The sequence below is a fragment of the Mobula hypostoma genome, chromosome 7 (assembly GCF_963921235.1).
Source record: "Mobula hypostoma chromosome 7, sMobHyp1.1, whole genome shotgun sequence".
Classification (NCBI taxonomy): Eukaryota; Metazoa; Chordata; class Chondrichthyes; order Myliobatiformes; family Myliobatidae; genus Mobula; species Mobula hypostoma.
In genome coordinates, this window is record NC_086103.1 from 82,565,093 (window position 1) to 82,637,181 (window position 72,089).

The 72,089-nt window shown below is 42.7% G+C and overlaps 1 protein-coding gene across 1 annotated transcript; it reads left to right on the forward strand.

Moving 5' to 3' along the window:
• The first annotated feature begins 10,427 nt into the window (after positions 1-10,427).
• Positions 10,428-55,697, forward strand: LOC134349412 (sodium-dependent phosphate transport protein 2A-like). Its single transcript, XM_063053679.1, has 13 exons — positions 10,428-10,564; positions 15,685-15,814; positions 17,832-18,023; positions 22,657-22,785; positions 23,265-23,408; positions 24,910-25,021; positions 26,736-26,931; positions 32,435-32,530; positions 39,034-39,154; positions 43,055-43,222; positions 49,726-49,842; positions 52,242-52,366; positions 53,658-55,697. The coding sequence occupies exons 2-13, from the start codon at positions 15,697-15,699 to the stop codon at positions 54,228-54,230; spliced, it is 2,091 nt and encodes a 696-aa protein (XP_062909749.1). The 5' UTR covers positions 10,428-10,564; positions 15,685-15,696; the 3' UTR covers positions 54,231-55,697.
• Positions 55,698-72,089: the final 16,392 nt, after the last annotated feature.

Here is a 72,089-nt window from a genome sequence, read left to right on the forward strand (position 1 = left end):
TGCCACAGCTGAGGCTCGAACTAGTGACCTTCAGATCACTAGACGAACACCTTAACCACTTGGCCACTTGATCAGGGTGAGGTTGAAATAGAACAGGCATGTGTGCTGGAAAATGTGGAGATTAAGGAAGAAGAGGTGTTGGATCTTCTTAAAAACATCAAGATTGATATGTCCTCAGGGCTGGACGTGATATACCCCAGGTTGCTGTGGAAAGTGAGAGAAGAGATCACTGAAGCAGTAGCTATGATCTTTAAATCCTCTTTGGCTGCAGGGGAGGTGCTAGAGGATTGAAGAATGGAAAATGTAGTTCCCTTGTTTAAAAAAGGTAATAGGGAGAATCCTGGGAACTATAGACCGGTGAGTCTTACGTCAGTGGTCTGCAGCCTATTGGGAAGGATTCTTAAGGATAGGATCTACGAGCATTTGGAGAAGTGCAGTCTACTCAAGGATAGTCAACGTGGCTTTGTGAAGGGAAGGACGCGCCTCACAAGCCTAACTGAGTTTTTTGAAGAGGTAAAAAAATAAATTGATGGGGGTAGTCGGTAGATGTGGTCTACATGAATTTTAGCAAGGCATTTGACAAGGTCCCCCATGAGAGACCCATCCAGAAAGTCATGAGGCATGGGATCAGTGGAACCTTGGCTGTTTGGATTAAAAAATTGGCTTACAGGAAGAAAGCAGAGGGTAGTTGTGGAAGGGGAGTATTCTCGGTGACTAGTGGAGTACTGCAAGGATCTGTCCTGGAACCCCTGCTCTTTGTGAATTTTATAACTGACCTGGATGAAGAGGCAGAAGGATGAGTGAGTAAGTTTGCAGATGACACAAAGATTGGAGGAGTTGTGGATGGAGCTATAGGTTGTTGAAGGTTACAAGAGGATATAGACAGGATGCAGAGTTGGGCAGAAAAGTGGCAGATGGAGTTCAATCTGGATAAGTGTGAGATGATGCATTTTGGAAGGACAAACCAGAATGCTGAGTACAGGGTTAATGGTCCGTTACTTAAGAGTGTGGATGAACAGAGGGACCTTGGGGTTCAAATCCATACATCCCTCGAGGTTGCTGCACAGGTTGATAGGATAGTTAAGAAGGCCTATGGGATGCTAGGTTTCTTTAATAGCGGGATTGAGTTCAAGAGAAGAGAGGTCATGTTGCAACTCTACAAATCTCTGGTGAGACCACACTTAGAGTATTGTGCTCAGTTCTGGTCACCTCATTATAGGAAGGATGTGGAAGCTATTGGAGAGGGTGCAGAGGAGATTTACCAGGATGTTGCCTGGATTGGAAAACAAGTCTTATGAGGCAAAGTTAGCAGAGCTGGGACTTTTCTCTTTGCAACGTAGAAGGATGAGAGGGAACTTGATAGAGGTCTACAAGATTATGAGAGGCATAGATAGGGTGGATAACCAGTACCTGTTTCCCAGGGCACGAATAGCAAACACCAGAGGGCGTATGTACAAAGTTAAGGGAGGGACGTTTAGGGTAGACATCAGGGGTAAGTTTTTTACACAGAGGGTTGTGGGTGCCTGGAAGGACTTGCCAGGGATGGTGGTGGAGGCTAAAACATTAGGGGTATTTAAGAGTCTCTTGGACTGGCACATGGATGAAAGAAAAATAGAGGGTTATGGGGTAGTGTGGGTTTAGTACTTTCCTTTTCAGGAATATATGGGTCAGCACAACATCGAGGGCCGAAGGGCCTGTACTGTGCTGCAGTATTCTAGTGTCCAGTGTCTAATTGAGATGCAGCATGGAATAAGCCCGTCAACCCACATGGCCAGTAATAACCCAATTTAATCCTAGCCTGATCATGGGACATTTTACAATGATCAAATAACCTACCAACTGGTATATTTATGGAGTGTGTGAGGAAACTGGAGTACCCAAAGGAAACCCATGCAGTCATGTGGAGAACGTACAAAGTCCTTACAGTCAGAGGTGGGAATGGAACCTTATTTCACCTGTACAGTAAAGCATTGTGCTAACTTCTACATGACTGTGCCACTTATTTTAATGTATTCTAAAGCACTGTACAGTAGATACATATTGAAAATAAAGCAATCAATTGACGCATTGTAAGTGCAACTAAACAATTATAACTGAATGACCAAATGGTTTGTTTTAGTGAGATCAACCGGGGAGATAATTATCAGTCAAGGTATTGAGAAGAACACCACCATCCTTCAAGCATCGTGAGACATTAGATGACATATGAGGCTTCTGTATAAACTTTTCTGATCAGCAGCATCTCAAGCAGTGCTGCATTCCTTCAGTACCGCAGTGAAGCCAAACTGGAATTTGTGCTTAGTTCTTTGAGTAACTACAAACCCACAGCCTTCTGACTCAAAGATAAGTGGGACCATTGGGTTGTGATTTGTAATCTAAGGTCCCAACAAGATGCAATTACAAATGATAAAACAACATCCTATTCTTCCTTGATGGATCCGCAATACAATGATCAAATTTCCGGTAGAATGGGCACGCCAAACATTTCTAAAATAACAATTATACAATTAGTCTTGGTGAATTGGCATTCAGTAGTTAGTGAATCCTGGTTTTAACCCTAAACAACGAAGTAATTATTCAGAGAAGAGATATAATGATTTTGCAATGTATGTGTGATCTATTTGAATGAGTACTGAATATTTTACAATAATGTTATCAAATTTCTTCTATCCATATTTCTAATATTTTGGTCTCTGACTAAATAGAATTAGATAGATAGAAGTATTGACTATACAGAAATGAAGGTGAGAGTAGTTAATGTCATCAATATTGAAATAAGATTCAAATATTTTTCATTGGCAGAAAGATTTCATTGTGGTCACAGATGCTTCTCTGCATGTTTGGATCAAATTTTACTTTAATGAGTTGTAGAGAAATTCGAAGTTGCCATGTATGCAAATAGTGTTCGCTAAGATATAAATGGAAAATTCTAATACGAATAGAAATACAATCATCTGTATAAATCAGCTTCAAAATGGCACTGCTTGGGGAAACCCTGGCGCTACTTTTCAGGTATGTACAAGAAAGATAATTCCACTTGCCAAGAGTTGTTCTAGGTTGTTGGTGTGGTCATGCACGGTAACTGGTGCACACTTTCACGGCATGAATTGCCCGGTGACCTGTGGGACTTTCTGCTGAGTTAGAAACACTTAGAACAACCACTTTCAGCAGGATTTACTCCATCAAATAGCATGCTTGAGGAGAGGTAGACTGAGGTGGGAACAGGTAGAAGCATAATCCATGAAATGATACTGCCAAAAGTAATTTTGTTTTGGGTCATTCTGTGAGGAAGGATCAAACAGTGACTCCTCATCAATAACGCGGCAGTTAACTCTGAAAATCTGAAATAGAAACAGAACATGCTAGAAACACGCAGCAGAAGCGAAAGAATCAGAATCAGGTTTATTATCATTGACATATGTTCTAAAGTTTGTTGTTTTGCAGCAGCAGTACAGTGCAAGACAATAGAGAAATAGTTTAATGCTTTGGTTCAAATACTGTATTACTCTGGTGGTTTGAAATCATGAAAGAATTTATTTAACTACAAAAGTGTGAGCAGTAACCTTTCAGGCAGTGCACCTTCTGCATTTCAGTGAATTCCTAACTGAATTCCAAATGGAATCTTATCATGCAATGCCATCCTGGCAGTAAAGAACACTTGGAAAGCTGCCACATACAGTGTCTGCAAAAAATGCTTATACAGCAGGACAGGAACATCTTGTGCAAGCACATTACCTCTTGACAATATTTCTATCACCTGCAGGAGAATAAAGAATGTTGATTTGCTTTATGATTCAATTTTTCTCGTTAAAGTTATTCATGTGTACAGACTGTGGTTCACACACAGTACCAGAAGTGTCATCAGTAAAAGATATTTTTTTAAACTCATCTTTTCCTCAAATGTTCTAATTCATACAGGGGTTGGTTCCACTTGACCTGAACTACCTCCATTTATCTAAACTTGATCTTGAATCTTAACCCTCAGAACTCCTAATTACTGATCCATGCTGGGACCAGGTAGAATAACTAAGGTTTAAAATTTTCACCCATAATATCAGATCTTCAGGGCCTTGCCACTCCTAACTCTGAAGCCCTCTTTACCCTACTCTCCTCCAATTTTGTCCTCCTTAGCAATTCCTTTGAACACTGTTCAAACACTGTTCCACTCTCATTCAATTACTGAAGGTCTGAAGCAATGGAATTATTTTCTTTTCTTCATTTGCCTTTCCATCTTTCCCTCTTTTGTGACAAAGATTTTGATGATGATTAGTTGATATTTTCTTTATTTATACTGTTATATTTTACCATCTTAAAGATGTTCTGTAAGTGGAAATTGTTGTAATTCATTCTCAAAAAGAACATAATTTCCAGATTGAACTATGATCTCTGATGTGAATTCAGTTTCATATTTTTGAAAGTGAAATATTGGGCAGTGCTCTGTATTTATTTATGTGTCAGGTCTTGTGCACTCCAACGGGATGCCTTTACAACAATTAGGAGTAAAATTGTTGATTGCTTTGATTCACTCCTGTCCAAAAGTGCAAAAGGCTTAGATGAAGTAGAATTTGTCACGTGTGTCCAGGATGGATTCCTGACACAATATGTTGGCAGATCAACTGGAGGAGAGGCTATTTTGGATCTAGTACTCAAAAATGAACCTGGTCAGGTAATGGATCGTGGAAATTGTGACTTTTACCATATGCTTATACAAGGATAGGAGTAGGCGGGCAATAATTTTATTGGGTGGAGGGAGTGAATTGTGATGCTATTAGGCAGGAACTTGCAAGTGTAAATTGGGAACAGATGTACTCATGAAAATGCACAATGAAAATGAGGAAGATCTTTAGGGAGTGATTGCATTGGGTTCAGGATAAAACTTTCCCATTGAGGCAGGCAAAAGATGGTAGGGTGAAGAAACCATGGCCAACAAGAGATGTGGAATATCTGGTCAAGAGGAAGAAGGAAGTATACTTATGGTTTAGGAAGCAAGGATCTGGAGAGTTACAGTATAAGGTAGCCAGAAGGAGCATAAGAAGGGACTTTGGAGAGCTAGAAGGGGGCATGAGAAGGTCTTGTTGAGTAGGATTAAGGAAAACTCCAAAGTGTTCTGCTGATACATGAAGAATAGTAGGATGATTAGAGTGAGGGTAGGATTGATCAGGGATAAAAGAGGAACTGTACCTGGAGTCAGAGAAGGTAGGGGAGGCCATTAATGAATTCTTTGCTTCAGTATTATTCAGTGAGAGGGACCTTGATGAATCTGAGATCAATGTAGAACAGGCTAATATGTTGGAACATATCGATGTCAGGAAAGAGGAACTTTTGAAAAACATTAAGATAGATAAGTCCCAGGGGCCAGATCGGATATAAACCAAGTTACGATTGTAAGTGAAGGAAGAAATTGCTATGTCCTTGGTGATGATCTTTATATCATCACTAGCCAAAGGAGTAGTACCAGTAGATTGAAAGGTGTTATTTATTTGTTCAAGAAAGGTAATAGGGCAATCCTAGGAATTATAGGCTAGTGAGTCTTACATCAATGGTGGGCAAACTATTGGCGAAGATTCTTAGAGACAGGATTTACAAGCATTTGGAAAAGCATAATTTGATTAGGGATAGTCAGCATGGCTTTGTAGTGCAGTAGATGTGATATATATAGATTTTAGTAAGGCATTTGATAAGGTTCCCCATGTTGGCCTCATTCAAGAAGTCAAGAAGCATAATATTGAGAGAAACTGTGTGGATAAAGAATTGGCTTGCCCAGATAAGGCAGAAGGTGGTAGTAGATAGAGTGTATTCTGCCTGGAGGTCAGTGATGAGCGGTGTTCCATAGGGATTGGTTCTGTGATTCCTGCCTCTTTCTGATTTTTATAAATGATTCAGAAGAGGAAATGGATAGGGTTGGTGGTTAATAAGTTTGCAAATGAAAGGTAAGTTGGTGGTGTGCTGGACAGTGTAGAAGGTTGTGGTAGGTTACATGGGACATTGATAGGCTGAGAGCCTGGCTGAGAAGTGGCAGATAGAATTCAATCCAAAATACTGTGAAGTGATATATTTGGAAAGTTGAACTTAAAGATAGTGAGCAGATGAATAGCAAAATCCTTTGCATTGTGGAGGAAAAGAGAGCTTAGGGTCCATATCCATATATGCAGAAAAGTTACTGTGCAACTTGTTAGGGTGGTTAAGACAGCATATGGTGTGTTGAACTTCAACAGTCTGGGGACTGAGTTCAGATTGCTTCTCTACAAAACACTGGTTATGTCCATACTAGTCCATTCATTCCTTCCTGAAGCCCTTAGACTTTGTTCTATGTACCTGTCACACATTATTGTAAAAGGGCATCTGGTTCACTCATGTGCTTGGCTTTCAAATGCTTCCTGAAAGAGCAAATTAAAGTGAATTAGAAATGGACAGAAGCATCATCTTTGTTCATGATACACAAATGCTGAAAGCTGCATTTAAAAATAAAATTGGAAACTTGGTAGTTGTGGGGATGATCATTGATGAACACTGCCCAGAACACAATTCATTTTCCAAATCAAAGCTGCGTCCCAAAAAATGACTTCATCCCATGTGAGGCAGGCACAGAAAATCACATGCATCATTGGCTCAAGGGGTAGCTTGCAACCAGAAATGGTTAGTAGAACTTCTGGATTGGGACTAGCTGATCTGGAAATTAACTTGAATATAGTCTGCTGTGAAAATATGCGATTTTCAGATGCATATTGCTCAGTGTGTCTCTTTCCTTTAGGTTCAGGCTTGTAAAACAAAAAATACAGATTGGGAAAATGTGATTAAGAGATTGAATTAGAAAAATGAATGGAAGTTATCAAAATTATTAACTACCTGGCAGTAATTGAGATCTGACAGAGAGTTAGAGTTATAGAGAGATACAGCTCCGAAACAGGAACTTCAGTCAACTGAGTCCAAGCCGACCATCAACCAGTCATTTCTACTAATCCTACATGAATCCAATTGTTTAAAACATTCTCACATTCTCACATTCTCATCAGCTCCTTCCAGATTTTACCAATCACTTAAGCACTGAGAGCAATTTGCTGGACCAAGTAACCAACTAATTCCCATGTGTTTGGGATGTGCAGGAAATTGGTACTGAATTGATAGGGAGCTTGTGTAATCTCCACTCTTGTTCTGACACATTACAGTCCTCTACTCCTATAGAAAAATATTTGTCAGTTCTTGCTAGGATGCCATTAAAGTTTAATTCCATACTGGATCTGAGCTGAGTTATTGATGGAATGTAGTGACAGAAAGACAGATTGACTCAGACTATCAATGACGTGGACAAAAACTTAAAGACTTTCCCTATTTACCTAGTTGTTTATAGAAGATCTAAACTCCATTTGAGATTAGATCCAAAATCCACATCACTATTTAACTTGCTCAATGAGATGGAGGAAAAGATTTCCTTTTGGGATATATCTCACTTATAGGAGAGGTCAACAGGTAACCAATATAGATTAGGTAAAAGGATCAGATAGAAAATGAGGAAGATTAATTTCAGACAAAGAACGGTGGTCATCTGGGACTCCATGCCAGAACCCAAGAGACACAAGGAACAGGACCAGGCCACCAGGCCCCTCCAGTTTGCCTCACCACTCAGTCTGTTCACAGATGATCTATGCTAGCATCAACTCCTCCACTGCATGTTCCCCGTAACCTTTGATTGTTAAACCTTTCAACTATATAGCTTTCTCCACTTTTAATATGTCTATTGAAAAGGAGTGGTGGAGGCAGAAATTCTCATCCTGTTTAAGAAGCATCTGGACAAACGCACAAAGAGGTGGAGACCAAAGAGTAATGGAGAGAGAAAAGGGCAGCAAGAGTAACATAATTACCTTTACTATTGGCCTTATTCTGATTGACACATTTCTATGATGGGATGTGAAACTTCATTCAACCATCATTGATGTGGAGGAGCCCAGAGACAGAGAGACAAAAAAAACTTCTGGAGAAGTTTCAGGAGAGATCTCCAAATTTTATAGCATTGGACGGCTAAAGATGTGACTCAGAATGGAACGAAACAGGGTTGCATTAAACAAACACATACACAATAATAAACTGCTACTCACTGCTACCCAATCTTTATGGAAACTTCTGATCTCTAAAATTAGAATTAATTTTAACCTCATGCTTTAATGTAATGTAGAACAATGGTTTTCAATCTTTCTCTGCTCGTGGCCCACTTGTATCTTTCATTTATCTCTGTGGCCCCCACTGTCTATACTCTCCATTTGTTGCTAAAGTTTTTTTTATCAATTGTACTAATTATTCTAATATACTGTCAATATTTAACAGGTTACCGGCATTATTATACTTTAAATATAATGTTACAGACGTATATGAAAAATAAAATGATTTCAAAACTCTGAATATAACTGCATTTATAATATCATAATATTCTTCCAAACAGCAATGAAAAAGCACTTAATAATGTACTTTGGATATCTAGTGAGATTTTCGCAACTGAAGCAAACTAGTGTGTTTTTGAACATCTGGTTACAACTTGGTTAAAGACAATTGAAGATCACTTCACAACATCAAGACAGTTACAAGCTTTTGATGACAGGTGAAAAGCTTGATTAAAATCACTTTCAACTTGGAAAGAGGTGGGAAATCCAATTAAAAACAACTTTGCTTTCTCCCCAGAGCGGAGGAAACTTATTTTACATATCAGTAGTCATCCAGAAATTTTGCTTGCAGCATTTGAATTTCGCTTGAGATTTTCTATCAATTTGTAGCTCAGTAAGTCATTCTTCAACATCATTCACATTCACCCCAAATGGATCCACCACCCAATCTGCAGTATGCATCTCCTGCAGGTTTCTGAACTGAAATTTCATATCAGTGTGCAGTTGATTCAAATGATCAAGATATACATCATATTTTAAGTGACCAGTGAAGGAAATTGCATAAACTCGCGATGTCCAATATTGCTGCTGAAAAGTTTGAGTTTTCCAAGGAAAGTGGTAATAGCCTCTTTGTATAATGAGACTGTAGTTTCATTTCTTTATAACTATTTGATTAATAAATTTAGTTTTTCAGATAGATTCCTTTCTGATAAAGGCTTTGACATGGAAAAAGCTGGCAATTTTGAACAGTCTTTCAGTTGAAATTAGATGCGGATGGTTCCACATTAACATGTAATTTTAAAACAAAGTAATCATAATCACTAGCTGGTGGAGCACGTTGCAGGGTATCCTGCTGGGTCACGCCCACCTGCTCACTGTATAATCAGAGATTTGTGATTTGGGGGTGGATGTGGAACGTGGCTCAGCGGGCCTTCCTGCAGGGTGTGAATGGTGATCTGTGCGTGGTCAAGCAGGAGCAGAATGATTGGCGTGCTGCAACCCGCCCCCCCCCCCACACACACACACTGCCACACACATAGGCTAGGCTGTTTTGCTGCCTCATTTGCATCATCTGGCATATTTTCCCATTCATTTCAGTCAAGATTTCAATTAAATTACATATATTCATTTCTTTTTTATTTATATATTTTAGTCACATTTCATTAAAACAGTAAATTACCATGGCCCATTCAGAAACTCCTGTGGCCCCCTGTTTCTTGATTTTCACTTGTGGCCCCTACAAAATCTAGCATGGTTCCCTGGGGTAGGCATTATGGTCCAAGTCGAGAATCTCTGATGCAGGATGCAACCCATCCCTTTACCTCTAATATGGAATTGTCATGATTAACATTACTCACTGGCGTAACAGCCCATCTCTAATATGGTGCAAGAGAAGCCTTTGCAATTTTAATATTTACCTTGTAGATTCACCATCCGTGCATTTGGTATGAGTTCTAAAGGAAATAAAGGTAATAAAAGAAAGGCTTAAATTTGCATTGTGTTGTTCTTTTCACCTCTGGGTAATTCCAAGAGTAGGAATGGATTCAACACTCAGGTACGACACATTTCTTGGGTAGAATACTTATGCTGTGTCATGCCTTGTAGGACTTAAAGTTAGTGGTGCTGTAGAATCAACATAGTAATAGGATAAAATACCATTCATCTCTGTATATGTTTCTGGGCTCCCAGTTACACTTCTTCCCTGTTACATCTATTAGCATGAAACTGAAATCGGAATGAGAAACGGAAGAGCTCCATTTTACCTGGTCCTTCTTCCTTATCCACTGGTTCAGGAAAGCTGGCCATCTCTTGTCTGAGTTCTGACTGTCAGCATCAATATACTTTACCTAATAATTACCAAAAAATATTAATCCACTTCTGCTCATTTTAAAGACTTCACAGAATTAGGCAAGTTGTGTTATTTATGTCTGAACTACGATTTGCAAGAATACACAGTCCCAGTTCTTGCAGTGTCAGCATTTTTCTGACCAAAAATTGATTATAAATTAACGACGTTCAGCTTCCTAAGCAGTGGTTAGTTATTGTAGGTGCATGCTTTGTGGGTATGACATGCCAGACTTTGCTCTTTTGGTCTGAGTATATATAAAAAAAATGTCTTAATTCTTTCTTCTCAAACTGGGTCAAGTACTTGAATGTAAGAACTCACATGTAGAGATCTGTTCCAAACTCAGGTAAGGCAAATATATATATTGTTGCAGCAGTAAATTCATGAACTTCAGTTTTGAGTGCTAATAGTATTTGAATTTGCAATGAGGCATTTAAAATGTCATATATATCATAAAGTTGCCTTTCTATTTAAATATAACATAAATGAAAAAAATAATTATCACAAAGTGAATTAAGTGGTATTTGATTAAAGCTTTTTAATTGCATTATTACTTTTACTGAGTTCTGTTTAATAGTTTTGCAAGAAGATACATTGTAGTACTTTAACACAAAATTTACCAGATTTAGCAATTGAGTTCAATTTTCATGGAGCAGAAGGAATTGAATTTAATCTAAGCTAAATTTGCTTTTAAACTGTTATTTCTAAACTGGTGAATTAATCAATACATTCTATATTCAACATTAGACACAAATTTGGAGAATTAATCTGCTTGACTATATATTTGTAGTTTATTTTGCTTGGTTAGTTCTTAAAGTCCGTCTTGATGTGCCAACATGCTTTACAAAAGATCACACTAAAGGTTAAAGTTTAGGAATATTGAGAATTAGTGTTTTTGTTCAGATATAATTTAATAACAATATTAATAATGTAAAATCTATGGGGTTGTATAATACTAACTTTTGTAGGAAAAAATAATTAATAATAATTAACTTTAAAAAGATTCACAAGAGTTTCAGTAGAATGGATAGAGACAAAGGTGAGGTGGGAAGCAACAAATTGATGCTTTGAATAAATACCAATTTTCCACAGGGTTTGAGGGTGACAAGGAAAGAAAGACAAGAAGTTTAGAGAGTTTCAGAATGGATAGCCAATTGTGTGTTCTGACCTTGATGGTGGGGTTTAGATACCCTGGAAGCCAAAGAGCCAGAAGAGGCAGAAAATAGCATAATATTGGATAGGTTACATTAATAGAGCAAAATCCTGGTTTTCAATTAAAACGTGGCTCTTGGATGTTGGAGCTGCAGCTGAAATTAATTTTCCATTTTGTATTTGCAAACACATGACTATACTTTGCTCAAATGAAAGCTGGCTAAAGTGATTTGTTTCAATCACTATGACCATCTTAGATCCAATTGCATTTCCAGCAAAATATCCTGGTTGGACAATGACAAAAAAAAATCACACGTTTAAATTGGTCAAAATAGGGGTAAATTTCAGATGGCTTAAACCATCAGCCAGTGAATGAATTTGGTTAATGTTGCGATTACCCTGTCCCTTGTGTTGGCCACTTTGATCCAAAGGCAAAGCAATCAAGACATTTAATCAGGATTATATCTGAGGTTTCAGGAAGTTAGAAATCTCAGTAAGAACAAAGAATGTAGTTTGCGAGTTGATCTTTCAAATTGTACCATTTCAGGGGAAATGTAGATTTTCCTTATCCATATTTTGTAATGCATTCAGACAAAGCCAGAATTTATTGCCAATCCCTTAATGCCCTTGAGAAATTATGTTGAGACACTCCTTCTAGTGAACGTGTTCCCACAACAGTGTTGGATAAGGAGTATCTGGATTAAGATGAAGCATCAAACATCTTCCTAAAGGAAGGATGGAGTCTGACCCATTTTGTGGGTGGTAGACTTTACTGTACAGCACGCTGGAAAGGAGGGAATGAATATGAGGGCAGTGGATGAACCTTCAGTGAAGTGGGCATCTTTGTCCTAATTAGTGTAGAGCTTCTTGTGTGTTGTTGGATTTGTTCTCATCCAGATGAGTAAAAAGGTATCTCCTGTGCCTTGCCACAAGATACCCACCATCTGACCAGGCACGGTTATTTATCTACTTAAAACCATAGAATGGTTCCATTACGAAGAGCTCATGTAGCCATGCCAGTGCTCTGGAAGGTCATCTCATTAACTCCATCCACTGGTCTTTTTGCTGTACCCTTGCAAATTTTTCTCCACATTGTACATATACAGTTCCCTCTTGAAGTCCAGAATAGAATCTGTTTCCACCACTTCTGCAGGCTATGCATTCCAACCAACCTATGTAAGAGACGGTTTTCTCATGTCACTCTTAATTCTCATTCCTTTTACTTATACCCATGACCTTGTCAGTGACCCATCCACCAAAAGAACAGCCTATTACTACTCACTCCATCCAGACTATTGTTTTTCAATATTCTGCACTTCTATGATTTCTCTTCAGCCTTCTCTTCTCCACTGAAAATGCATCCAACATCTTCACTCTATTATTGCATTTGTAATCCCTCATCACAAAGATTGTTCTCATAAATCTTCCCCAGAATTACTCTATTTCCTTCATATCCTTCCTTCAATGAGGCAAACTGTGCTGAAATTAGACCAATGTTGTATAAAGCTTCAACATGACTTCCCTGCTTTTATACCCTCTGTCTTTATTGTAAAACATTAAATTGGGTATGCTTCCTAACCTGGTCCTGCCACTTTCAGTACCTTCTATGTCCATACCTCCAGATCATTCTATTCTGCATACCTTTTAGTCTACATATTCTACTCTGTATTGCCTCTCCTCATTCCCCCAAGCAAACTACATCACTCTGCAATTCCATATATGAAATTTCATCTGCCATGTGGCTATTCATTCTTTTGGTCTGGTCAATTGAGTTCCTGGTTATTAGTAGGAGATTTGGTAAGGGTAATACTATTAAATGTCGAGGTTAGTTGGTTAAACCTTTTTCTTGTTAGAGCAGGTCATGCCTTGTACCTTTGAGAACTGCATATTGCTTGCAAGTTCTCAGCCCAGAAGCTGTTATCTTGCTCTTGTAGCATGTGACATGGACTATTTCTCCACTGAGAAGCTGGAAAGGAATTGAATATTGTGTTCTCATCAGCCTTTGACCTACAAAGGAAGAAAAGTCTGAAGGTGGTTTGGCTAAGAACACTACCTTACGGAATTCCTGCATTGATGTTGAGGGACTAAAATAATTGAACAACAGTGACTATTTTTCTTTGTGTGGAAATTTTCATTTATTTTACCCATTTGTTTCAGGACAGACTCCACTTTACCTTTGAAGAGAATATGGGCTCAGAATGCTTAGCTTTTCTAATGCATTACTGAAATTTGGGACAAGGTCTCTGGTCTCATGTCAGAGCAGATTTAGGCACCGGAAAATCATACTGAAACAAGAGTAGGACATTTGACCCCTCACATCTATTCTGTCATCCAAAAAGTTTATGGTTGGTCCTCTGCCTTGACACTCCTCTTCTGTATATACCATATCCCTTTAAAAGTCTCCATGATCGAACCTTCATTCTCCTCTAAAGTTAGAGAGTGCCATTCGAGAGTGCCACTACGCATCAGATGATGGCATGTTTTCTCATCTCTGTCCTGTGTGGCCAATTCCTTATGTTGGAACTGTGAACCATGATTCTAGATGGTCTGATAAGGGGAATTATTTACCCTATGAAGGCCCTTAAGAACCTTCAGTAAGGCTTCAGTAAGGTCACTTCGCTTTCTTCAAAACTTTACTGAACCCCAGGAAACATTCAACTTTTTTAGCATTCATCAGTTTCTTCAAACTTTGCATGTTGAACATTCAGTAGTGCAGAGCCTTTTTGTGCTATGATCCTTATCCCTGACTGCTGCAGTAGGCATAGAGATAATACGCAAATCTTACAATAGCTCTAGTCTAAAACTCACGTAATTTGTATAATTGGCATCTGTGATGATATTGAGTCCACTGTTCACAAGCTCTAAACTTAATAGAAGACTTTTGCGCATTCCAACTTAAATATCTATGAGTACTCACTCTTTAAACTGTATCACCCTATAGTTTAAGGTCTAGTTTACTTCACTGCGCAGTGAGACCTAGCTGTCAATAATCAGCATTTGAGCAGTGGGTCTCCCCTCCCTACCAAGGGGTGATTCTTCCAGCTAATGAAGTAGTTTAAACACAGTTTAATTTATTTTTAGTGATATATGTTTAATTTAGGTGAATAGTTCTTGAAATAAACTTAAAACTTAGAGGATTTCTAACTTATGAAAGATTACAAAATATTTCTAAAGTACAAAGGATTTCCAAACACAAGTACAATTCCTACAAACTAAGAAGACATACATACCAGCAAGTTGCAGATGAAGAAGGCACCTGTCACAGAAAGGCTGAAGAAGAATTCTAGATCGGCTTTCTGCCACCCTATCTTTCTGTCATTCCACTTTTAAATCCCTAACAATCCCCAACAGTATAAAAGTTATACTGTTTTTCTACTAGTTATTTTTAATTAGGCCAATGTGTAACCCATTATTTCTCTCGACTAAATCATGAGCCAACAAGAACCTTATTGTTCAGAGTTCAGAAGTTCAAAGTACATTTATTATAGAAGTATGTATGCAGTATACAACCCTGAAATTTGTCTTCTTTAGCGAAGGTCACGAAACAAAGAAAAACTATGGAACCGATCCGTTCAAAGAAAAACATCAAACATCAAGTCCACCTCCCCCCGACATGCAAAAAAAACATGCAAACGGCAACAAAAAAAAGACCGAAAACACAGAATATAAAACACAAAAGGCATACTTCAGTACAGTTCAGTATTTTTCTCTTGTTTACAACAAGAGGCTGAGCAAGGAATATTGGTTAGAAGTTTAACTTAGACAAAAACAACTCTTTGATTCTTAGAAAGGTCATACTGCTTTGCTAAAAAGCTGAGGTTAGTAGTAAGCCACTTGGGCCCTGGGAAATGAATATCTATTACACATCCCATAAATTACCCCCATCACCTATAATATGCAAAATATATGCTCCATAAAATACACTTAATTTGCACCCCATCCAAAATGCATAGTGAAAACCCCAGGCAAAATGATACAACCTACATAGAATATTCCAGGAATATTCAGCTTCTCAAGAAATGTCCATGGAGAAGAAAACAGAATTAACTCTGCAAATTGGAAATCTACCATTACCTCTTTAGCGTTCATTGTCTTTCATTCAGTGTTATGGCATCTACATCTTTTTGATCTTGGATGATATAATTTGCTTGCAAAGCTTTCCTTTTCTCAAGTTATTATTGAGCAGTTGTCAATAACTTGCCTTGCTACAGAATGTGAAATATAATTGCTGTTACTTCATTCTTAGGTAGCTCTTGGGAGTAAGAATGAGATGCCATTTCCAAGAGAATGACAAGTCCTTTTTCCTCCCTGTAGGCTTGGAGCAGGATGGCGTCACATCACGGAGCAAGCACAGCCAGTCCTAGGACAGTGCCCCATGGACCCATCAACCTGCCAAGTGGGGGCACACCTGATTCACCCCACCTGCCATGTGCAATTATCAATGGTATTCAACTGTGCAGTTACTCTTGACCAATGAGACACTTTTGATAGCAAAATTGCTAAAAAAAAAAAAGAGGCGAGAAAAGACGACATAAAGGATGTGACTGATTATGATAAGATGTTAAACTGGAATTGGAATTGGCTTATGATTGTCATATGTACCAAGATACAGTGTAAAGCTTGTCTTAGCAGTCTGTTCATACAGATGACATTAGTCAATGCACTGAGATGGAACAAGGTAAAACTATAACAATGCAGAATAAAGAGAATCAGAGACAGAGAAAGTGCTGTGCAAAAAAAGAAAAAACAATGCAGATCACATTGAGGTAGTTTGCAAGGTCAAGAATTCAAATAATACTACAGAACTATTTAACAGTATAAATAACAGTAGGGTAGACATTGCCCTTGAGTCTGATGGGCACTGCTTGATGGAAGAGGGGAGAAGCGAGACTACCCAGGGATGGTGGGGTCTTTGATTACTGACTGTTTTATTGAGTAGTGAGAACTAAAGACAGATCTATAAAGGGGAGGCTAGTCACTGTGAAGTGATGAGCTGCAACTCTCTGCAGTTTTCTGAGGTCACGTGCAGAGCAGTTGCCATGTCAAGCCATTATGCATCTAGGTGGGATGCTTTCTATCGAGCATCATGAAAAATTGGTAAGGGTCAATGGGGTCCTGCCAAATTTCTTTCGGCTCCTAAGGAAGTAGAGGCATTGGTGAGCTTTCTTGACCTGCATTTGAAGATGCTATCTCAATCCAAAACAAGTGTCTGAAATGTAAACAAGGAACACCACTAAAGTACGAGAGCCTGGTGATCAGTCTAGGCCCAGTGGGCCAAGGGCTCAGGTCACAGTGAGCAGGGAGGAGCATTTAAAGAAGTTACAGTGGAAATTGATTAGCCTAGTGAGGGGTAGGACATGGCAAATGGAATGTCATTTGGAAAAATTAGGCCATCTATTATGGTCCACCAAGCAGAGAATAGGGTAGCTTTTTAAGGAAAGGTCAGATGCCCTTGCTACAGATAGCAGATTGTGGTCTAAAGAACTGTCAGTGAAAGGTTAGATGCACACTGTAGATGGTTGACAATTGCCTACAGATCAGTCAGGAACCATCAGCATGATTTAGCCCATTGCTTATCACGGGATCCCTCACCTGTTAATTTGTAGATTAGATTGATTTAATGGAACAGTCTATACAGGTAGTAACTTTTTTCTTCTCATTTCTCATCAGATGTGTCTCCTTTACAGGGAAGTTGTCATAGTTTTAAATAAGTGTAGTTTGAATATTTTACTTTAGATTGCCTGAGCGTTTTAGATTATTTGTGAATAAAGGCATTCACATGCATTGAATTTTACTGATCGCTTTGATGGTTGGTGAGTATGGGGTATGGCCTCTCGAGGTCTCAGAGTCTGCCTGGTATAGACAGTGTACAATGTCTCCCTGCTCTTTGCTGCTGGAACGTGAGGCTGATGAAGCTCTGCTGAGATATCTGTTGTAGCTTTCCTCAGTCTCCTAATCCTTATTTCCTGGCTCCTCGGTGTCCTTAGGTTTCAGATCTACTTAATTGCTCTCCCCTAACACCAACCATGATCTTCAATTGCAAAGCTGTGCCACATGCAACATACTGTAAGGTGGGGTGTTTATTGCAGGGCTCTACCTGCCTCATGCAAGAACTGGAATATCATTTCCTTAACTATAGGACACAGAATATAGAACAGTACAGCACATATGGGCCCTTTTGTTCACGATAATGTGCTGACCTATATAAATATTCTCCACGATCAAACTAACTGCTCCCACCAATGCAGTTTATAGCACTCCATTTCCTTACATCCATTTGCCTGTCTGGGAATCTCTATTGTATCCGCTTGCTGGATCATTGGTGGGAATGTTAAATATTATTCATAATTCCTTTTACTTATTTGAACACCATTTCTTATCCAAAACCTGATTCCTCTTTAAATAGATGTTCAGTAATACTTCCAGTCTCAACAGCCCTGATGTTGTGTTTACCATGGCAGGCATGCATGGAGTGGCAGGCACTAAACCATACCCTCTCCCAGCGGTGGGAGGGGTTCCACACTCGGATCATGGGTACCTCTGTCCAGGGTCATCTGTCAACTTGGTGGATGGCATGGACACATTTGAGATCGACACGCATTCAGCTAAAACTTGGACAATGTCCAGGCCAGATAATGTACCTCAATGGAGAGGTAAGTGGTGAGTTATTAATTTAAACAAACAACACAACAGAACATTTTCCTCCAACATTGTTTGATTTATGTTGTATTCTTTTGTTATTAAGTCTGCAAATGTCTCTCCATTTGTGAACTATGCATTCTCAAATGGAGAGATGCTTTTGCAGGAATGCCACTTAATTGAATAACCAAAAGTAAACTGGAAATGCACAGCTACAGCACAGAAACAGGTCCTTCAGCCCAGCTAATTCATGCCAAGCTATTAATCTGCCTAGTCCCATTGACCTGCACCCGGACTATAACCTTCCACATCCTCCCAAGCATGTTCCTATCCAAGTTGCTCTTAAATGCTGAGATTTAACCTGCATCCACCACTTCCGCTGGCTGCTCGTTCCACACTCTTTCCCTCCTTCTGAGTGAAGAATTTCCCCCCAATGTTCCCCTTAAACATTTCTCCTTTCACTCTTAACTCATGACCTCTAGTTCCTATCTCACCTAACCTCATTGCAAAATGCTTGCTTGCATTTACCTAATCTATATCGCTCATAATTTTTATTCCTCTTTCAAATCTCCCTCATTTTTCTCACACCCTGGGGAATAAAATTCTGAGTTATTAGATTAGATTATGAGGACTCTCAGTCCTCATTTATTGTCGTTTAGAAATGCATGCATTAAAAATGATACAATGTTCCTCCAGAAAGATATCACAGAAACACAGGACAAACCAAGACTAAAACTGACAAAACCACATAATTATGACATACAGTTACAACAGTGCAAAGTAATACCGTAATTTGATAAAGAGCAGACCATGGACACGGTAAAAACCCCATCATCTCACACAGATTGTAGAAGGGAGAAACTCTCCCTGCCATGAACCTCCAAGCGCCGCAACTTGCCGATGCATTGGAAGCACCCGACCGCAGCAAACTCTGAATCCATCCGAAAACTTCAAGCCTCTGACCAGACCTCCAACACCGAGCACCATGTCTGCGAGCGCTTTGACCCTGCCCCGGCCGCCGAGCAACAAGCAAAACCAAGGACTCGGGGCCTACCCCTCTGGAGATTCTGGATCACGTAGTAGCAGCGACAGCGAAACAAGCATTTCAGAAGTTTCACCAGATGTTCCTCCGTGCTCTCACGTCTGTCTCCATCAAATCAGGATTGTGCATGGCGCCCTACTTGACAGATAACAGATATCATTCACCGGAATGGCCACTGCAAGCTGTGTCGCGTCGCCATCTTCTCCCTTTCAACCTTATTCACCCTTTCCCTATAACTCAGGTCCTCCAGTCCCGGCAACATCCCTGTAAATTTTCTCTGTATTCTTTCAACCTATTGTTATCTTCCCTGTAGGTGGGTGATCACAACTGCACAAAATATTGAAAATTAGGTCCCAATGTCTTATACAATTTTGAAGTCACATCCCAAATTCTGTACTCAATAATTAGCCAATGTGCTAATCTTAGAAATGTGCCAATCTCTTTATGACCCTATCTACCTGTGATGCAATTTTCAAAGAGTTATGGATCTCTATTCCCAGATCCATAACGTGGTTTAAACTAGAGTTTACAAGGGAATAGGAATCAGAGCACCAGAACAGATAGTGGAGTGATTGTGGGAAAGATGTTGTTAAGTCTACATACAAGGTCAGGAATCAAAAGGTTGAGCATGGTGGGGCTAATGTTCTGAGCTGTGTATATTTCAATGCAATGACTACTGTAAGAGAGGCAGATGAGCTTAGGGCATGGATCACAATGTGGTATTTTGAGACTGTAGCAATTGGTGAGACCTGGTTGCAAGAGGAATGTTCTGGGGTTGCATTATTTTCGATGCAGTAGAGCAGGAGGAATTAAAGGGGGAAGAGTGGTATTACTTTTCAGGGAAAATGTCTTGGTAATGCTCAGTCAAAACAGAATGGAGAGCTGTTCTGGTGAGGCTTTATGGGTCGAACTCAGGAATATCAAATGTATGACCACATTAATGGGATTATATTATAGACCACCCAACAGTCTGCAGAATTTATAGGAGCAAATTTGTAGAGAGATTGCAGACAGTTGCATGAAACATAAGACTGTGGTAGTAGGTGATTTTAGCTTTCCACATATTGACTGTAAAAGGGTTGCAATGGAAAGAGTGTGTCAAATGTGTTCAGGAAAGTTTCCTTAATCAGTACATAAAAGTCCCAAATGGAGAGAATGCAATACTAGATCTCCTGTTAGGAATGAGACAGGGCAGGTGAAAGAGGTAAGGGAACACTTTGCACCTAATGATCATAATGCTGTTACTTACAAGATAATTATAAAAAAAGGATAGGTCTGGCTCTTGGGTTGTGCTTCTAATTTGGAGAAGGGCCAATTTTGACTGCATCAGAAAGGATCTGGTAAGCGTGGATTAAGACAAGTTTTTTTTTCCCAGACAAAAATGTACTTGTCAGGTGGGAAGCCTTTAAAAGTGAAATTTTAAGATTACACAGTTTGGGTATTCCTGTCAAAATAAAAGGCAAGGATAACAAGCTTTGGGAACCTTAGTTTTCGAGAGATATTGAGATCCTGGTTATGAAAAAGTAGGAAGCACATAGCAGATATAGGTAGGTAGGAACAAACAAGGTACTGGAGGAGTATATGAAATACAAAAGAACACTTAAGGAGGAATCAGGTGGCTCCTTTGGAAGATCATTGTGGTAATCTATGTATGGACTCAAAGAGATGGGGGAGATCTTAAGAAGATTTTTTTACATCTGTATTTACTCTGGAGATGGACACAGTGTCTATAGAACTGAGACATGCAGCAGTGAGGTCATGGGCCTAATACAGATTACAGAAGAGAAGATGTTTGCTCTCTTGAGGCAAATTAGAGTGGAAAATCCCCAGGGCTTGACAAAGTGCTCTCGGTGGGAGGCTAGGGCAGAAATCGAGGGGGCCCTAGCAGAGGTATTTAAAAACATTCTTAGCCATGCTTGAGATACTGGAGGATTGGAGGATAGCTAATTTAGCCCTATGTATAAGAAAGGCGCTGAGATTAAGCCAGGAAATAATAGACCAATAAGCCTGACATCGGTAGTGGGAAAATTATTAGAAGGAAGTCTAAGGGACAGGATGCATAAGTTTTTGGATAGACAGGGACGGGTTAGGTATATTCAGCATGGCTTTGTGTGTGGTACGTCATGTCTAACCAAACTAATAGAGATTTTCAAGGAAGTTACCGGGTAAGTTGATGAAAGCAGCGCAGTGGATGTTGTCTACATGGACTTTAGCAGGGTTTTTGACAAGGTCCCACATGGGAGGTTGGGCAAGAAAGGTTTGGCATTTAAGATGGAGAAGTAAATTGGACTAGACATAGGCTTTGTGGGAGAAGCCAGGGAGAGGTAGTAAATGGTTGCTTTTCTGACTGAAAGACTGTGACTAGTGGTGTGCCACAGGGATTGGTACTGGGTCCTTTGTTGTTATCACCTTTGTCAAAGATCTGGATGATAATGTGGTAAACTAGATCAGCAAATTTGTGAATGACACCAAGATTGTGGGTGTAGTGGACTATGAAGAAAGCTGTCAAAGCTTACAGCTGGAAAAATGGGCTGAAAAATGGCAGATGGAATTTAATGTAGGTGTCACACTTTAGGAGGACCAGTCAAGGTAGATCATACACGATGAGTGGTAGGGCACTGAGGAGTATGGTAGAACAGATGTTTTTGGGAATACGTATAGATTTATATTCCTTGAAAGTAGCATAACAGGCAGATAGGGTTATAAAGAATGCTTTTGGCACATTGGCCTTCATAAGTCAATGTATTGAGTACAGAAGTTGGGATGTTATGTTAAAATTGTATAAGACGATTGTGAGATGTAATTTGGAGTATTGTGTGCAGTTTTGATCAGCAGTCTACAGGAAAGGTATTAGTAAGATTTAAAGATTGCAGAGGGAATTTACAAGGATGTTGCTAGGTCCTGAAGTCCTGAGTTATAGGGAAAGGTTGAACAGGTTAGGATTTTATTCTCTATAATGTAGAATACTGAGGGGAGATTAGATCAAGATATATAAATTACGAGGTGTATAGATTCAGTAAATGCAAACAGGCCTTTTTCCACTGAGGTTAGGTAAGACTACAACTAGAAGTCATGGGTTAAAGATGAAATGTGAAACGTTTAAGGGGAACATGAGGGGAAACCACTTCACACAGAGGGTCGTGAGAATGTGGAAGGAGCAAGTGGTGGATGCGGATTCAATTTCAACATTTCAGAGAAATTTGGATGGGTACATGGATGGGAGGGGTATGGAGGGCTGTGTTCTGGGCCAGGTCGATGGGACTAGGCAGATTAATAGTTTGACATGGGCTAGATGACCGCAAGGGCCTGTTTCTGTGCTGTAGTGTTCTATGACTCTATGACTCTATGTTAGCTGAAGTCAACAGGGAAATAGGAATCAAACGTCTGTGGTCTGGGTCTATTTCTGACAGGATATTCCATGCCAAAGCATGGGGCTGGGGCTGGAGATGAATTTACTATTATTTATTTACCCTGTGTCAGATCACGAATGTATACATACAACTAACACTTAAGATTGAAATTGATAAACCAGTTTCAACAATGAAGATAGTTTTTTAACACAATTGATTTAAAACAAATAATAAATACCTTTGTTTTTATTTCAGAGCTGGAAACAAAAGCGAAATTGAGATTGTTAATGAACTCAATAATGAAGATTCTGCTCCTCTTTAGCTTTCTCTACATGTTTGTTTGTTCTCTCGATGTTCTCAGTGCAGCCTTTCAACTTGCTGGAGGTAATAGCTGTTTCATTATTTACACTTCAGATCCAATTCTTCATTACTTTTGGGATGAAACCATGCTAGGTGCATTAGATACAGATTTTGTTCCTTATTTAAGAAAGTATTTACAAGTACTGGGGCCAGAAGCATTCAATAAGTTGTGGTTTAAAAATAATTAAATTGTTCAAAAAGTCAGACCTATTTTCTTTGGAGTTTAGAAGAATCAAACTGATCTTCTTGAAGAATATAAAGTCCTCTTTGGTGTTTGTCCAGATGACTAGCAACTGGAGCTGACAATCCAAAAGCACAAAGTCTTGCAGTAACTGGTGTATTCCATTTACAAGTGTAAAATAGGTACAGTGTATAGTAATTTCCAACTCTGCTTTTCTTTTCCAAAACTGAATATATCCATCCAGAAGTAATTTAAATTAATTTGCTTAGCATGTTCTTGTCTAACTCACAACGTATGTGCCAGTGAAGTCTCTCTGTTTCAGGCAAGGTGGCAGGCGATATTTTTAAGGACAATGCAATCCTGTCCAATCCTGTGGCTGGACTTGTGGTGGGAATCTTGGTCACTGTCCTGGTCCAAAGCTCAAGTACTTCAACTTCTATTGTTGTCAGCATGGTGTCATCAGGATGTAAGTAAACTTGCTCTGACTGCAATAGGATCACCAGAAGATGGGAAGTAAAGGAAGTAAACAGGAAACAGAGAGATAAACCACTATCAATCATGTAAAAACATTACGCTGGACAACAAATTTTTTTTAGAAGTGTTGCTTTCCTCAGAATTTTTTTTGTTTATGATAGACAGCTTGAAGATGAACACAAATATAATTTCAAACTACTTGTATCACATAGGAATTTGGAGAAACAACAAATTAACTTTTATTGAATATAATGTGTTATTACTATTATAATGTATCTAGGCTTCAGAACTAATTGACACTCAAGGCCCATTTAGTGACACCAGGTTCTGACAATGCTCACACAGCTATGCTTCCCAATTAATAAGCTGCCACAAAAAGTGACATCATAGAAGAGAACCTGGATCCAAAATGTAGGCTCCCACAGTTTCTTCATTTTTTAGCCTGGAGATATAGTGGAGATCAAAGATAAACAAGGCCTGGGAGTGACTGCTGACTGTGCTAATAATATCTGTGACTATATCATTGATAACTATCTCTGTGTTCTATTTTAGCAGAAATAATTACTAATTAAAAGGCAGTTGTTTACTATAATGGGGCAACAAATAAAGTGTTTTAGGAATATCAGAGACATCATCTTAGGGAGGCATCAAATTCCACAGAGCTATCATGGAATACATCCCTCTTCCCTGTCACATCTTGAGATGGATCCAGAATATCAGCAGTGTCCTAATTAGCCGAGAGGTGTGCTTCTGACCCTACATCACCAGCACGGCCACTCCTTCAGCCTTCCCGACATCTCTTGTCTGAGTCAACCCAGTGTGTTTGTTAATTCCATACTTGAATATTGCCTGAAAAATCAACAGGTCAGGCTACATCAGGGAATAGAGTAATACGGTTAACATTTCAGATCAATGGTAAGCTCAGTTTCTCTTTCCCCAAATGTTGTCTGATTAATTATGTATTTCCTGCATTTCTAATTTCACAGATTGAAACTCTTGAGCTCTTCCTGCTTGGGATCTAACTGGTGCTGGACTACAAAAAATCCTGACCCGAGAAATCGCCCCCAATCATCTTCTTCCACAACTTGGGATAAATTAAATTAGTCCCGTGCACCACCCTGCACAATTTAATATTAATCACTTGCTACCATTTTTATGATATGATCTCTACCTTGGCTTTAACTTGATGAAGTTGGGTGGACAAGAACCATTGAAGAAACCAACAGTCTGTTCCTGGAGCTGACTGTTTTCAGAAAAGGCCCATCTAAGTAAACCCAACCTAAGTTTGGTATTGAGATTTTGAGATCTAATTACTTTGGATGGAGTGGAAAATGGCAGATGATGTAAATTAACAAGCATTTCCAGAAGCTGTTGGTAGATATTTTCTAATGGATCAGAGATACATTACAGAAATTTATGATCTCTTATATTACATAACCTGACTTTCAGATTTGTAATACAAACACTCAATTTCTCTGTGCTTTTTTTTTTAGTACTGGGAGTGCAATCTGCCATTCCAATTATTATGGGATCCAATATTGGAACCTCAGTAACAAATACTATTGTAGCTCTAATGCAAGCTGGGGACAGAAATGAATTCAAACGGTAAGATTTATCATGACTTATCCAGCAGCCAATTCAAGTCAATGGGACTGGGCTCTTTCCATAGCATCTTGTAAGCCTGTGCCTAGAAGGATAATGTCGAGTCTCTAAAATCTTAGATAAATTGTCCTAAATCAAGGGCTTTCTCGTTATTTCTCTTTTGCACTGTTTAGTGTATTTAGTTATGTAACTAAAATTATTTTTATGACTTGTACTGCATTGTTGCCTCAAAATAATAAACTTACTGACTTGCACCAGTGATAATAAACCTGATTCTGATTCTCATTATCCATAGTTCCATGTCAACACCCTCTAGCAAAGCTGTACGTATCAGTGCTGTTATCGTCTTTTTTTTGAGGTAAAATGCCAATTTAATCCTCAAAAAAACAGAAATTTAAAATAAGTATTTATTGTTTCTTTTTCCTCTCCAGCGTAACTGTTTAAATTATTTGAATAATGATCAAAGACTGAACATCCAACCCAGAATACCGTAAAGGTGCAGTAGAGCAATCCAAAGTGGTCCACATGCATTGCAAAGTCAGTGAATAATTAGCCCTGTCATAGCATGGAAACAGGCTGTTTGGCCCAACTCATTCATGCTGAACAAGATGCTCATCTAAACTAGTCCCACTTGCTCAGGTTTGGCCCATGTCCTTCTAATCCTTTCCTATTTGTGTACCTGTCAAAATGTCTTTTGAATATTGTTATTGTACATGTCTCAACCACTTCCCCTGGTAGCTCATTCCACACTCTCTGTGACGAAGCTGCACCTCAGTCTCTTTTAGTTCTTTCCCTTCTCACTTTAAACTTACTGCATGTCGTCTATTTTTTGAATCCCTTCCCCTTGGGAAAAAGACTGTGTGTATTCACCCTATCTATATCCCTAATGATTTGATATTCCTCTTTCAGGATATCTTACAGTCTCCTACACCTCAAAGAATCAAGTCTTAGCCCGACCAAACACCCCTTATATCTCAGCCTTCAATTCCTGGCAACATGCTCATAAATCTTCTTTGCACTCCTTCCAACTAATTGACATCTCTTCCATAACAGGTTAACCAAATCTGTGCCCTGTGTATGTAGAAATTCCATAGGGCTTTTCATTTTTTAGACAAACTCACTGACTTTGTTTTCACCACCAATGTTCTCAATATTCTAAGATCACTAGGTACAGTAAGTATTGGTGGTTTTGTTTCATTGAGTCCTGGCTATTCTCCAATGGATTTTCCAACTGGCTGTGCCTCAAGTCGAGGGCCAAATTTTCTACTTCCCAACTCTGAGATGTGAAATTCAGCCAGCTGTTTGGGGTTATCTGGAAATCAAAACGTAGACGAATTATATTCTATTAAAATTCAGGGGTGAAATATTATGTTTTATCAGCGTTGAAGGCCAGCCCAGCTATATTCCGCCACCCCACAGAGTACACAGATCTGATTGTTTGATTAACACCAGGGATATTTGCATAACAATCAGATCATAGTAAACTTGATCAAACATCTCACCCATCTGAGCAATCTTGAGGCTAATTACACCACCTTTGGTATGACTCAGCATAGAATCAGGACAAACAGAAAATAAACTTATAGTTCTCTATGTTACAAAGAGCCAGCTGGAAAAATATATCTGTCACTGGCTGACTCAGTCATTCAAGCTTAATTCCAGAATGAAAGTCATTCGAATTATTCTCTATGCCAAATATTTGTTAAATTAATTTCAGGGCATTTGCAGGCGCCACTGTCCATGATTGCTTCAATTGGCTCTCTGTGTTGGTCCTACTGCCAATCGAAGTTGTCAGCGGGTTTCTGTACCGACTCACTAAGGTTGTGGTGGGGAGCTTCATAATCCAGACAGGAAACGATGCACCTAACCTTCTCGGTATCATTACCGATCCATTCACTGATCACATTATACAGGTTTGGACATCAGTTCTATTATTGTGTTACTTGTGTTTAATGCATTTATGTTTGGATTAATGGTGGTAAGTTATGGTAGCACAGTGGCACAGCAGATAGTGATGCTGGCTCATGGCTCCAGGAATCCACTTTCAAGGTCAAGATCAGTGAGTTAGCTCCATACACTTTGGTTTCCACCCACATCTCAAAAGATTAATAGATAAATTACTGGCTACTGTAGTATGAATCAAAATAATCAAAGAGGAATTGAGGATTGTGTGTGAACAAAAATAAATTCTGAGCCGCTGGGAGATTAGTAGAGGAGGGGATGGGATGAATGGGTTTGCTCTCCGAGTACCAGTATCAGTCCAATGGACCAAATTGGCTCTTCCTATATTATTATAATTTAAGATGGGTATAGGGTAGTGTAATAGTGCATCAGTTAAGGGTGCAGCATCAGCATTAGTGTGGACAAAATAAAATATTTTTATGGATGAGTAAAGTTAATTGATTTCAAATTCTTGTTTCTACCTGATTATATAATGTACAACCTTTGTTAATTAGAGGCTGGAATTAGTGCTGATTCAAGTAGTTAAGCAATATTACATGATTGATTCACTTTTTACACAACTATCAATTCCTTTTAAAATACCAGTTGTTGCTTAATCAAAATCATGGACAATAACAATAGTTGGTCAATTCAAAAATCAGAGAAATAGCTAGTTAAATGTTGTCCAGAGCTGTAGATGAAACAGGTCTCTATTTAGCACAAGCAGACATGGTGGGAGAATGGCTTGGCAGATTCTTTCTGGATAGTCTGCCAGGAGTAACTCTTCTATCAGATCTTCTTCTGAAGGTATTGAATCAGTTCTATTATTAACAATCAAATACGTAGATCTGAAAGAATTCCAGTATTAACCATTTATATCTGCACCTCCAATCACAATGTTGCTCAGGCAACATTATATAACAAAGATCATGTAAAATTTTCAGGAAGCAGTTTAAATTATATAGAAATATGTCATATACTGTCAATTATATACTTGCTGTGTTCTTGGTTGGTAAGTTTTAACTTCAAATGAAATCAAACATGCTGTTCCATGACTTGAATGAGATGTGATTCCTTAAAGATGTTAAGTATGTCTGGTGATTGAAAGTGGTGTCTAGAAAAGGTTTGCAGCTAATTTCTCAAATAGATTACTAAAAAAAACTTATCAGAACTTCACCAGAAACATTGTCCAAACATTGCATTCTAAAATTCATGATGATTAAATTCTGCATTCTTTAGCTCATAGAAACATAGAAAACCTACAGCACAATACAGGCCCTTCGGCCCAGAAAGTTGTACCAAACATGTCCCCACCTTAGAAATTACTGGGCTTACCCATAGCCCTCTATTTTTCTAAGCTCCATGTACCTATCCAAAAGTCCCTGAAAAGACCCTATCGTATCCGATTCCACCACCGTTGCCGACAGCCCATTCCACGCATTCACCACTCTCTGCATAAAAATCTTACCCCTGACATCTCCTCTGTACCTACTCCCATGCACCTTAAACCTGTGCCCTCTTGTGGCAGCCTTTTCAGCCCTGGGAAAAAGCCTCTGTCTGTCCACATGATCAATGCCTCTCCTCATCTTATACACCTCTATCAGATCACCTGTCATCCTCCGTCACTCCAAGGAAAAAAGGCCAAGTTCACTTAACCTGTTTTCATAAGGCATGCTTCCCAATCCAGGCAACATCCTTGTAAATCTCCTCTGCACCCTTTCTATGTTTTCCACATCCTTCCTGTACTGAGGCAACCAGAACTGAACACAGTACTCCAAGTGGGGTCTGACCAGTGTCCTATATAGCTGCAACATTACCTCTTGGCTCCTAAATTCAGTTCCACGATTGATAACTGTCAATACACTGTATGCCTTCTTAACCACAGAGTCAACCTGTGCAGCTGCTTTGAGCATCCTATGCACTTGAACCCCAGGATCCCTCTGATCCAGGAGTCTTACCATTAATACTATATTCTGCCATCATATTTGACCTACCAAAATGAACCACTTCACACTTATCTGGGTTGAACTCCATCTGCCACTTCTCAGACCAGTTTTGCATCCTATCAATGTCGCGCTGTAACCTCCGACAGCCCTCCACACAATCCACAACACCTCCAACCTTTGTGTCATCAGCAAACTTACTAACCCATCCCTCTACTTCCTCATCCACATCATTTATAAAAATCATAGAGTAAGAGTCCCAGAACAGATCCCTGAGGCACTCCACTGGTCACTGACCTCCATGTAGAATATGACCCACCTACAACCACTCTTTTCCTTTTGTGGGCAAGCCAGTTCTGAATCCACAAAGCAATGTCCCCTTAGATCCCATGCCTCCTTACTTTCTCAATAATTCTTGCATGGGGTACCTTATCAAATGTCTTGCTGAAATCTATATACACAACATCTACTACTCTTCCTTCATCAATTGTTTAGTCACATCCTCAAAAAATTCAATCAGGCTCATAAGGCATGACCTGCCCTTGACAAAGCCATACTGACTATTCCTAATCATATACCTTTCCAAATATTCATAAATCCTGCCTGTCAGGATCTTCTCCATCAACTTACCAACCACTGAAGTAAGACTCACTGGTCTATAATTTCCTGGGCTACCTCTACTCCCGTTCTTGAATAAGGGAACAACATCCGCAACCCTTCAATCCTCCAGAAACTCTCCAGTCCCCATTGATGATGCAAAGATCACCTCCAGAGTCTCAGCAATCTCCTCCCTCGCCTCCCACAGTAGCCTGGGGTACATCTCATCCAGTCCCGGCAACTGATCCAACTTGATGCTTTCCAAAAGCTCCAGCACATCCTCTTTCTTAATGTCTACATGCTCAAGCTTTTCAGTCTGCTGCAAGTAATCACTACAATCACCAAGATCCTTTTCCATAGTGAATACTGAAGTAAAGTATTCATTAAGTACCTCTGCTATTTCCCCTGGTTCCATACACACTTTCCTACTATCGCACTTGATAGGTCCTATTCTTTCACATCTTATCCTCTTGCTGTTCACATACTTGCAGAAATCCTTGGGGTTTTCCTTAATCCTGCCCACCAAGGCCTTCTCGTGGCCCCTTCTGGCTCTCCTAATTTCCTCCTTAAGCTGCTTCCTATTAGCCTTATGATCTTCTGGATCTCTATCATTACCTAGCTCTCTGAACCTTTCGTAAGCTTTTCTTTTCTTCTTGACTAGATTTACTACAGCCTTTGTACACCATGGATCCTGTACCCAACCATAACTTCCCTGTCTCATTGGAACGTATCTATGCAGAACTCCACACAAATATCCCCTGAACATTTGTCACATTTCTTCCGTACCTTTCCCTGAGAACATCTGGTTCCAATTTAAGCTTCCAAGTTCCTGCCTGATAGCCTCATAATTCCCCTTACTCCAATTAAACGCTTTTCTAACTTGTCTGTTCCTATCTCTCTCCAATGCTATTGTAAAGGAGATAGAATTATGATCACTATCTCCAAAATGCTCTCCCACTGTGAGATCTGACACCTGACCAGGTTCATTTCCCAATACCAAATCAAGTACAGTCTCTCCTCTTGTAGGCTTATCTACATATTGTGTCAAGAAATCTTTCTGAACACACCTAAAAAACTTCACCCCATCTAAATCCCTTGCTCTAGGGAGATGCCAATTGATATTTGGGAAATTAAAATCTCCCACCATGACATCTCTTACTATTACCCCTTTCCAGGATCTGTTTCCCCATCTGCTCCTCAATATCCCTGTTACTATTGGGCGGCCTATAAAAAAATATCCAGTAAAGTTATTGACCCCTTCCTGTTCCTAATTTCCACCCACAGAGACTCCGTAGACAATCCCTCCATGACATCCACCTTTTCTGCAGCCGTGAAACTATCTCTGATCAACAGTGCCATGACCCACCTCCTTTGCCTCCCTCCCTGTCCTTTCTGAAACATCTAAAACCCGGCACTTGAAGTAACCATTCCTGTCCCTGAGCCATCCAAGTCTCTGTAATGGCCACCACATCATAGCTCCAAGTACTGATCCACACTCTAAGCTCATCCGTTTTGTTCACAATACTCCTTGTGTTAAAGTAGACACATCTCAAACCGTCGCTCTGAGTGCGTCCCTTCTCTATCACCTGCCTATCCTCCCTTCACACTGTCTCCAAGTTTTCTCCATTTGTGAGCCAACCACCTCTTCCCCAGTCTCTTCAGTTCGGTTCCCACCCCCAAGAATTCTAGTTTAAACTCTCCCCAGTAGCCTTAGCGAACCTCCCCGCCAGGATATTGATCCCCTTGGGGTTCAAGTGCAACCTGTCCTTTTTGTACAGGTCATTCCTGCCCTAAAAGAGGTCCCAGTGATCCAGAAATCGGAATCCCTGCCCCCTGCTCCAATCCCTCAGCTACGCATTTATCCTCCACCTCATTCTCTTCCTATACCCACTGTCATGTGGCACAGGCAGTAATCCCGAGATTACTACCTTTGGAGTCCTGCTTCTCAACTTCCTTCCTAAATCCCTGTAGTCTGTTTTCAGGACCTCTCCCCTTTTCCTATCTATGTCATTGGTACCAATATGTACCACGACCTCTGGCTGTTCTCCCTCCCACTGCAGGATATCGTGGATGTGATCTGAAACATCCCAGACCCTGGGAGGCAAACTGCCATCCGAATTTCTTTCCTGCGTCCACAGAATCGCCTGTCTGACCCCCTAACTAAGGAGTCCCCTATCATTACTGCCTTTCTCTTCCTTTCCCTACCCTTCTGAGACACAGGGCCAGACTCTGTGCCAGAGGCACGGCCACTGTTGTTTCCCCCAGGTAGGCTGTTCCCCCCCCCAACAGTACTCAAACAGAAGTACTTATTGTTCAGGGGTACAGCCACAGGGGTACTCTCTAGTACCCGACTCATCCCCTTCCATCTCCTGACTGTTACCCACTTGTTTGCCTCCTGTGGCCCCGGTGTGACCACCTGCCTATAACTCCTTTCTATCACCTCCTCACTCTCCCTGACCAATCGAACGTCAGCGAGCTGCAATTCCAGTTCCCTAAGGCGGACCGCTTTGGAGCTGCAGTTCGACACAGCGGGTGCAGATATGGCCGTCCCGGAGGCTGGGGGAGTTCAGGAGCTCCCACATCTGACACCAAGCGCAGAACACCAGCCTCACATACATACTTCCTTTCCACAATTAAGACAGGTAAACCTACCTCACCTCGTCCCGTTACCGCCTAAGCCCACTGAGCCAAAGCCCTATCACTCTGTGACCTTCTCACTCCGCTGCCCACTGGATATGGTGGTCTTCTTTTTAAGCTTTTCCTGCTCTACTGGCTGACGTCATGCGCCTGCACAGTCTTGCCTCTCTTTACCCTGAGTAGTAAAATGCCTTCGCTCCGAAAATCCTCAGCCGTTCCACACTCATAATATACAGAGAGATGGTAGTAATGAGAAGTATTTAGAAGTAGTTAGTTATTGTTAGGTATTGTTTTTCAGCTTGATAAATCAGTAATCACTGCAATAGCAACTGGGGATGAAAGTTTCCGTAATAAGAGTCTTGTGAAGATATGGTGCCTGACAAGAACTGTCCAGGTAAGAAAGTATCTCTGTCATTTGGAAAATAAAATACTAACTGAGAGAGAGAGAGAGAGAGAGAGAGAGAGAGAGAGAGAGAGAGAGAGAGCTATGATACTTTAACAGTATGGGAGCCCCAGTTGATTGTGGAAAGTTAATATCACTGACTACCACAAACTCATTTTTCTTGCAACTGATTGCTTTCCCTCTACAAATTTAGTCATTGTCATAGTCATACTTTATTGATCCCGAGGGAAACTGGGTTTCGTTACAGTTGCACCAACCAAGAATAGAGTATAAATATAGCAAAATAAAACCATAAATAATTAAATAATAATATGTAAATTATGCCAGGAAATAAGTCCAGGACCAGCCTATTGGCTCATGGTGTCTGACCCTCCAACAGAGGAGTTGTAAAGTTTGATGGCCACAGGCAGGAATGACTTCCTATGACGCTCAGTATTGCATCTCGGTGGAATGAGTCTCTGGCTGAATGTACTCCTGTGCCCAACCAGTACATTATGTAGTGAATGGGAGACATTGTCCAAGATGGCATGCAACTTGGACAGCATCCTCTTTTCAGACACCACCGTCAGAGAGTCCAGTTCCATCCCCACAACATCACTGGCCTTACGAATGAGTTTGTTGATTCTATTGGTGTCTGCTACCTTCAGCCTGCTGCCCCAGCACACATCAGCAAACATGATGGCACTGGCCACCACAGACTCGTAGAACATCCTCAGAATCTTCTGACAGATGTTAAAGGACCTCAGTCTCCTCAGGAAATAGAGATGGCTCTGACCCTTCTTGTAGACAGCCTCAGTGTTCTTTGACTAGTCCAGTTTATTGTCAATTCGTATCCTCAGGTATTTGTAATCCTCCAACATGTCCACACTGACCCCCTGGATGGAAACAGGGGTCACTGGTACCTTAGCCCTCCTCAGGTTCCTTAGTCTTTTTCACATTAACCTGCAGATAATTCTGCTCACACCATGTGACAAAGTTTCCTACAGTAGCCCTGTACTCAGCCTCATCTCCCCTACTGATGCATCCAACTATGACAGAGTCATCAGAAAACTTCTGAAGATGACAAGACTCTGTGCAGTAGTTGAAGTCCGAGGTGTAAATGGTGAAGAGAAAGGGAGACAAGACAGTCCCCTCCGGAACCCCAGTGCTGCTGATCACTCTGTCGGACACACAGTGTTGCAAGCACACATACTGTGGTCTGCCAATCAGGTAATCAAGAATCTATGATACCAGGGAGGCATCCATCTGCATCGCTGTCAGCTTCTCCCCCCTACAGAGCAGTGCGGATGGTGTTGAACGCACTGGAGAAGTCAAAAAATATGACCCTCACAGTGCTCGCTGGCTTGTCCAGGTGGGCGTAGGCATGGTTCAGCAGGTAGACGATGGCATCCTCAACTCCTAGTCGGGGCTGGTAGGCGAACTGCAGGGGATCTAAGTGTGGCCTAACCATAGGCCGGAGCAGCTCCAGAACAAGTCTTCATGATGTGGGAGGTCAATGCCACCGGTCTGTAGTCATTGAGGCCGTTGGGGTGCAGTGTCTTCAGCACAGGGACGAGGCAAGATTTGCTCTTTTAAATACCTATAAGCAGGATTTAAGTAGGTTGTAGGTGATGAGCTGGAAATGAATGATACTTGACTCCTGTTAGCTGGGTGACAGGGGCCTGACTGTACAGGCCTGCACTTCTTTCTCTATTCTGCTTGTTACTTTCTCAAATTAAGATTTGTCAGGGAAGATCTTCCCTTAAAGAAACCTTTTGACTTTGACCTATTTTAGAATGTACTTTCATATACCCCAAGAACTCAATCTTAATAACAGATTCTAAAATGTACCAACCACAGAAGTCAGGCTAACAGGCCTATATTTTCCTGTTTCTTCGTCTCCCTTTCTTCTTAAAAGTGGAATGACATTTTCGATTTTCCAGTCCTCTGAAACTATTCTGACTCTAGTGATTTTTGAAAGATTTTTACTAATACCTCCATACCTTTTTACCTACTTCCTTCAGAACCTCTGGTTGTTATCCATCTGGTCCATGTGACTAATCCACAGTCAGACCTTTCTGCTTGTCAAGCACCTTCTATTTTGTCCTGGCAGCTACATTCATTTTTGCCCTATGTCAGGCCTGCACAGTCAGACCCCTCTCACCCAGCTAACAGGAGTCAAGTACCATTTGTTTCCAATTCATCACCAGTGACCTGTTTATAAACCCAACTTTGACCAACAATCTTTGTTCACCCATTGAACCAGCCAAGCTCAATCAGTTGCTCCAAGCCTTCGATTACACCCAGTCCATCACTGCTAAAGTGCTCCACACCAATGAGCACATCTACATAGAGCACTGTTGCAGGAAAGCAACGTCCAATGCCACAGACCTCCACCATCCAGATCATGCTCCTTTCTCATTTCTGCCATCAGGATTCACACCACCTGGTTCAGGAACAGTTTTTACCCCTCAACCATCAGGCTCTTGAACTAGTAGGTATAACTTCATTCAATTTCACTTGCCCCATCACTGAACTGTTCCCATTACCTATGAACTCACTTTCAAGGACTCTTCATCTCATGGTCTTGATATTTATTCCTTATTTATTTATGATTATTATTATTATTATTATTTTCTTTTGTATTTGTGTAGTTTGTTGCCTTTTGCACACTGTTTGTTTGTCCATCCTGTTGGGTGAGGTCTTTCATTGATTCTATTATGTTTCTTGAATTTACTGAGTATGCCTGCAAGAAATTGAATCTCAGAGCTGTATGCAGTAGCCAAAAAAGTACCTTGATAATAAATTTACTTTGTACTTTATTAAATGTTACCTTGTTGCCTTGTTGTGTTAAGTATCTGTTCTCGTTTGTTTTATGACCCATCATGGCTTGTTAGTTAAGTGTTGTTTAGTGCTAACTTGCCTCCCTGCTCTGATTTTGGGTCAATCCTCCTCTACATTTCCTGATAGGATGGCTGAATCCACAATTTACTCAACAGCGGACACTCACCTAAAGGAAGTTGTTCATCTACAGGAGAACACAATCCTGAAGCAGCAGAAAACCATTAATCTTCTGCTTGCCACTCTCAGCATCTGTCTCATTGTAGCAACCTCAGGCCATTCAACCTCTTCCATTGGAGCCCCAGATTCTGGTGGCTTCAATGGATCCCCAACATGACGCCGCAACTTCCTGTCCCAGTGCATCTTGCATTTTGAACTACAGCCATCTCTGTATTCCACGGACCAAACCAAGATTGCCTTTGTCAACTCTTCCTCTTGACTGGGCAAGCTCTGACCTAGGCTGCCACTACCTGTGACAATAAAAACACTATCTGCAATAAATATGAAGATTTTACCACTGAGGTATGCTGGGTTTTCAACCACCTGAGAGTGGAAGGGAGGCATCATATCAGATAACTTTGCCTGTAGCAAGACTCACTCTCAGTGTTGGATTACATTGTGGTGCACTTGAAAGATGAGTTGTCTATCCTGGAGATGTCCACTGACCTCGAAAGCCTTATCACTCTTGCCCTCCAAATTGACAGGTTTCTTATGGAATGATCCTCCAGACTGTCAGCCAGAACCCCAGATCTGTTCCCAGAAACACTTCAGGCCGTAGAACCCTCATCATCATCAATGCCTCCAGAATCCGTGCAAATAGGGAGAGCTTCTGTAACTCCAAAAGAGCTTAACCATCGAGGGAGAAACAACTTGAGTGCTTACTGAGGAGCTACTGATCACCCACGCATCAAATGTCCACTGTGTCTAGGAAAATAGCATCACCGGATACAGATGAGGGGCCTTCTATCTAGGAAGCTCCCCCCAGCCCCTCATTCCAGCACCACTGCCTGACCCATTCTCTCTGTCCTTCTCCACACACTGATAGCCTTATGTGCCCAGGAGGCAAATTTCTGGAGTGGAGTTTGTGTGTGCAGCTTGGATTCCCTACGGATTCTGATTCTGAGCCTGTCTCTCACCCCTTCTGAATCATGGCCATTGATGGAGGTCCCTTGGAGTCTGGGCTCCCTCAAAGAACTACAGCACTTCCTACGCTTCTCCAACTTTTATCACTGCTTCATCAGGAACTACAACCAAATTTCACCTCCCTCACCAAAATTCCTACCTCATGGATAACCTCATCTGCTGCTGTGGACCATGCTTTCGAGGGACTCAAGAGACACCTCACCATGGCTCCCATTCTCTGCCATCCAAGCACATCCAGACTTTTTGTTAAGGTGGATGTATCTAATGTGGACACTGAGACTATCCTCTCCCAGCAAGGACTGGATGGGAAGACACACTATTGTGCCTTCATCTCATGCAATTTCAACTCTGCACAGCACTGCTATGGAGTAGGAAACGGGGATCTACTTGCCATTAAATGGGCCTTGGAGGAATGGAGACGTTGGCTGATGGGAAACACCAGGCCCTTCCTCATCTGAACTGACCACCAGAACCTCATATCAATTCAGCAGACCCACCAGCTCAACCCATTTCATGGTCATTCTTCAAACAATTCAGCTTCCCCATCTCCTACTGACCCGGTTCCAAGAACACTAAGGCAGGTGCCCTGTCATGGCAGTTTGACCCAGCTGAAAAGGAGATCGACCCTCAGCCCATCATTCCATCCTTGCAGATCCTCACCCTGATCATCTGGGATCTTGAGGACCAAAGCTGCCAAGATCTACAGCACGAGCTGGCTCTGGCCAACACACCAGACAAACATGTATACATACCGTCAATCACGTACTCTGAGACACTCCAGTGGGCCCACCCTAACCACTCTCTGGTCATCCAGGTGCATAATGGACTCTGGATTTTCTGCAATGCTGGTTTTGGTGGCCCACCATGATCACAGATGTTGGTGATTTCATTGTTACCTGGCCCAAATGTGCCCAGTTCAATTCCTCCAACCAGTGGCCCTCTGGACTCCTGCTACCAGTTTCCCCAATGGCCATGGGTTTCACATCATGTATTTCACTATGTGTTTGCCACCTTCCAAAGGCGCCATGGTAATCCTGATAGTGGTGGAGCAGTTCTCCAAGGTGACCCACTTCATTGCCCTCCCCAATCTTCCATCAGCTGCTGAGATGGCGGACCTGGTTCCCCCCAACATGCAATTCACCTCCACAGTTTCCATCGTGACATTGTGTTAGACCAGAACCCACTTCTGGTGAGCCTTCTGCTCCCTCCTTCACACTTCACTGAGTGTCCTGTGGCTATCATCCGTAGACCTATGGTCAATCACAGAAGCCAATCAGAAAGTGGAGAAGTTTCTGCCATGCTTCACTGGCTCTAAACCTTCCACATGGAGGTAGTATGTGCTCTAGGCCAAAGCATCCCACAATCTACACACCTCCTCTGCCACATGAATGCCTCCCTTTCCTGCCAGCTCTCCCGCTCCCCCCCCCCCCGGGTTTATTTGTCCCTTTAAAGTTACCCATTGCAACAATCTAGTCACTTAGCATCTCCAACTTCCACCATCATTTAGGATCACACCTACCTTGCAAATGTCCTCCCTCTAGCCTATTGTCTGTTGACCATTGAACCCGCCTGACGCTGCAGCTCCAGAACCAAGATGGTGGAAGGTGGTCCAGTGTACAAGGTTCATTGTTTGATGGATTCAGGTAGTCATGGATGGGGTGTGCAGTGACTGGTTGACTGGGAAAGGTATTGCCTGGAGGAAAGGTCTTGTGAGCCATCCAGCTTCATCTTGGATCTATCACTCATCAGGAGTACCACTGGACCGATCTGGATCAGCCTGGGACATCGGGTGCCAGCCATAGCAGAGGTGGGCAGAATCTAGTCAGGCCTGCACCAGCTGGCACCTCCCAGTCTCAACCCAGCTAACAGAAGTCACCTGCCACTCGATTCCAACATCGCACACTGCCCATTTACAATGAGCTCTCATCCACAGTCTTTGTTCACACATCGAACCAGTCAGCCTCAACCAGTTGCTCCTAGCCTTCAGTTACATTGTTGCCTTGTCATGTTCAATCTCTGCTCTCTCTTGCATTTTGGCTGCACATGGCTTGTTATTTTGAAGTTTATTCATAAAATATCTTTCACTGCTAAATGCCTTTGCTGTTCTGCATTTTTGTCGAGCCTCCCCAATATTTCCAAACAGAATTACTTTCTCTTGCAACAATCTTCCTTCGTAATTATTTGATTATAGTTTTAGAAATAAGTAATCCAGCTGAAAAACTGGTGGATGAAGTTAGGAAAGAGAAATGAAGACTGTGAAGGAAACAGAATATACGAAGGAAAAGAGAGAGAGAGATTTGCAGAAATAAAGGAAATTATTAATTACTTGATTGGATCTTTGTTTCATTTTCCTGTATTTCTGGATTCATTTTACTGTTACAGAATAGGAGAAGGCATTGTGGGAATGTCAGCTATGTTGATCCTACTCCTTTTAAAAAAATCCTTCAGTTCATTTATCTTTGCTTCTTCATCTACCCTGAAGTGGGGGTGAAACTCCCTGAAGTTTTCTGCTATCTGGCTATTTCTTACAGTTCCAGGACAACATCACAGTGGATGGTCTAGAGAAGTGTGTGACACCAGAACTGTGCTGGCAGGATAACAACTACACATGGACTTTAGTCAACAGGACATATAAAGAAAACATTGAGAAATGTAAGTGGAAAAATAATTTTGCACCCTTGTACAAATACATAAGTAATTATGTAAAAGTGGAGGGCTGATTGACTAATACCCTTGTTATATGATTGTAAAGAACTGTAAACTTTGTCACATCCCTTTTCAATGCGATTTGATGTATTTCAATTTTGTGCAATAATTTCCCAGATACTTCATTTCAGACAACCTAACCATAAAAGTACTGCAAGAAAAATTGTCTATGTCTGGGGTATAGTAGGCCTGAAGCTTACAGAGATAGGATGCCATGCATTGATAGAGTTTTATGTTGTACTGCTGTAGCTACTACCATGCATTCTCATCAGATATGATTGTGAACACAACCCAGTCCATCACGAGAAACAGCCATTTCCATTGACAGTTTAGACTTGCCGTTATTTCAGAAGAGCAGCCAATATAATCTTGGATTGCTCCCACCCCAGTCATTCACACTTCTCTGCTTTCCCATTGGGCAGAAGATAATCAAGCTTGAGGGCATGCACCACCAGACTCAAGGGCAACCGATCCTGTTGTTATCGTGCTCCTGAAAGACCTCACATAACTGCACACTACATTCTGCATTTGTCTACTGTCTCAATGTAATTATTTATGGCATGAACTGTCTGAATAGCAAGCAAAACAAAAATTTTTCAGTACCTCTCAATATATGTAACAAATATACCCAATACTAAAATATCTGTTACAGTTTGAATTTCAACACAAATTCACCCTGTTGACCACTAGCAATTTTTATTACTCAAATTGAAAATCTTCAGTCACATAAATTCATACATCTGTCCACAGAAGTTCAATCACAAAGAGAACCTTTTCCCTTCCTTTCACTCCACTCTCCACATCCTCTTCCTTTCTTTCCTTCCACTTCATCTCTGAGTTTGTTCCTCCTCTCCAGCTGCCAGCCACTCACTCCTAGAGTGAGGGTCTCCTTTCACCACTATTGTTCATCCTCTTCAAGACCACCATCGGTTGCTTAAAAAGTACATTAAAAAATATGAGTAGGATTAGACCAGCTGAATGTTAAGCTTGGTCCACCAGTCTATAAGATTATTGTTCAGCTCCACCTTCTTCCTATAACCCTTAATTCCCCTACTTTGTAAAAAAATCTACCCACACACTCAATCCAAGCAGCTGTGCTTATATAAATTGATTGTGAAAAGTATAATGCATAATATAAACAAAATGGATAATATAAACAAAAGGGAATAACTACACTCACTTGCCCATCCATTGAAATGTTCCTACAAACAACTTTATGGTCTCTATCTTGTTACCTCATGTTCTTGTTATTCATTGTTATTTACTTATATTTGCATTTACACAGTTTGTTGCCTTCTATATTCTGGCTGATCTTTCACTGATCACGTTATAGTTAATATTCTATAGATTTACTGAGTATACCCACAAGGAAATGAATCTCAGGGTTGTATATTGTGACATACGTATATGTACTTTGATAATAAAATTTATTTTAATGAATCTGGTTCCAACATTCTTCATGACGGCAAATTACAAATCATTTTCATTCACTGTGTAAAAACAAATTTTCCTCAACTTCTTATTCCATTTCCTGAATAATCTGTTCTTGGCATTTCCACTAATGGAAACAGTTGCTCTTTAATTCACATCATCCAGGCTCCTTGTAATACTGAATATCTAACAAATCACCGCTCAAACTTCTCTCCTCTGAGGAGAAAAGCCCAAACTTTCCTGGTCTGTTGACGTAATGAGTCCCTCCTCCCAACTTTCCATCCCTATATATTTTACATATTTCCTCCTTATAAGACAATCACAACAATTTAGCATGATATTCACAGTGGAAGCCACATAGTAGAGCTGCTGCCTCACAGTTCCAGTGATCTAGGTTTGATCTTGACTTTGGTTGTTGTCTTAAGAAGTTTGAATGTTTTCTGTGCGATGAGATAATGTTTTTTTCTCCTAGTGTGGGTGAGTGGTAGAATCTGGGCAAGTTGACGGGAATGTGGGGAGAATAAAATGGAATCATAAGCATATTGCATCATATCAGCAGCATTCACAAAAAAAAACACTAAACACAATTTTTACAAGGAAGAACATATTTTTAAAAGAAAATCTGTTGCTTCTCTACCATATGCCCATCTGTTCTTCCAGTCCAAGTCTGTCACTATTCCAACATGATGTCACCATTGCACACTTCCTCATTTCTTCTCTTTCAGCTTTCTGAAGGGACCTTTCCCCTCAGACATTCAGGGTCACTCTTGCATCATCTCCAATACCCATTCTACTTCCCACAGCTTCTCCTCAAGCAACAGTTGGACTACAAAGTGCACAACATAAATATAGAGAGGGACATTGAAAAATAACAAGCTTGCGGAATCTTTACCATGCTAAGGGAAACCTATCCTTAGATGCTGTCCTCTGCATCTAGAAAGGGAGAAAGTACCATGTGGTATCTCAACAGACAAAGAAAGGATCTGGTTTATCCAGTTAATCATGGAAGTGCTAAATCAGAGAAATCTCGTCAGTCAGGAATCCTACTCTGAATTGAGGTTCAGGGGAATGAGGTGCTAATGCAGGGAATGGAGAAGTTTTAGGTTAATCCACTCCCCTCTGAACTCAATGTTCTCTTGCTATCCTTTCCCACTGATTTCCTGAATTATAAAGATGTTGCCAATGTAATGATCTTAAATTGCCTTCAGAAGAAGAGCACAGCTGGTAAGATAAGTCATTTGAAAGACTAAAACTAGAACAAACCATTTGGGCTGAATAGCTGCCATTGTACTTTTATGTATTTAGGGTTGAGGTGCAGAATGGCTAGTACCTACTCTTTTGGCCCTGTACTCCTTTCCAGGGCTAGTGCTGTGGAATACCAATGTCCAAATCCCATGTACAGTACTTCCAGATATAGCTAACCTAGCCCTCTGACTAGCTACAGAATTGGAAACTCCCTACTTCCAAGTTTGGCCAACCTATAACTTGGTCAGTGATTTCTGACAACTAGTGGCAGACAATTCAGTAGTTATTGTACATTCAGAGCCAGTGTACAGAAAAAGCTTCAGACTCAAGCACACTGAGAGTAGCAATGGTTCAGCACTGAGTGATTGGGTCCTCTTCTTGTATCATGCTGCAAGATTCCCTTAATCTACTCATGAACCTCTTATGGATTTGCATGAAGCTTCAGTAGTGAAGAGTGGCCACAGCCTTTGGTTGTTATAATTAGAACAAAGAACATATTACAGTAAGCAATGAACAGGCCCATGTCAGTGATGAACAAAATGACAAATTAGACTATACCTTGTCTGCCTGATACATTATCTATATCCCTCCATTCCCTGCACATTTCTATATTTACCTAAAAGCATCTTCAATATCTATCATATCTGCTTCCACCGCTATCCCTGGCAGTTCATTCAGGCACCTACCACTCTTGGTTAAAAAAAACCTTGCCCAACACATCATATTTACATTTTCCCTCTTTCGCCTTCAGTTTATGTCCATGGAAAAAAGATTCTGACTATCTACCTGATCCATGTCTGTTCCAGTTTTATGGACCTCTATAAGGTTGCATGGCATTGTCTGTTTCTCCAGAGGAAACAACCCAAGTCTGTCTGAGCTCTCCTTATAGTTTATATCCTCTATAATCCATGCAGAATCTTCGCAAAGCTCTTCTGTACCTTCTCCTAAGCTTCTAGGTCTTTTTTTAATGGGGTGATCAGAACTGCACACAATACTCCAAATGCATGCAAAGCAAAGTTTTATATAGCTGCAGAAGAGAGATAGGTCATCTGACTGACAGCTGTTTGGGAATGATACTTCAGTAAATCTTCCATTTTTTTCCCAGTCCACTGGCCACTTGCTTAACTTGCAGTAATTTCTTGATCTTCCAACATTTCTTCCTTTATCCAGGTAACCACTTGTTTGTGAATTCCACTATGTCTGATCTTGTGGTGGGGCTGATCTTGCTGGCTGGCTCTCTGGTTGTCCTGTGTACATGCCTTGTTCTGATTGTCAAGCTGCTGAATTCCATGCTGAGGGGACAGGTTGCCAAAGCTATCAAAAAGGTCATCAATACTGGTGAGTGTTTGCTGCAGCCGAGGGCTTGAGTTCTCTGCTGTGATGAGGAGGAGTCTTTAGTGGATCACAGATGATCAAACACTTGCAATTATTCTGCACAAAAGTTTAGCAAGCTTAATTTAAACTAAATTGAAAATGGAAAGCTTGTGATTAGGGGAAAGGAAATAGAATTCATATTTTAGATCATTGGCTATTACTAATGAACGATGGGGAGACAGATGAGTGCAGATGCTGAAATTTGAAGCAACAAACAATCTGCTAGAGGAACTCAGTAGTTTAGAGAGCATTTCAGTGGGGAAATAAAGGGTCATGTCTTGAAACCTTAACTTTACTGTCCTCCCTTAGCAGATACTGATTAATCTAATATTTTTCCTTCCATTTCTGTTTTTGAGTCAGATTTCCTCTGTTTTGCGCTTAACAGATCTTAAGGCTCTATATCTGAACAGCTTGCCAATTCAATGAGCCTCAGAGAATGATAGAACTTGACTAGTCTTCATAGCACTCAAGAATCATTGCATACTGCTAAAAGGGATGGAGTGAAGTTAATGCAGGTGATTGAGAAAGGTCCTACACATGTTGTAATATTTGAGCTTTTGTGAATGTATTCTGAGGCGTAGCTTTGACACGATTGAGTTTCTGGGATCTGTAGTCTTCTTTTGATTTGACCCTCAGAAACTGAATGAAACGCATTTACTCACCTGTATGCTCCCATGTATTGTTGTATGCATGAGAAGCTGAGTATTTCTGGCATTTTCTGTAGATTATTACAGAAGACATTGGTTGTTCTAGTTTCAGGCCAATGGAAAATACTCCAAAATATCTCATTAGTATTTCCTGTGTAATAATGTCAAAACCCTGGAACTCCATATCTGACAGTAAAGAGGGATGATGAACATTACCTGGACTGTGATAATTCTGAAGAAGACAGTAGACACGGGAATTTAATGCCATAATTAGCAATCTTATTCTCAACTTAAAAGCAATACTGAAACCGTATTCATAAAACAATACACTTCTGCCCACTTGATTCATAGTATGGCACACTCTTCGAGTTATACCTACTTCCGGGGTGCCAGGCACAAATCGAGTAGCAGCAGTATTCTCAATGGATACAATTAAATATTCCTGTTTTAGCCTGATATAGCAAAAAAGCACAACTGCTTCCAAGGTCAGTACAGTCAACAAAGATGTCTTAATGTATTTAAACAACACCGATTGTGGTCGGAAGTTCCCACGGAGGGCACCTCGGAGGAAGCGCGGGTGTAGATCAGGGTTACAAGTGCTTTTAAGGAAATGGGGTTTTCAACTCCCTATACTGACTACCTTGCTGGTGAACATGCTGCTCCTGATGAATAAAATCGAAGACATCAGAGCTAGGGTGTTGAATCAGAGAGACATTAGAACCGCGTGTGTCCTTTCACAGAATCCTGGTTAACCCCCTCCATACCTGATGCAGCGATCCAGATTGAGGGGTTCACCGTCAGGATATATCTATAGAGTCTCTCAAAAGTAGAGGTGGAGGAGTATGCCTCATGATCAACTCTTTTTGGTGCACGAAGAAATCAGTGCTGTCCCAATTCTGCTCACTAGACCTGGACTATCTAGAAGTAAAGTGCTGTCCTTTTTACCTACCACGGGAGTTCTCTTGGGTCATTTTGGTTGCAGTTTACATTCCACCTCAGGCCAATGTCAAACAGGCTTTAGATGATCTGAGCAATGGGATCAATATGCACGAAACAGAGCACCCTAATGCCTTCACCATCATTTTGGGAGATTTTAACCAGGTCAGTCTGAAAAAAATCACTAAGCAACTACTATCAACAGATCACTTGCATTACCAGAGGAAACAACACACTGGAGCATTGCTATAGCACTATCAAGAATGCCTACCATGCTATTCCACGCCCTCACTTCGGGAAGTCTGATCACCAGGTTGTACTTCTACTCTCTGAGTATAAGCAGAGACTGAAGGTTACATAAGGGGGGCGCTGGGAGCGGACCCAAATGCAAGACACAGAAACTGAAGTACTAGGAACAGGACAGGACTAGAGACTAGAAATAGTGACGTGACTGGATGCAGACTACGAGCTGAGACAAGAACCTAGGACATTGGCTAGGCAAGCGGGACCAGAACAAGGAACTGGGAACTAGGAGCCTGGGCTTGGACTCTGAGTCAGAGACTGGACAAGGATCCAGAACCTGGGTCTTGACTCGGGCTCGGACCCCGGAACTAGACAAGGACATGACGTGGCTACAGGACTGGACATGGTTTGGGTTCCTCGAGGCGAGAGCATGATGAGGCTTAGGTTCCTCGAGGTGAGGGCATGATGAGGCTTGGGTTCGGACTCCGAGCCAAAGACTGGACAAGGACCCAGAACCTCGTTCTTGACTTGGGCTCAGACTCCGGAACTAGGCAAAGACATGACGTGGTCTTGAGAGACAAGAACCTTGGAGCCTTGGACGAGGACTGGACGCTTGGAGCCTTGGACTTGAGAGACAGGAACATGGAACAAGAGCCGGTACCCCTCCTTGGGAACAGGACGTAGGGCCGGGACTCATACACAGAATACTGAAAACGATGAGACGGTTCCCAACACTAGGTAGCGGCAAACGGCCAGATCTACCTAGCGAAGGAGAGGGCACAGAGACGGTTCCCAACAATAGGTAGCAGCAAACGGCCGGACCTACCTAGGGAAGGAGAGGACACAGAGACGGTTCCCAACACTAGGTAGCGGCAAATGGCCAGACCCACCTAGTGAAGGCATGAACACAGAGACTGTTCCAACTCAACAATAGATAGTTCCTTATCTTGACACAGCAAGGCTCTAGTCTCGCTCTGGTGGTTGAACTTGACAAGGGTGCAGGCAAGGCTCCAGGCACAGGTTGCAGGCGAGGCTCTAGGAGGAAGTTAAAGGGAAGGGAGCAGTCCAGCAAATGAAGCTGAACCCGGGAGCTATTTATGTAGCCAGCCCAAAATCAGAATCATGTGCCTCAGTTAAGGCACACAACAGGACAAGGGAAAACCGGAAAACCTAGAATATGGATCGATGGACTGGACCGTAAACCAGAATGTGGACTTCACAGAATGGACCATGACAGTACCCCCACCCCTCTATGGGAGCCTCCTGGTGACCGAACAGGCTCTCCAGGACTAAGGACGACACGGGCAGGTGGGAGGGTATTCAACAGGAGGGAACTCAGGATGGCAAGGGTAAAATGACAGTGTCTATGTCGCTAGGTCCATATTTGGCTGGACTGTTCTGTCATAAGGTGAACGCTGGGAGCGGACCCAAATGCAAGACACAGAAACTGAAGTACAAGGAACAGGACAGGACTAGAGACTAGAGATAGTGACGTGACTGGATGCAGACTAGGAGCTGAGGCAAGAACACAGACTTGGCCTGGGGCATTGGCTAGGCAAGCAGGACCAGGACAAGGAACTGGGAACCAGGAGCCTGGACTTGGACTCCGAGCCAGAGACTGGACAAGGACCCAAGAACTGGGTCTTGACTATGACTCGGACCCCAAAACTAGACAAGGGCATGATGTGGCTACAGGACTGGACATAGCTTGGGCTTTCGAGGCGAGGACATGACAAGGCTTCAGTTCCTCGAGGCGAGGACATGACGAGGCTTGGGTTCCTCGAGGCGAGGACATGACGAGGCTTGGGGTCCTCGAGGCGAGGACATGACGAAGCTTGGGTTTGGACTCTGAGCCAGAGACGGGACAAGGACCCAGAACCTGGGTCTTGAGTCGGGCTCGGACTCCGGAACTAGGCGAAGACATGACGTGGTCCTAGGCGACAGGAACCAGCCAGAGACGGGACAAGGACGCAGCAAGGCTCCGGTCTCCCTCCGGTGGTTGAACTTGACAAGGTTGCAGGCGAGGCTCCAGGCACAGGTTTGAGATGAGGCTCGAGGGGGAAGGGGGAAGGGGGAAGGGGGAAGGGGGAAAGGGGGAAGGGGGAAGGGGGAAAGGGGAAAGGGGAAAGGGGAAAGGGGAAAGGGGAAAGGGGAGGGAGGAGGGGGAGGGCGAGGGGGAGGGGAAGAGAATAGTCCAGCAAATGAAGCTGAACCCAGGAGCTATTTATGTAGCCAGCCCAAAATCAGAATCATGTGCCTCAATTAAGGCACACAATGGGACAAAGGAAAACCAGAAAACCTGGAATATGGATTGATGGAACGGACGGTGAACTGGAATGAAGAATTCATGGACCGGACCATGACAGAAGACTGCAGCATCAGTTGTGAGGACCAAGAAGGTATGGACAAGGGAAGCACAGGAGGGCCTACAGGACTGCTTTGAATCAGTGGACTGGACTGTATTCAGGGGTTCATCTTCGAACCTGGATGAGTATGCTGCAGTTGTTACCGACTTCATTAAAACCTGTGTGGATGAGAGTGTGCCCAAAAGACTTGCTGTACATTCCCAAAGCAAAAGCCGTGGATAAACCAGAAGGCATGTTGTCTGCTGAAGGCTAGATTGGTGGCGCCCCAGCCCTGTACCAGAAAACCAGGTATGATTTGCGGAGGGCTTTTTCAGGGGCGAAAAGACAATTTTGAGTGAAGTTGGAGGTGATATCGGATGCACAGCAACTCTGGCAGGGTCTGCAAGACATTACTTCCTACAAATTGAAACCCAATAGCGTGAATGGCAGCGATGCTTCACTACCAGATGAACTCAACGCCTTCTAAGCCCGCTTTGAAAGGGAGAACACAACTACAGCTGTGAAGATCCCTGCTGCACTTGATAACCCTGTGATCTCTGTCTCGGAGGCTGATGTTAGACTGTCTTTAAAGAGAGTGAACATTCGTAAGGCAGAAGGTCCTGATGGAGTACATGGTAAGGCTCTGAAAACCTGTGCCAACCAACTAGCGGGAGTATTCAAGGACATTTTCAACCTCTCACTGCTATGGGTGGAAGTTCCCACTTGCTTCAAAAGGCAACAATTTTACCAGTGCCTAAGAAGAATAATGTGGGCTGCCTTAATGACTATCACCCGGTAGCACTCACATCGACAGTGATGAAATGCTTTGAGAGGTTAATCATGACTAGACTGGACTCCTGCCTCAGCAGGGACCTGAACCCATTGCAATCTGCTTATTGCCACAATAGGTCAATGGCAGAAGCAGTCTCAATGGCTCTCCACACGGCTTTAGACCACCTAGACAACACAAACACCTATGTCAGGACGCTGTTCATCGACTATAACTCAGCATTTAATACCATTATTCCCACAATCCTGATTGAGAGGTTGCAGAACCAGGGCCTCTGTACCTCCCTCTGTAATTGGATCCTCGACTTCCTAACCGGAAGACCATAATCTGTGCTGATTGGTGATAACATATCCTCCTCGCTGATGATCAACACTGGTGCACCTCAGGGATGTGTGCTTAACCCACTGCTCTACTCTCTGTGTGGCTAGGCATAACCCAAATACCATCTATAAATTTGCTGACGATACAACCATTGTCGGTAGAATCTTAGGTGATGACAAGAGGGCGTACAGGAGTGGGATATGCCAACTAGTGGAGAGGTGTCGCAGCAACAACCTGGCACTCAATATCAGTAAGACAGAAGAGCTGATTGTGGACTTCAGGAAGGGTAAGACAAAGGAACACATACCAATCCTTATAGAGGGATCAGAAGTGGAGAGAGTGAGCAGCTTTAAGTTCCTGAATGTCAAGATCTCTGAGGATCTAACCTGGTCCCAACATATCGATGTAGTTATAAGGAAGGCAAGACAGCGGCTATACTTTATTATGAGTTTGAAGGGATTTGGCATGTCAACAAATACACTAAAAACTTCTATAGTTGTACCATGGAGAGCATTCTGACAGGCTGTATTATTGTCTGATATGGTGGGGCTACTGTACAAGATCGAAAGAAGCTGCAGAAGGTTATAAATCTAATCAGCTCAGAAAGCTAGCGTTAATTATTAAGAACCTCCAGCACCCAGGGCATGCCCTTTTCTCACTGTTACCATAAGGTAGGAGGTACAGAAGCCTGAAGGCACACACTCAGCAATTCAGGAACATTTTCTTCCCCTCTGCCATCCAATTCCTAAATGGACATTGAATCTTTGGACACTAGCTCACTTTTTAAAAAATATACAGTATTTCTGTTTTTGCACATTTTAAAAAATCTATCCAATATATGTAAGTGATCTACTTGTTCATTTATTTTTTATTTTTATTTTTATTTTATTTATTTTTATTATTATTTTTCTCCGCTAGATTATGTATTGCCTTGAACTGCTGCTGCTAAATTAACAAATTTCATGGCACATGCCAATGATAATAAACCAGGTTGTGATTCTGATTCTGATTATGAAACTTCCAGTGTTCTCAATGGATATTCATTGGTTTTTGACTAATTGTTTTCTGAGGAACTCCTCGGGTGCTGACAGTTATTGTCTGGCTTATAATTAAGTTGTAGTAACTTAGGAAACTACTGAAGTATTCTAGATGGAAAGTTCATTATGTCATCTTGCCTGCTTTCAGATTTTCCATACCCGTTTGGCTGGCTAGCAGGCTATCTTGCCATGGTAGTGGGAGCTGGCATTACATTTGTTGTCCAAAGCAGCTCTGTGTTTACTTCAGCCATCACTCCACTTATTGGTAAGTTTAGGATACAAACATGGAATGTTGCAACACAGAGGAGAGCATCCTACAGTTTTGGTTTCGTGAAGGAATTATCTAATTATTCAAATCACCAGATCTGTGCAATATCATCGAATTGAAATATTTCTCCCATTCCCTTTTGAACATTTCTAAATCTTTTCATTACCCTTTCCAAAGCTTCTGCATCCTTCCTGTAATGGGGCTAACAGAACAACACACAGTACTCCAACTAGTCTACCCGGAGTTTTATAAAGATGGAATTTCCTGACCCTTGCCTTAACTAATCCTTCTGTTATCTTCAAAATTCTCTCTTCTGTCTAAGTTACAGCTCCATATGTGTATAAAATTTGCTTTATAGGAGAAAAGTCTACAGCAAAATGAATAAGAATCAAAGTTCAGTTGACAGTTGAGGCAGAATCAGGAATACGTTGAACCATTCTGCCATCCTTGTAAGTTGATGGGTTGCTAATCTGATGACTGAGGAGCCTAGGCAACATGCCCAAAATGCAAAAGGAACTCAGCAGGCCAGATAGTATCTATGGAAAAGAGTAAGTGGTTAATTTTTCGGGCAGCAGCCCTTCACCAGGATTGGAGAAAAAGATGAGGTTGGACTAAGAAGGTGGGGGAGCAGAGGAAGAATTACAAGGTGGTAGGCGATAGGTGAAACCAGGAGAGGGGGAGAGGTGAAGTAAAGAGCTGAGAATTTGATTGGTGAAAGAAATAAAGGGCTGGAGAAGGGGGAGGAGCAGCAGAGGGAGGTGATGGGCAGGTAAGGAGATAAAGAAAGAGAGGGAATAGGGAATGGGGGAGGCCATGGACTGACAGTTCGGAATGGGAATGGGAAATTGAATTGAAATGGGTAGCCACTGGGAGATGCCATGTTTTCTGGTGGACGGAGCGTAGATCAGCGAAGCAGCCTCCCAGTCTACATTGGGTCTCACATATATACCGGAGTTCAAACCGGGAACAATGGAAACAGATATAATCCAAAGCATAGAATTAGGAATTAACAGATGACCCCAACAGACTCACAGGTGAAGTATCACCTCACCTGGAAAAACTGTTTGGGGACCTATATCGTAATGAGGGAGAAGTTGTAGCGGTAAGTATGCACTTGTTCCACTTACAAGGTTAAGTACCAGGAGGGAGATCACTGGGGAGGGACGAATGGGCATGGGAGTCACAAAATGCCCCCATTTTCAATTCTACTTCTCATTCCCATTCCAACATGCCAGTCCATGGCCTTATCTACCACTGCGATGAGGCACACTCAAGTTGGAGGATCAACACCTTATATTCCATCTGGGTAGCCTCCAACCTGATGGGATGAACATCAATTTCTCGAGCTTCCCCTTCACCATTTCCCCCATTCCCATTTTCCTCTCTCTCTTTATCTCCTTACTTGCCCATCATCTCCTTCTGGTGCTCCTCCCCATTCCTTTTCTTCCATGGTCTTTTACTCTTTCCTATCAGGTTCCCCCTTCTGCAAACCTTTATCTCTCTAACCAATCAACTTCCCTGCTCTTTACTTCACCCCTCCCACCCCAATTTCACCTATCACCTATCACCTGGTACATCTTCCTCCCCTGTCCCATCTTCTTGCTCCGATTTTTCATCTTTTTTTCACGTCTGGATGAAAGATCTTGGCCTGAAACATTGACTGTTTACTCTTTTCCATAGATGTGACTGACCTGCTGAATTCCTCCAGTATTTTGTGTGTGTTGCTTTGGATTTCCGGCATCAGCAGATTTTCTTGTGTTTGTACTGCTGAGGAGCCTAGCATTAATTTCAAAAAAGATTCCCCATAAGAGATAATGTAAATGCCATTTAAAGCTAATGGATTTTAATCAACATGAGAAGGACTGCAGGTGCTGGAAATCTAAAGCAACACACACAAAATGCTGGAGGAACTCAGCAGGTAAGGCATCATCTCTGGAAATGAATAAACAGTCCTCATTTCAGGCTGAGACCCTTCTACAAGATTTTTATAAATAGCATTTGATTCTATTGGGTTGAGATTGATTCTTTATCTCTGCGGGTTTATTAACTTAAATTCCATTTCTGTCACAACAAAACAATTCCTAATTCTATGCATTGGATTATATCCATTTTCAGTACATTCTGAATACAGAGAGCTTTGGAACGTTTTACACTCCCCATCATCTGGAGTAGAGGATAGACAGAAATCTGTCATATGACAAGAAACTCTCCAGGTCCCCCTCCCTGACCTGTTAGGGTTGCACTGTTCCAATAGCATCTTGAAGGTTTGATCACCACACACCAAGCGCTCCTGGCATGAATACATTATAGAATGTGTTAAGGTGATAATGGCTGTGTGCACCATTTGATCATTGTGGTAAGGAGGTCCACCTGTCTTGCTCTTTCTCATTTTCTAGGTATTGGGGTGATCAGTATTGAACGTGCCTACCCATTAACGTTGGGATCCAACATTGGCACCACTACCACTGCAGTTCTGGCAGCTCTGGCCAGCCCAGGTGACATGTTACCAAGTGCTTTCCAGGTAAAGCCAACGTTTCCCACTTTATTTTGTGGCTTAGTCTTCTGTGATCAACACAAATATTGTACAAATACAAATACAGTTCATTTAAATGTCCTCTCCTTTTCCTCTCCTACACTATTGGTGCATTCTTGGGCAAGAGTGCATTTGCACATGATACTCATTATCTTCTGGCACCTTATTCAATAGGCAGCATTCATTTGTGATCCTTTGTGAGTATTCAACACTGGAGTGAAGATACACATGGGATTATCACACCCTGTCCCTAAAAACTTCTGACCAACAGTGGTGATAGGATAACTTGCTTTAATACACCTAGTCCTTTAGTTCTGTGTATTAGAGTGGCTCACTTATTTTGACTTGTTTGAGGCAATGAATGTAACCAAATGAATGTCCAACCATGAACATGTCTTGATCTTGTTCATGATTTCTTGACCTTTAAAGCTGATAAACTCTAAACTCTAAGGGATGTAGAGGACTGCATGTTTGAACAATTTAAATAAGCTAGTCAATCCAGTGGGAAAGCACAGTGGAGATGCTTCGCATCTCCATTGTCCTGAGTTCAATCCAAATCTCCAGTGCTGTTTGTGCAAAATTTTTATATTCTTCCTGTGACCTTTGTGAGTTTCTCCCAGGTGCTCTTTCCCTCAAATCCCAAAGATGAGGTAGTAGGTTTATTGGCCACTGTAAATTACCCCCTAAAATAGGTAAGTTGCATAGGGGAATTGAAGGGCAGGTGAGAGAATAAGTTGCAGTGCGGAAATAAGGAAGGAGGAGTGGGACTAATGCCAGTCATCCTGGACTTGATAGGTCAAATGGCCTCCTTCAATATTATGGCAAATAATAGTTAAAAATATATTAAAGCTCTAAGAAATAATTTTAAAAATTATGTAAACAAAAATCAGAAAAAAACAACAAAATAATAGCTAACCCTTTTTCATCTTAAACTTCAGGTCATGAACCCTCACATAATATTCTAATCTTCTTAGAACATAAATGAAGCCATTTGGCCCATTGAGTTTATCTGGGCTGTCAACACATTCTCATCAATCTCATTCCCTCACATATTACCTGTAACCCACTCTCTCTCACGTGTCCATCAACTCCATCGTAGTACACCCACCACTACCCACAATAAGGGCAATTTTAACACCATGCACTTATTATTGTTATGTAACTTGCCTTTCTCCATAATGGAAGTATTATTCACAGTAGCAACTTTAATTGATTTAATTGTGGCTTTACTTAAGTTATATGGACAACAAAATTATCTTCATTTTGTTTTGCTTTTCAGATTGCCCTTTCCCATTTCTTTTTCAATATTGCTGGGATAATACTTTGGTACCCAATTCCAATCACCCGCTTCCCTATCCGCATGGCAAAAATCTTGGGAGAACGAACTGCCAAGTACCGCTGGTTTGCTGTTTTATATCTGATCATCTGCTTCCTGCTCCTCCCTTCGCTAATCTTTGGCCTCTCCATGGCTGGTTGGCAGGTACTGATAGGCGTAGGTGCCCCATTCATGGGCATACTCATCTTCATTGGCATCACCAACGTCTTGCAGGCGCGCAGGCCCAAGTATCTGCCTAAAAAACTCCACTCATGGGACTTCCTCCCTATCTGGATGCACTCCTTGAAGCCCATGGACCGTATAATAACTAATGCTGCTCTCTGCTGCACGGACCACTGCATTTGTGCAGACAAGAGAGAAATACGGGAGAGCACCAGCCAGACTGAGTTATCACCACAGACGAAGGTGAAGACAGCCTGTGACAACTCAACCATTGCCTACCTGGAGGATATTTCAATTGGAGCCTCTTCGCCCATATTAAACAGATTGCCGGTGCTGGACATCACAAAACTGTAGTAACACACTAACTTTCCCATTTTCCTTTGATATTTTCATGAATTACAGAGTCCTTCCTCCTCCTTTTCCTTATCTTTTTCCCATATCCTTTTCTGCCCACCCTTTGCCTACCAAGTCTCACCTTAAACAATACAAATACACCTCTTTAGAGGCTATTTGCTCTTCACTTCCAGATGAATTCACCTGGAAGTGACTGTCAAATCATTGGAAGAACAAACATCTGCTACTTATCACACTTAAATGCTTCTGTTAAAAGAACAAATCAGAGAACACTGACAGATCTAGAGAACATCTGTCTAACTGGTTGCTCGTAAGCAAATGCTTCCAACTACCCCTCCCCCACCTAAAAGACTGTTTTCTGTCACTTCCAATATTTATTTTCGCAAATAATAAACAAATATTCAACGGAAATTAATATAACCACATAATTCATTGCTTTAATCTCCTGATGACTTTTCTGGTTGTTCATAGGAGATTAATCCATAATTCCCTGAGGCTCCAGGATGATTCTGGTAACCAGTTGATATTAACTTCTAACATTCGTGACGTAACTATATCTGCAAATACTTGCAGACTACCTATCCATTCCAGCTCATGTCAACTCTCATTGGAATAATTAGGTTGATATCAAAAACATGGGAAGAGAACAAAAGATGATTGCTATTGGCAAAAGGGGATTCGTTCACCAAGCCTATTAATCTATTAAGAAAATTGAGTGGAGTATTAGGAGTAACTTCAGGTCCGACTTCCTCAATTTATGTTAATCTATTACTCCCAGTGCCATGAACCTTCACTCGGCCTAAATAGTCAAATATTTTTGATACAAATGAGCTCAATGCCCAGGTTAAGTCACCCACCTTTTCACTCTTTTCAGTCTATGGTAACAGATCCCCATCTGAAACAGTTCTAAAAATGGTTGAGTACAGGCCTGAAATTGTCTGAGAAAGACAACATTGGATAAACAACAAACAGATAAACTTTGAGGGTCTTCTTTTCAAGGCTCTCCTTCCAGTATAATGTCTTGCTTGTCAGAAATCAGTAAGACTGAAGCAAATGGCCTAATTTTTCATGTTTCCAATTCCCTCTTCATTAAGCAAGTGGGTGGTATAATGGGAAATGGGGTCAAGCATACCAATTTGTTCACTCAAGCATCCAATTCCCTTCAAGCAAGAATCTTTTCAATAACTTGGAATAAATTCAAGTCTGACATACATTGGACCAATGAATTATTTTCTTTTTCTTGAAGTAATCTGGATTCTTTTGAAAATGTGGAGGGATATAAATACCTGCCTTTTCTGAGCAGTTTTACATTAATCAGTCCAGTTCTATATGCCTGTTTGAATATTGTTACATATATTGTCATCAATTTTTGTACTTTATACAGATATAGAGGCTTTTGTTTGAAGTCTTCCTATCTTTTTCTTGGTGCCATTATGGTACGTGGAACAATAAACCACTGAATTTCAATGGAGTAGATATTCTACAAATCATCCTGAATACATAAAAACATCTGATGATCCAATTCCATGCCCTCCCCCACTGAAGTGATGGAGTTTAGACTTACACTTACACCATCTGTCAAAGGGAGGCATCTCTTCTGAGAAGCGACAGGCAGTAGGTGAATGTGAAAGTTTATCTCAGTGAAACCAAACCCAGCTCTTGATTAGCTTCTTTCTGTCTGACCTAACTTTCTGAGGTAATAATTATCTATCATAATGAAGAACAATAACTTCTAAATTATCTCCCTGAAGCTTTCAGGTCTATGCTAGATTAAGCGTATACCAGCGCTGATATAAAAAGAACATGTTGACACAATGTCACACAGATCTTAATAACACTTCCATTTACATTGTTTCTTTTGTTGAAATTACCTGGAAAATTCACACTTTTGATCTGGTCAGGCAGGTGTTATGCTCCAGCAGTGGTCTTCAGCATTAGGTTGGAGGTGCATTTAGATGAATCTTGCAGAAGATCAAATGTTGGTCTTGTTCTTGGGACAACTACCAGCCCATCCTGAACTGACAAAGTGTAGAGTGCTACAGACCAATTACTGGTGAATAGAATTAGTACAGACAGGATTTTAATTGGCACAGAGGGTAAAAAGACCTGTTTCTGTGCTATATGTCTCTATGATTCCTGAAATAGTGCTATGAGTTCTTTACCAAAGCTGCTGGACCAGCATATGGTTCAATACTATACTTTCTACAGTACTATACTAGAATGCTAACACATATGTGTTCAAGCTGGATGTGAGGCAGACCCTAATGAACTTTAGCTCAGCAACTTATCAAATTGTTAGGTGCTGTATCACTGCCATACATTTCACATCCTCACAAGCACTAATTGGTCCCATTAAGTTTAATTCATCAATATCTACCCCAGACAATAAACTTCAATTTTTTCTCATTTAAAAATGTTCCTTATTCATGTGTAGGAACAACCAGCAGTGCTTTGCAAACATTGTGTATCTGTGTTTAGCATTACCAGTCTTTAGCAGTATTTTATAAACTTTCCAATTGACTGAATTGGGATAGAACTGAAGATGGACATAGGTGCTATTTGTAAAACTGATCTACTGCCATTGAATGGTGCCCATGCAGAAATGAAAAAGCATATTCCCTGATTCTAGTCAGTGCCTGTAGTACTGTTCACTCTTTCCTGACATGTTACTTTCCTAGCATCACATAGCTAGCCAGCACAACCTGAAGGTAATTGCAGAAGAATCAGGACAACAAAACAGAATTTAAAGACATTATTGTTAGCAAAAACCTTAGTGTTGAACAAAATGAAAAAAAAAATTGTAAAAAATACAAGCAAGTATCTTGAGGAGCTTCAGGAGTTTGTTGCATATTCCTCATAGATCCAACAAAATATTGGCCTTCTACATGCCTCTTCCAGGTTCATAAAATACTGTGCACACTTTCGTTTGAGAATTTTTTTATTGATTTCTTTCTACCAGATTGCACTAACAGCACCTCCCCTATCCTCAACCATTTCGGTTAAGAAGGAGAAGACTTGCAAGTCTATATGCTCCCATCTAATTCCACCCCTGTTCTGAACTGTTACTGTACTGCCTGTCCTTCATCATTTCCGGGTCCTAATCATGGAACTCTCTCCCCAGAGTCACTGTGAGGGCTGCTTCAGCAGAAATTCTGAAGTGGTTAATGATGGTACCTCATGAGTCATTAAAGTTGTACAGTAAAACCTGATTTGGCCAAAGAGACTCAGATTATGAAAATAAATAAATGAACAAAAACTTACTGACGCAAACAATAGGAATTCTGCAGATGCTGGAAATTCAAGCAACACACATCAAAGTTTCTGGTGAACGCAGCAGGCCAGGCAGCATCTCTAGGAAGAGGTAAAAACTTACTGATATGGTTAATAATGTTACATGAATACAGAGAGTTAAAAAACCTTCTCTTTAAGCTTGAGCATTTCACTTACCTCCCATCTTCTGCAAAGAATAAACTGGTCATCCAAACATCTTAGCCTGGCCAGTGGCATAGTGGCATTGCACTGAACTTTGAGGCAAGCTGTTATGGATTCAATTCTGCCCATGCTTTCTATCCAGGCTGGGTTTAGTGTCAAGGTAGCAACTCAAAAAATGCTAAAGAAACAGCAAGGGTGCCACCAGATGCATCACAAGGTGTAGAAAGGAACAACAACAACATCCAAACATCTAGAGCAATGACCTTTCCTGAAGCAAGGTCCGTCAGTCACTTAATCACTCCCTGCACTTTCTGAGCTCCCCATCAGCACCCACTTGCTTAATAGAAAAGAAAACACCCAAAGGATTAAATGGTATTTATTTTAATCTTGGTTGCTGTTTTGATCAACTTCTTTTCTTGACTCTGATATGAAACATTTCCATTGTGGGTTTGTGGTAGGAGTTAATACTTTAGTCCCTTCACTCTGAGGTCATGAACTCTACAGGCACTCGTACACACCATCTATTCAAGTTGGTCCTTCTTCCATTGCCAGTTCAGACATGACTAGATGGAGATCATTCCACTGTAGGAGGATATCAGGGCCGGAAAATATCTAGAGCCGTTGGTGGAGACCAGAGACCCCAAAGATAAGTGTAGATCCATCTTTAGCCTCTGCAATCAACTAAGGATTCCAGTTTCCTCAGATGGCTTGCCTTGCTTTTAGTGCCACTCTGGCATATGCTGGGAAGGTGAGTATCTTGGCCATTGAGGCTGGGGAATGCACTTGCAGTTTCTCCTCCAATGAAAAGAGCACTATTCATCCAATATTTTGCTCAAACAGCTTACTTTTAAACTCCTGATCAGAGAGGAATCAAATGTGTTTCCTAACTGATCCTTAATGACTCTCATTATGTTATGAAAATTATGCATTTGGTATCAAGGCTTCCTTTTGCCCTTTGACTGATACCTTTTAAGGTTTCAAAACTTTCAGGACCAAAGAGAAGAAATAAAAAGATTTTAATCTATTGAGGGTGATATCAGCCACTGAACCTGCAGGGCAAGCACAGTGAAGAGAGTAGGGATGGGTAGAAAGTCAGAACAAGCTCCCCAGTAGGATCTTGCTCTTTGAGAAAGCCTGCAAATAGGGCTTGTAGTATATGTAACCTTATGCATTTCCACAAAATCACTCTTGTGCCCTCAGCTGGTTTGAGTAGAGGTATACCATAAGCCATAGGAATAGCCACATTTCTCATGACCTCAGGCCATCACATGCAGCTCACAATCCTGAAGCCAAACATTTTATTTTCTTGTTGAATATCAAAATGCCTCTTCCTGATCTCCTTAACCTCACGCCACATGGATAATAAATAACCCCACACCACTCTTTGTCAAAGGGTTGGCAAGCTCACCCCATGTCCAGCCAACATTTATCCCTTCACCAACAGAAGTAGTAGAGATTCATTGCTCATGTGAACCGACAATATCCAATACTGGTTGTTGGTTTCATTCATTCCAGCTGTGGTATCTCATTAGAAATATGGCGCTAGTCATGAAAATCTTGTCCTGAAAACATGAAAGGCACTTTATAAATATAGGTTCTTTTTTTCTCTATCCACATGTCAATATAATATTGAACAATGGACCAATGAATGATTTAAGAGAACATCTTTATAATGTGTGATTTGATGTACACCATATCTATTTCTGGTTCTGTCATTCATTATAACGCAATATTGCCTTCAAATTATCGGAATCCTTTCAACAGCTGCATTGTAATTTGCAGTGTTTAGTGTTAGAGATAGATTAGACACAATAAATTCAGGTATTAGATTGGAGTAATTGAAAACTTCTGTGCTTTGCTTTCAAAGGTAGAATAGGTGTTAATATTCAATATGGTGCTGCTATTCAGAAGGGGAAATCAGCTGAGTATTTTTAAAAGGAATTGTGTTTTTTTTGGCTGTATTTAGTGTTTATAATATGATTATTTAAAGGAATGAATGGAATCACAAGTGGCAGAGGAAGAATATTGAAATACATCTAGTCTGAATCTTTGTATGACTATGTACATTTATTTCACAACACACTATATTCTTTATTAAAAAAAAATATTTACCCTTTATAAAAAGTGCTGAGGTTTGGAAAATCGATTCCCATGCTCTCAAACAGCATAGTAGCACATCAGGTAGAAATCCTGCCTCACAACTCCAGTGACATACCCGATTTGATCCTGGACTCAGGTGCTGTCTGTGGGCAGTTTGGGTGTTCTTTATTTGACACAATGAGTGTCCTACAGGTGTTCCAGTATAGACCAAAAGACCATACGATATAGGAGCAGAATTAGGTCATTTGGCCCATTGAGTCTACTCCACTATTTCATCATGGCTGATCCATTTTCTCTCTCAGCCCCAGTCATCTGTTTTCTCCCTTGTTTTCTTCATGCTTTGAATAATCAAGAATCTATCAACCTCCGCCTTAAACATATCCAGTAACTTGGCCTCCACAGCTGCCCATGTCAACAAATTCCACCAATTCACCACTCTCTGGCTAAAGAAATTTCTCCTCATCTCCATTCTAAAAGGATGCCCCTCTATTCAGCCCGCATCATAAAGTTGAGGACAGAGAGGTCAGTTGGAAATGGGGAAGGGAATTCAAATGGCTTACAACTAGGAGTTCCAGAAGGTCAAGGCAGACAAAGCACAAGTCTGCAGCAAAACTGTTGCCCAGTCTGTGCTTAGTCTCGCTGATGTAGAGGAGGCCATATTGAGAGAACTGAATCCAATAAACAAGATTGGAGGAGGTGCAAGTGAATGTCTATCTCACCTGGAAGGGTTGTTTTGAGGCTTATTTGATGCAGTATGTGTGGGACATTCAGCTGCTAGATCTCCTGTGGTTGCAGAGGAAAGTTCCTGGGGAGGGACTTAACCTAATGATTAAATTAGGTGTTGGTTCTGGTAATTATTTTTCCAAAGGTTCTTTAGAAACCTTTATTGAGTGTCATAAGAACAAAGAACAAAGAAGTCGTGGTTGTCTTATACAAAATTATCTCAGACTAGGGAGATAAGACATTCCAGTGATAACAATTAAACTATGCAATAGCCACTAAGAAAAACTAAGAAGCCTCTAGAAAAATACAAAATCAGCTGTACTAAAAGTACTGGAAAATTCACTGAACAATTACAAGTAAATAGGTTATTATAGAGAAATACAAGGAAGCACAGGAAAGATTAAACTACAAGAAAAATAACAATTTTATACTCTAATCCAGCATAGAAACATAGAAATATAGAAAACCTACAGCACAATACAGGCCCTTCGGCTGACAAAGCTGTGCCGAACATGTCCTTACCTTAGAACTACCTAGGCTTACCCATAGCCCTCTATTTTTCTAAGCTCCATGTACCTATCTGGGAGTCTCTTAAAAGATCCTATCATTTCCACCTCCACCACCGCCGCCAGCAGCCCATTCCACACACTCACCAAGTTTGTTTCTAAATCACATATTTAGAATCTATATATTTGAAAATTCAAAGGCAGAAATCTTGCAGTATCTATGTTAAGTGTTAAGCAATCAAAGATTCACCTCGAGTTATGAAAACATCAATGGTACTCTTACAATTATATCATAATCAGAAGAATCATTTCGTAAGTAGGTACACTATTAATAGGTGTACCCTGAGAGCTACACTTACATGGTTTGAGTAGTTCAGTTAATGAGACGCTCCTTATAAAAGTTTGGATTGGTATCAAAATCTTCTTCACGATCTCCATCGGCACAGGTGCATCCCAAGGCTGTGGGCTAGCCCCCTGCTCTACTCTCTTTATACCTATATATCTTTAGACCTGTGAAGCTAAGCATAGCTTCAATGCTATATTTAAGTTTGCTGATGCCAGCACTGCTTTTGGCCGTAGCAGAAGGTGGTGATGAATGAAGATACAGGAGGGAGACTGAAAAACTGGCTGAATGGTGCCCTAACACCAACTTCTCACTCAATGTCATCAAGACCAAAGAGCAGATTATTGATTTCACTGTCTTTCAGAGGTCCATGAGCCAGTCCTCATTGGGAGATCAGAGGTGGAGAATGGTTAGCCAATACAGTTTGAAGTCCTTGGTGTTATTATTTTGGAGCGCGTGAGTGCAATTACGAAGAAAGCACAACAGCGCCTTTACTTCCTCAGGAGTTTGCGAAGATTCGGCATGAGATCTAAACCTTTAACGAACTTCTATAGATATGTAGTGGAGAGTATATTGACTGGCTGCATCACAGCCAGGAATTGGAACAACAACACCCTTGAATGGAAAATCCTACAAAAATAATGGATACGGCCCAGTCCATCAAGGGTAAATCAATGTTAAGCGCATTTACATGAAACACTGATAAAGCAAAGTGGCATCCATCATCAGAGAGCCCCACAGCTCAGGCCATGCTCTCCTTTCACTACCGCCATCAGGAAGCAGGTACAGGAGCTTTAGTACTCATACCACCAGGTTTAAGAACACTCATTACATCTCAATCATTAGGCTCTTGAAGCAAAGTGGTAATCACTTAAATTCACTTGCCCCACAACCAAATTTTCAAGGACTCTTCATCTCACATTCCTGGTATTTATTTATTATTATTTTGTTTTTTTTTTGTATTTGCACTGTTGTTGTCTTCTACACATTGGTTATTTGTCCATCTTGTTGGATGCCGTCTTTCACGGTCTTTCATTGTATTGTATTTCTTGGGTTTACTGTGTATACTTCAGGCAGATGGGCTTGTCGGCCATGGTTGGCAGCTCATTAAGGAGAAGGAAAACTCTGATTTCAAACCTCAGCTGCCTTGTGGTTATACCCATGCATGGGGAAGACTTCAGGAGTAAACCCTAGGGAAAAATCCGGAGCTGGAGTCCCTAAGTGATGGACCAGAGCACTCCCAGCACGTCCGTCGTCGTCCCGGTCTCTCCTCCAACTCCCCGCCAAAACCCCCGTTTCCCAGCCATACGAGACAGCATATCACCCCAAAAAAGAATAACGTGGACACCCATTGGTTCATTTGCTCTCTTATCAATAAGATAATCCAAACAAACTGCAGGGAGAGAACCTTCTCAGCATTTAACATAACAAAAAAGCCATTTTGATTAACATATGCAGTAACATAAAAGATTAACATAACAAAAAAAAAGCCATTTTGATTAACATAACAAAGAAGCTATTTTGATTAACATACGCAGTAACATAAAAGAAGAAACCTCTTAAACTCTCCCTCCACCAAATAAAAGTCATGCCCTCATGACGTTAACAGAGTTCATTGCTCCTTGCAAAACACAAAACCCAACCCAGGTGCATAAAGCAGTGACATAACTTCCCAGGGCAGTAGAGATCACACCCTGTTCTCCCGGCGCTGTATAGGTCTACCTCTCCAGGGGTGCCTACTTCTCTGAGACCTCTGTACCTCCTCTGCCGACCCCTCCGGTCTAGACACCACAGATGACACCCCGGCCCTACCTGTCGGACCCTCACTGGGACCCCTCGGCACCTGTGAGCCCTCTGTCTAGGGTTCTGGTTCCACCCTTTCTTCCCCCAATACCAGCTGTATTTCAGGCAGCTCCTCAACACCCTCTCACCTCACTCAGTGGGGGAAGGGCCAGGAGCCTCTTCTTCCGGTACCAGGGAATTAGCAAACGGAAACAGGTGCCACACATCCGAATCATCGTCTTCCGAAGCAGTATCCTTTTCCGGGGTGAGGACCGGCCCCATCTCTTCCGCAGCGGGTTCTTCCCTCGCCCCACGCCCTCGCAGAGTCCTCGTACTAGGCGTAAACTCCCATTCGAGCTCTTGGTCTACCTGCACCTCTCGACCCAGAGGCAACAGGTGGTTCTGATGGAGTACCTTGACAGACCCCTTCCCATCCTTTGGTCTCACCCGGTAAATGGGTAGATTCGACATAGGGGGTGGTCACCCAACGATCCACCAGCCTGTGCTTACCAGGTAGTCCTAAATTCCGTATAAGGACCCAGTCTCCCGGCAATAGTTGGGCGAACTTCACCTGCTGATCATAACTCTTATTCATCTGATTCTGCTTGGTGGCCACCGCCTCAGCCAACTCGTACGCCCTTTTCAACTCTCTCCTCATATCGGACACATACTTCGGATCTGCCTTCGAAGGTAATTCACCCGCTTCAGTCCCAAAACACAGGTCAATGGGCAACCTCGCTTCCCGCCCGAACTTCCTATAATAAGGCGAGTACCCTGTATCATCATTGCGAGTGCAATTGTAACAGTGAACCAAATGCCCAATGTGCTGAATCCACTTACTCTTCTGACCGATCTCCAGAGTCCCGAGCATGTCCAACAGGGTCCGGTTAAACCTCTCGGGCTGAGGATGACCCTGCGAGTGATAAGGTGTGGTCCTGGATTTCTCGACCCCAAGCATAACCAGTAATTCATGGATAAGCCCGCTCTCCAAGTCCCATTCCTGATCACTATGGATCCACCTGGGGAGTCCATAATGAACAAAGTACTTCTCCCATAACACCTTCGCCACTGTAGTCGCTTTCTGGTCCTTAGTGGGAAAAGCCTGAGCATATCTAGTGTAGTGATCCGTGAGGACCAAGACATTCGCGGTATTGCTGGTGTCTGGCTCAATAGACAGGAAATCCATACACACCAGGTCCAGGGGTCCCGCACTCTGCAAGTGGGATAACGGGGCCGCCTGCACAGGCAAGGTCTTCCTCCTGACGCAACGGCTTCAGGTCTTACAGTATTCTCCCACCTCCCCCCTCATCCGGGGCCAGTAAAACTGGTCCTTGACTAATCCATAGGTCTTCTCTACCCCCAAGTGCCCGGAATCATCATGTAGAGCCTGGAGCACAGCCTTTCCATACTTCTCAGGCATGACCAGCTGCCAGCGCCGGGGGTGGTCCCGGGGCGACGTGACCCGGTACAGGACGTGGTTCTTCAGCTTCAACCGGGGCCACTCCTTCAGTACAAAGTGCACTGAGGCGTGCTTCGCCTTCTCTGCCTCAGCCATATCCCCCATTTTAGCCACGTACCAGATAGTGCCAATGCTCGGGTCATCACGCTGAGCCGCCTCCACTTCCTGGGGGCTCAACTCCAGCAACTGCCTGTTCCTCAGAGCAGTTAAATTACAGTAAACAGTGGGCAGCGCGTCATCATCAGCCCCCAATTGATCCATTGCCCGATCCAGCCCCGTCGGGACCCCTGCTTCAGCGTCGCTCTCAAATTGCCACATGGCCTTCACTCCCAGGGCAGGGACACTTTCCCAATTCTCATCCGTGCCGGACCTCTCATGCGCCCGACGAGAAAAGCATCTGCATTGATGTTCCGAGTTCCCGGCCGGTACTTCAGGCTGAACACATAGACAGACAAGGCTGCCAACCACCGATGCCCAGTAGCGTCCAGTTTTGCTGAGGTCAGAATATAAGTGAGGGGACTGTTGTCTGTTCTCACCTCAAACAAGATAGTCGCTCAACTTGTCCACCACTGCCCATTTCAACGTCAAGAACTCCAACTTGTGAGTGGGATAGTTTCTCTCAGATGACCACAAACTTCGGCTGGCAATCGCCACCAGCCTCAATTCATTGCCCTGTTCCTGGTACAGGACAGCCCCCAGACCCTCGCGACTGGCATCAGTGTGTAGCATATATGGCTTCCGGGGGTCCGCAAACGCCAACACTGGGGCCTGTGTCAGCGCCCTTTTCAGAGACTGGAACGCCACCTCATATTGAGCATCCCACCCCGATCCAAAAGGCTCCGCCGGGTTCAAGTATCCTCCTGCCTCCTGCCCTCAGTCCCCCTTCCTTTTCTTCCCCACAGGTGGATAGCCACACAATAGCTGGTGCAATGGGTGACTCATTTTAGCGTATCCTTTCACGAATTGCTGGTAATACCCACAGAACCCCAAAAACGAGCGCAGGGCGCTCACCTTCTGGGGTCTCGGCCAGGTGGTCATTGCGTCTGTCTTAGCCGGATCAGTAGCCACTCCATCTCGCGAAATTATGTGTCCGACATAGCCAACAGACCGCTTACAGAACTGATATTTATCCAGGGAAAGTTTCAACCCTTCCTCCTTCAGCTGACTCAGCACCTTCAGCAGCCGCTCCTCATGTTCCTCCAACGTAGATCCAAACACTATCAGGTCATCCAGGTACACCAACACCTCGAGCAGGTTCATATCCCCCACTGTCCTCTCCATGAGCCTCTGGAAGGTGGCTGGGGCCCTCAGTATGCCTTGGGGCATTCGTTCGAACTGAAAGAATCCCAGGGGGCTGATAAAGGCTGTCTTCTCCTTATCGACCTCACTCATCAGAATCTGGTAATACCCACTCCGCAAATCCAAAACAGTAAACCACTGCGCACCACTCAGACAGGCCAACGCATCTTCAACCCTCGGGACCGTATACTGGTCGGGGACAGTGCACCGGTTCAGGGTGCGGTAGTCTACGCACATGTGTACCTTCTCATTTTTCTTCCTAGCCATGACCATGAGGGACGCATAGGGGCTCTGGGACTCCTCCATAATCCCTGCATCCTTCAACTGCCGCAAGTGCTGCCACACATCTTCCACATCTGCTGGGGCCAACCGCAGCGATGTTTCTCTAAGCAGGGTGTCATTTGTCACCCGGATAGTATGACGAGTGCTCTTGGAACAGCCCACATCAAACTCGCCCTGAGAAAAGAAGTCCCCTCCCTCGTTTGCACTCAGGATCCAGCCCCTGGGGGTCACTCACTTCTTCAAACACAGCTCGAAACACCGGGTGTACCGAGAGGGTCTCCAGAAAGTACTCCCCCGCCTTCTCCTTACGGGCTCCCAGGAGCCATCACACAAGAGGGGAGTTAGCCTCCACCAGAAGGGCAGTGCCATCTGTTTCCTCTGGGTCCGGACAAACCAACACCAACATCTCAAGGGCTTCCAACACTACCACATCGCCCTCCAAGAATTCCAATGTCACTGACAGGTACCCATCGTACGGGTAATCACCCTCACTTATACCCCAAATCTCCAGGGCATTAAACGGGGTTACTGGCAAATGCTTTCGATATGTGTTGTAGAACGACCTGTACAATAAGGTAATCCGGTGTCAAGGATGGCTCTTGCAAAGATTCCCTCTATCCATAGGGAAATGCTGGAACAGGGTCCCACCAGTCCATCCCGAATAAGGGCTTGGGCTTTTGGGGGTCCCCTGGCTGATTTCTGGGAACGTGTTCCTCCTGAGACTCCAGTCTGTTCCCTCACTGAGTCTCTTCTAAGTTTCCCGACACCTCTCCCTTTTTAGTGGCCCGGGGGCTTGCCCTCCGCAGGGCGTCTTGTCTCTCACAATCCCTCTGGAAATGTCTCTCTTCCCCACAGCTGTAGCACACCCCTGACCACTCACATTCCTGCTGCAAATGCCCCTCTTTCCCACAGTTATAGCACACACTACCCGCCACCCCTCTTCTCCCAGGATGCCCCCCACTCCCAGCCCACGGTGCGGGCCGTCCCCCAAAGGGGGTACTCTCCTTGTCCATCCCCTCAAACAGGGAGTCCCTCCTCCCCGGGACCCCTTGGGTTTCTCAGTTCTCAACCCGGCTATGACCTCCTGTACCGCTGAATATCGTCCCTGGTGGCCCGAGCCCCTTTTCCGGCCCAACGCGCTCTCCTCCTCCTGCACCTCTCTAATCAGCTGCCCGAATGATGGAGGGGGGCTCCTTTTGTAGGACTGCTGGAGACTCCAAGCCACCTTGTCCTCCCCCAGAGAACCACTAAATATCTGATTCATCCTCAACCTCACCATTTCGCCTTCACTACCCCTCGGCGCCACAACCCAGTAAGCATTCTCTCCAGCTGGAAAATGTATTCTGAGAGCTTTTCCCCTCTACCCTGCCCCATGTGGTGAAACTCCACTAAAAGCTCCCAGGGATCCCCTGACAGTCCAAACGCTCCCTCCAAAGCTTCCAGATACTCTGCCAGGGAAGCCGAGGGCTGTTCAGCTTTCAGTTCCCGGATGACTCCGGCCACCCCTCCCCTCAAACTTTCCACCAATCGCTGTGTCTTTTACTCATCCGAGCCTGGCCACGCCTCTATTAACTGGGAAGTATTTTCGATCCATGTATCTAGTCGTCCTCCCCTCCTGGGATAGGCATGGCTCCTGAGAAAATTCTCAGATTCGGGCGGGGCTCCTTGGCCCTTCTCACCAGGGAGGTAATGGCGGCTGCTAACTCGGAAGTCTCACCTCTAGCCGGGAGACGGGGCCTGGCCAAGCCTTCCCATTCTGACCCCCCATGGCTGGTTACTGGCACCTCCCCTGGGGTCTCATCTAACTCCTCCTCTGGTGTCTCCTCACTTTATTCCTCCGGGAGGGTGTGGAGGCCCCACAACCCTGCCTCCCCCTGGACGCTGACAGTCGGTAGCAGTACCAACGTCATGACATCAGCACTCGTACGGACCAACACCCAGCTGGATTCCACTTCTTTACCGCACCTTCTAGCTACCAGTCCTACCTGCCCCATACCTTTGATCAAACTCAACCCCACACTAGCGCATCTCACGAAATGGGAAATCCACCCCACTTAACACGCACGCATGATTCACCAGTACGTCCTCTAACTCACACCAGCTTATTTTATACTTTATTGTCTCCAAACAATTGGTACTAGAACGTACAATCATCACAGCGATATTTGATTCTGCACTTCACACTCCCTGGATTACAAATATTAAATATTAAAGATATTAAAAATAGTTAAAATTAGTATACATTAAAACATTAAAATATGAATCATAAATAGCAAATAGAAAAATGGGAAGTAAGGTAGTGCAAAAAAACCAAGAGGCAGGTCCGGATATTTGGAGGGAACGGCCCAGATCCGGGTCAGGATCCATTCAGCAGTCTTATCACAGTTGGAAAGAAGCTGTTCCCAAATCTGGCCGTACGAGTCTTCAAGCTTCTGAACCTTCTCCCGGAGGGAAGAGGGACGAAAAGTCTGTTGGCTGGGTGGGTCGTGTCCTTGATTATCCCAGCAGCCCTGCTGCGACAGCGTGCAGTGTAAATTGAGTCCAAGGACGGAAGATTGGTTTGTGTGATGTGCTGTGCCGTGTTCACGATCTTCAGCAGCTTCTTCCGGTCTTGGACAGGACAACTTCCATACCAGGTTGTGATGCACCCGAGAAGAATGCTTTCTACGGTGCACCTATAAAAATTAGTGAGGGTTTTAGGGGACAGGCCAAATTTCTTTAGTTTTCTCAGGAAGTAAAGGTGCTGGTGGACCTTCTTGGCAGTGAACTCTGCTTGGTTGGACCAAGTCAGGTCATTTGTGATATTGACCCCAAGGAACTTAAAGCTTTTGACCTGTTCCACTTGCGCACCACCGATGTAAATTGGGTCGTGCGGTCTGCTACTCCTTCTGAAGTCAACAACCAATTCCTTCATCTCGCTGATGTTGAGGGATAGGTTATTGTCTTTGCACTATGCCACCAGGTTCTTAATTTCCTCTCTGTACTCAAACTCATCATTACCCGAGATATGGCTTACAATTGCTGTGTCATCAGCAAACTTATATATTGAGTTTGATGGAAACTTGGCTACACAATCATGGGTGTACAGTGAGTACAGCAGGGGGCTGAGTACACAGCTTTGTGGGGCACCGGTGCTCAGAGTGATTGTAGAGGAGAGCTTGTCCCCTATTTTTACAGCCTGGGTCCTGTCTGTGAGGAAGCTGAAGATCCAGCTGCAGATCTGAGTGCTAAGGTCCAGGTTCTGGAGCTTAGGAATCAGTTTATTTGGAATGATGGTATCAAAGGCAGAGCTGTAGTCAATGAATAGGAGCCTTACATATGCATCTTTATTCTCCAGGTGTTCTGAGGAGGAATGTAGGGCCAGAGAGATGGCATCTGCCGTTGATTTGTTGCTCCGGTAGGCGAATTACAAAGCGTCAAGGTTGACCGGTAGGCTATGGTTGATGTGTGCCATAACCAATCTCTCGAAGCACTTCATAGCAATTGATGTCAGAGCCACAGGTTGATAGTCATTCAGGCATGCCACCTTGCTCTTCTTCAGCACTGGGATTATCGTTGCCTTCTTAAAACATGAGAGGATCTTAGACTGAAGCAAGGAGCAGTTGAAGGTGTCAGCAAACACTCCAGCTAGCTCGCTTGCACAGGCCCGGAGAACCCGTCCTGGGACGCAATCTGGGCCTGTTGCCTTCCTTGGATTTATCTTCAGGAAGGCCCTTCTAATGTCCTCCTCGGTGACGATGAATCTTGATGCCACCAGGTCCGGTTCATCCGGAGGGAATGAGATGCTCCTCTTCTGTTTGAATCTTGCGTAGAATATGTTAAGTTCATCAGGAAGAGAGGCGCCACAGTTATTGATATTCCCAACCTTTTCTTTGCACCCAGTGATCTCATTTAGACCCTGCCATAGTCTACTGGCATCCCTCTGGTTAGCCTGTGCTTCCAACTTGGCTCGATATTGCCTCTTGGCGCCCTTAATGGCTTTCCGAAGTTCACCCCTGGATTCTGTGTAGCGACTGCTATCCCCGGACCTAAAAGCCGCAGCTCTAGCCTTTAAAAGGGACTTGACCTCATAATTCATCCAAGGTTTCCGATTAGGGAATACCCGGATTGTTTGCGAGACACACAGTCCTCCGTGCATTTCCAGATAAAGTCTGTGACAGCTGAGGCATACTCATCGAGGTTAGCTGCCGAGTCCTTGAATACTAACCAGTCCACCGATTCAAAGCAGTCATGGAGGACCTCATCCGTTTCCTCCGTCCAACGCGACACTACTTTTGACACCGTGACCTCCCACTTCATTTTCTGTTTGTAAGCCGGGAGGAGGAGTATGGCCTGATGTTCCGATTTTCCGAAGTGAGGTCATGGGACGGAACGGTAGGCATCCTTGACTGTTGTGTAGCAGTGGTCAAGTATATTCAGGCCTCTAGTGGGGCAGGAGACATGTTGGTATAACTTTGGCAGCGTTGAGGTTGGCCTAGTTAAAGTCCCCGGATGTAATGAGCAAAGCCTTCGGATACCTGGTCTCAAGTTCACTGATGTTGGCATACAGTATGTTCAGAGCACACTCCACGTCTGCCTGGGGGGGAATGTAGACCGCTGTCAGTATGACCGAGGTGAATTCCCATGGCAGATAGTAGGGATGACACTTCACCAACAGGTGTTCCAGGTCCGGGCTGCAGGAGCTTGTCAGTGCCACTGTGTCCGAGCACCACGCAGTGTTGGTCAGTAGGCAGACACCACCTCCCCTCGTCCTGCCTGAAGATGCCGTGCGGTCCATCCCATGGATCGAAAAACCCTCCGGTCGGATGGCACGGTCGGGGGTGGCAGGGGAGAGCCAGGTCTCAGTGAAACAGAATACACAGCAGTTCTGCATCTCCCTGCGGTAGGTGAGTCTCCCTTTAAGATCATCCACCTTGATCTCTATGGCTTGCACATTAGCTAGTAGGATGGTGGGCATAGGGACCCTGAAGCCCCTCAGCTTCAATCTGACCAGCAGGCCAGCTCTTTTCCCACACTTCCTTGGTAAGTAGTGTATCTTTCCGGGTCTCCATCGATGCAATGTTTTGTTGTCAGCTCTTTGATGTTGGTGGATGTGTCCCGCGGGTATCGATCGACGGGTCACGTTGTCGGGTGCTTCAGGTCGGGCCGAGTGATGGGGGAGGCTCCGCTGCCACTTCCAGCTGCCAGGAGCCCGGGCTGTCCATTGGGTTGGGCCCCGAAGCCGACTCTTAATCCCGGATGGCTACGCTCCTTGCTGAAACAAGTCCGTAAGCCGAGTCACAGTTGCGGAGGCCTCTGCTCCAGCCGAGCCTCGGGCTCGATTTCCGAGGTCGGGGTGGAGGCTTCACTTCCGGCAGCTGCGGATGGCCACCAACGGGGCTTTACAGTGGTCGCTCTGGGGAAGCGTCTGGGGCAACTTGAGGTCTCCGCCATCACTTCTGTGTGGTCGTCTGCTCCGGAGAGGTACTGGTTGGAATGGGCCGTGTTTCCAAGCGCTCCGGCACGGTAGCAGACCGTGGGTGTCCGGGAACATGGTGGGCCTCGTTGGTTGGGTCCAGGTGCGGTCCAGAGCTTAAGAAGCAGTTCTGGCTCGGTGGTCTCCAGCTGGGTCAGTAGCTTCGCCAGGGTGTTGTTGATCTTGATCTTGCTAGATTGGAGGTTTAGAAGGGCTTCTCGGGTATAGGATAGCGGAGAGGGCAGTTTGCTCGGGAGAGCACGTGCAAAGTCGCCAGTTACGGACGCCATCTTTAATGGTATGCAATCTTATCTCAATCCATCTCTGCACTACTTAACGTGGCGATTTATACAGCTTACCGAAAATTCAATCCTGGACGAGCCCCCACAAATGTAACACTTAGCTATATCGGCTCGTATTTATCTAGGGAAAACCCCGTCCGCCCTCCAACCTTGTCTCCCGGTTACGTCGGTTGCTG

Bases quoted from the DNA above. Each gene is read 5' to 3' on its own strand.
- LOC134349412 (XM_063053679.1), top strand. From the start codon at position 15,697: ATGGCGTCACATCACGGAGCAAGCACAGCCAGTCCTAGGACAGTGCCC. The intron at 25,022-26,735 runs GTAAGATTTATC...AATTAATTTCAG, and splicing joins GACAGAAATGAATTCAAACG to GGCATTTGCAGGCGCCACTG. The intron at 32,531-39,033 runs GTAAGAAAGTAT...TATTTCTTACAG, and splicing joins GCCTGACAAGAACTGTCCAG to TTCCAGGACAACATCACAGT.